Raw genomic sequence first — 72,089 nt, 5'->3', positions numbered from 1 at the left:
GATGCTATAAGAAATCACATCAGAAAGGCACCACAATGAGAAGCAACCACTTCTAAGGTGAAATGGGACCATGTTTCTATGGCAATTTCAGGAAAAGTAAACACTCTGACTGAAGTTACTGGGATAATCAAACAAATCCACGCAAGAAATTCAACGCTATTTATGAATCATTCCTCAGGAGGAGCAGCCACGACTGAAACAACCAAGGCACACTAACTGCACACAGTAAGGCTGGCCAGCCCCGCTGTACAATCAGGTTGTTTATCCAAAGTTCACCCATAAGTCTATTATTTGGAACTTTTAACACATATTTCTACAGGAAAAAGAGTCTATAAATTCTGATTAATTCCCACGCCAATCTACAGAAGCCTATTTAACTTATAATGTGTCTAAAATTTTTGAGTTATTTTTCAATCACTTAATTCCCTTCATAACTGTCCCTATAAAAAATGTTTTCAGAGCTCCCACACAATATCCCCTATTTCATCACTCCTCTAGAAGAATACATATTCCTATGCCCCATATATCAGTCTAAAAGAGAATACAATCCTTCACAAACTCAATTGTCTGCATGGGCAAGGGAGAAGCGGGCCGGATGTAAAAGAACAGGTGTACCTTTCATATATTGACAACAAGTAGATCATCTGCCAAGCTGCTCTACCTTTTAAAATACAGTACAGGTCTAACAAAATGACCAAAGACAAAAGCAACAGCAATCCCTTTCTAGAGTCATCCATTTCCAGGTGTTCTGAATTGGAGAGGTGGAGCTGAGACAAGATAGTTTACCCACAAGCCTGGGAGCCGAAGAATATGCCACTTTCTTAGATGTTCATGTTGTTTCTAACCTAAAAAAGTATTCATGGATTATGGGCTTTCTGCATCTGATAATCAGCATGAGACCACAAGCTCTCATGTTAAGCAGACATGGGTATGAATCCTGACTCCACATTGTATCAGTAGCTGTCCATGCCTCCTTTCTCTACTTTAGAGAGTTTGCTATGAGGATTGATTATAATGTATGAAAGCTCCTAGTTTAGTACTTGACTCACAGTAGGCAGCACTTCATAAAAGTGAATAAAATTTCCCTTGCCCCTTTGAGGAGAGCCATAATTTTTATATGGGTTAACAGGTACCCAAGGTGCATTTTTGAGGCTGCAGCTCAGAAACTCACTACACCAGCCCCACAATGAACATGACAGAATGAGACTGGCCATGACATAAAATAAGAGACATGGAAGTCACCACTCTAGCTGCTTCAGTGCACATCTCAGCACCTCATTTCCAACTCCTATCTTCATCCCACACACCTATGTCCATGGGATCCAAGTGATAATTTCTTCTCAAGAATTCATACTGAAGTAGAATCAAAAGGAAATTGAAAAAAGTAGAACTCTTCAATACATTACATATAGTGGGAGACAAATCAACTGCTTCCTTTTTTTTTTGGTTGCACAGTCTGTAGGATCTCAGTTCCCTAGCCAGGGATCATACCCGTACCCACTGCATTGGAAGCGCAGCGTCTTAACCACTGGACGGCCAGGGGAGTCCCACAACTGCTCTTTTATATCTCAATTCCTGCCATCCGGCATAAGGAATAAGCTACACTGCTTTCTGTTTCCAAAAATTTCTATTATAGAGTTATAGAACTGTAAACTATAATCTAATATGTTAAATATTTTAAATGTATAAATTTGATATCAAGTACCAGATAGTTAAATGGTCTAATTCCTTAAGTAGAAATATAATTGAATGTACAATAGTACATAATTTTTAGATATTATCAACCTTGCATGTAACTAACTTGTCATGAAGAAGCAATTTTAAACCACAAGTCATGAAGAAGCAATTAAGATGGAGTCTATTGCAATATTGTGGTATATAACAATGCACTTACCAAAAAACATGCAACATTTATCAACATCAATGCTGTCCTAAAACTCACACAGAAAAACACAGGGAAAAAATGGACAGGTTAAAGAGAACCTAGTTTAATTCTCACATTAAATTTTTTAAAACTTAGGACTGGGCATATAAGGGAAGAAACATAATTATAGTAGAAAGAAGACTTTCCCAAGATGTGTAAAGATAAATGCTATTGTTTTCATCAGCTCAGAATGAAATTGTTTTCTCAACTAAACACATATTTTCACAAATTAGGGAGGGCAAATTTACTGAAAACATTCCTTTTATTAATATACAAGACAGTCTGTTTTCTGGCATGATAGAGGAATGCACTATTCTGATTTATTTAATATCCATGTTCATAGAGAATTAGCAGTCAAATAATTAGACTAGAAACAATACCTAAATTGAGCTGAAAATAATTTGATATTTGATGATTCACAATCTTTCAGTGGCTCAGAACTATGATCATGAATATCAATTATCCCTGTACTAAGGCTATTTGAAACAGCATTTAATAGTTTGATTAATATAAAATGTACTAAAGCCTTTCTTTTTGTGTATGTTTCAGTGCCAAATAAAAAGAACTCTTGGCAAAACTATGAAGAATGCAATCTTTTCTCAATACAGAACATGTGCTACTTATTTCTTATACGATCTAGACCTTTTTTAGAAATTCTCATTTTTACTATGCTAAAGTGAACAAACCATGGGGCAGCAGATTCAAGATGTCAACAGAAAGGTCCTTGATCTCAGAGAGGGAGTAGCACAGAGTCCACCAACTGCCTCTTTCCCCACTGTAAGATAATGAAGGGCTCTGGGAAGAGACCCCAAGGACCTCTACCCACCAATGACCTACCAGGTTATCCTTAAAGATTAACAGACCCACCACAATGACCTTAGACAACCCTCTAGACATCAAAATGTATGGAGCAAATCTGAAGATATGAGGCCTGTAAACTCTAGCGAAACTTTATTACATAAATCAGCAGCATCAGTAGTTCACCACAGATAAGTACAGACACATATGCTTATATATACATGGAATCTTACTGGAAGGATACACAAGAAAGTGTTAACAGCTATGGGGGTGGACCATGTAAGTGGGAATGTGGAGTGGCTGGGAGTTTTCCCTTCAAACTCCTTTGCAACATTTGTTTTTATCATATGCATATATTACTTTTTCAATAAGAACTCATTTAAGATAATAATAATAATTCACTTCATTTTCTGGTACCTTTAATTTTAAAGGTCATTTATTAAATGTTTATTTTACTATTAAATAGGGAAAGAATCAAGCTGCTACTCTGTTGCCTCCCTCCTTTTTTGTCACAAAAAGAAACTTCAAAACAACAGAGGCACCATTACTCAGCAAGGACTCTTCTGAGAATATCAACCAGCACAGAACTAAAATTTTTAAATTTCAAACTTAGCTGCAAGAATTTGTATATTCCTTACGCTCTGTTACTTTCATTTTTTACAACACAACAAAAAAGCCCACTGCTTTTTATGATGGTATATTTTAAACTATCTTGAGGCTCTTGTTTTCACACAACACGTGTAGTGTCTATATCTTAGATTCCAAAATGTGTGCTATCTAATTATGATGGTGTTTTTAAGATTCAAAACAATATGCTTTCTAACCTGTGGGTTAAAAGGAAAAAAGTGATCATTTCCTTTTTATCCAAATTCACACTCAGAATAGAACACTTCTTTTCACATAATCTAAAAGTCACAAAATAACAGAAACTACTACAAGTCATTTGTAACTACCACCCACTCTTCTTTTAATATAGAAATCTCCCTGTTTGGCTTTAAACTTCCATGTGTCAGTACTGGGGAAAAGCCTAGACTATACTTGGAGCTGGCTGGATGGACTAGGGGAGCAGTCTACCCACACCGGCACTTGGAGCTCCAGTTTAGAGCTTGAGAAAGAGACACGTATTATGTGGTGTATACACAGCTTAAACCTGAGCACGGGTTTTTAATGTATTAACACAAGTACATTGAATAGTAAGTAGTTCCAAGTCCATCCTTCATTATCATCTTTGGCTTACTTTTACATGGAGGTAGTTTCATACTGACTGTTTTACCAAGATCGGTTTTATCGTCATGTACTGAAGACTACCCACGTGCATTTACGCTAAAAGGCCCTTTTCCAAAGCCTGTGGAAGGCTTCTGACTTTCAGGGGACCTCATCCCGATGTCATGCAACCAAGATGAAATCTCAAACAGGAAACAAGCCCCAAGTGGAAGGAAGATGGATGGAGAGAAACCCTGACTGGTAGTTGAGGGGTCGAGAAGCGTTTTCCCTGGATGTGGTGGTAACCACAAGGACCCGGGGTGCTGCTTGGTGGATTGGCTGCTTTTCGGTTGCGCCCTCTGCAGCGCGGAAACTCTGGGCTCCACCATCGCTCTTTACTTTGCTCTAGGGGCCACTGAAAACTCTGCCTGCCTACGGGGAAAGCCCACGCTTCGTGAGACCTCAGGACAGTTTGAGTCTCGAGGGTTTGGGTTGTTTTGTTTTGTTTTGTTTTGCTTCACTTGAGGGTAAACTGTGCATTTCCTTTACTGTGCGGCAAAAGCTAACTTCTCGTTGGAGAGCAGTGCACAACCATCCCGCGGGTCTGCATTTATAATGAGTCCTCCCTTCCTCCGTATATCAATGGCTTAGCGAAACTTTCAGAGAAGATGAGGAAAAGCATCCATCAAAACACAAAGACGCAGAGTGGAACTTTTCCTCCTCTGTCAAGAAAAAAAAAAGTCACTTCTGCTTCTCACAGCCAAGAACTGAGTCTGGGAACCTCCGGACAAGGAAGGAAGGTTCGGTAATGAAGGAGATGGGAGAAAACAATGCTAAGCCTGCGTGGCCTCCGGACACCATACATCCTGCCCCGGCCCGTGACCCATCCACGGTCCACCATCCACACCCACGCTCCCGGGGCCGTGCGGCCTCACTTACCTTGATGATGCTGCTGCGCCGGGGGGTCGCCCGCGCAGCCTCCAGGAGGCCGGCCTCGCCGTCCGCCGGGGCCCCTGCAGCGCTGGGCAGCGCGACCCCGCTGCGACGGTCCCTCCACTGGCCCCCAGGAGCCGCCGCCACGCCATCCCCGGAGGCGGCGTCCGGGCCCATTCGGGGGTCGTCTTCGCTCCCGGCCGCGTCTGTCGGCGCTGGACCCTCCCTGCAGGCTGCGCCCTCGGCCATAGCCGAGCGCGTTTCGGGCTCCCCGGGGGGAGGCGGCACGCCCGGCAGCGGAGTCCAGCCGCTGGGCACGGGTGCGCTCATGCACCGGGAGGCGACCGCGCCAGACTTTGTTTCACCGCCCGGTGGCGGCGGCGGTGGCGGCAACTTTCTGGAGAGGAAACATCGCTCGAGTACAGACGTTCGCGGGCTTTGATCCAGGAGGCCGGCAGTCCTTGGGGGGACCGCGGCGGGAGTGAGGAGATGTGAGCGGGAGGGAGAAGGAGAGGCGAAAAGGAGAGGGAGGTGTCCGAAATGTGATGCAAACGCCCGCTCTGCGCCAGACAAAAGGCACCGGGCGCCTGGCCGGGCTGCCTCCGAGGCCGGGACGCGCGCGGCCTGAGAGGGGCTGGAGCCCGGCGACCGCTGCCCGGCGCACCAACCACCTGCCCGCGGACGGCGGCGCAATGGCCCCAGGAAGTGCGGCGGCGGCGGCGGCGACCTCCACTCCGCTCTGTTGTGACAGGGAGGGAAGGACTTGTTTTGACAGCCCGTGGGGATTGGCAGGCGTCTGGGCCTCTTAGGAGCCTAGCCTCGCCGAAGGGGGGGTCGGCCCGACCAATCCCCACTAGGGAGGGGTGTGCCCGAGTGCGAAGAATGGAATCTCTAACCGGGAGCCGACGCAGACAGGCTTGTGTACTCGAGTGGGGTGTGAGAGCGCGCGTGTGCGCACCCGAAGGCGCTCCGTGTGTATTTTGGGAAGTTTAGATATTCGAAACGAACCTGAAGATGCAACAAAATCCGGGGATGAGACAGAGGCGGGGGAAAGGAAACCTTCGTTTGCAAAGCAAAGCAATTTGGAGGAAATGGGGTGTTGAATATTAAGGTCAAAGACTTTGGGGTGACGCGGAGTGCAGCTTCGCACCATCAGGGGTTAATTGCAAGCTCTCACCTTTAGAAGTCAAGTCCATGCAGAGATAAACTAGGGTTTACAGGGACCCAGCTGTTGGATAATTTGCTTCAGTTTCCGTGTAAACATCTTCAGTTCACTCTGCAATGTGAATAAATATGACAAGGAAATGGAATCAGATAAAAGAGGTGAGGGTAATAGGAAGCCAAACCAACTAAATCCTCTGGGAAGTGACTCGTCACAAAGCATAGATATGATGCATGTTGGCTAAGCACAAGGTGAGGTAGGGGATTTAATCTCTATCCTAAAACATCCCTATTTGATAATGAATGATTCAACCTCCTTTCTCTAGATAATCCTATATAACCATATTTTGCTCATTTCCAGCAAGTTAGCAAGAGGAGAGATATCCTTGAATGATGCATTAAGGCAGTGAAATTAACCACAGAATGTTCAGACAGGTGAAAAAAAGGATGGCTCTGAGGTTCCCTGAAGATTTGACATTTTAATTTAAAGGCTTTTTAATATTAGAATCTTTGTTAAACCTTATTTATAACATTAAATTATATTTTAATTATTAATAATTTTATAATTTGAGATGTTACTTGTTCCTTTGACTAAGAACATGAGAAATTCTTCAGCCTTTTAGACCCAGAATTTGTTAGAATGTCAGAATTTTAGAGATGCAAGGGGATTTAGGGATCATCTAGTGCAACCCTTTTATTTTACAGATGGGAAGAAGGCCCACAGAGCTTTAGTTTCTTGTCCACTAGTTAGTGCAAGAGGTGAAATTAGAATCTGCCACTTAACTCCTCCGGTAATCTCTTCACTACTTTATCTGGCTACTCTGGGGCTGCAAGCAGCCAGAACTGGATGAGGCCGTTGAGAGTTTTCAGACTTGACATTTCCCAACTTTTAGGGAAGACTGAGAAGGCTTGATTTTACCTTTTCTTTAAATATAAATGCAGCCTGGTAATGAATGTACCAGATTAGCAATCTCTGGTTTTAGAACCAACAGCACCCTCTAGTGAGATTCTGAGAACTGTGCTTTTTTCTTTCTTTCTCATATGTAAAAGACAGGAGAGGAAACTCAGTTAGTTTCCTTTCAACTGATCTGCCCTTATAACCCACAGACAAGAGGAAGGAAGTAGAAGGTCACCCAGACTTAAAACAACCATACATGTCCTTCATCTTCATCAGAAATATTTTTGCTTACTATACTCACAAATATAACCTATTACTTTTCTTTGCTATTCAAGTATTACTATGTTTTATTTCTGTCTTCTACAGTTGCTTTCAGAGCTTTATTTTTCTGTGTTACTCTCATAAAAATTCCATTCTTGGGTTGTCCTCTGAGAAATGTAAAACTGTGGTTATCTCACTCATTATCTTGTTCTATATTAATATCATTTAAAGGGATTTCCCATGTAAATGGTTTGTGTATACCATCCTGATATTATTTTTTAATATTAAAATTAGTGTCACCTTATAACATTTACAGTCAGTGATTTTCAAAAAGATAAACCAGAAACTATAGCATGCAGTGTACAAATTTTTTTGTGTGTTTCAACTAGACGATGACCAGATGAAATCTTCTCTCTTTTCTCCCTTAGCAGCCTTCTCTCTCACCCTCATGTGAACGCAAACACACACACACACACGCATCTTTGCTCTGAGCATCTGTTCAGACTGTTGTCTAATTCATTCTGCCTTGAGAATATAGTTGGATACTGATCTATCAAGTCTTTCATACTGTTGTCCTCTAGCATAAGCTCAGAAGGTTTCTCCTGATATTCATGTTTGCAATTTTAAAAAAATGAACCCTCCATTGAACCTGCTCCTACCCATACACAGATTCTACTCTGTGGCCCCACTCCCAAGACTGAGAGAAAGGTGTAACCAGACTTCGGATCAGCAGCCATATAAACATTCCTACCCTCCATTAAAAAAAAACCCTTTCCAAGTTACTATGACCCACAACTCCTGTCTCCCAATCATTCACCAAGTAATGTGACAACCACTTCATGGGCAAATTGGAAGTTGGAAGAATGGGAGGGATAGGGGGAATGGACGTCAGTAAGAATCATAAATTGTCAAATGTCACCACCTCAGAGAGGTCTTCTCTGGCCACAAATCTCAAGTTGCCCCTTCAACCTCACACACATACCATGTTACTCATATTATTCTGTTTTGTTTTCTCATAGGATTTTATCACTGTAAATAAACTGTCCTGTCCATGGAACTGTTTAGTTATATAGTCTTTCACGCTGACCTCCTGTCTCTGCCCCCACTGAAATGGAGAATGTAATCTCCATGTACATAAAAAACTTGTCTATTTTGTTCAGTGCTGTACCTCCAGCTCCCAGAACCATGCCTGGCAGAGTAGGCGCTCAATAAATATTTGTGGATGGAATCTTTACCTTTGCAGTCCTCTAACTGAATGAAACAACCACTTCTGATAAAGAAAAATGGCTCTGTCACTGAAGACTTCTTATTGTCAAGGATCCTGGAATTCCATCCTAGGGCAAAACTCAGAGCAGACCCAAAGCAAGTAGTTGCAAAATTAGAAGTATTCTTATAAATTGGAGTAACATGAAATCTAGATTTGGACTGAAAATCAACTGATGGGAACCTAGCCAGCTGCAGCAAACCTGAAAATACCTAGCCCAGAATTGAAGACCCGGTATGTCAATGCAGCCCTTCCAGCTCAGATTAGTCACTTCAGAACCCTGGGCCTAAGAAAAATCCAGTGAGAATAGTAAGACTTTCCATACATTACCAGGAAATCACAGTTGGGAAGAGAACTTATCACTGCTTTCTATGTACCAGATAATCCTCTATGAAGAATTCTGATCTATACTTTACAGATAAGGAAACATAGGATCAAAACGGTCAATTCACTTGCTCAAGTGACAAAACCAGGATTTGAGTCCCAGACAATGACTTTGAAGCTTGTGGCCCTTTCTACTACACAAGGCTCTCATAGGGTACAAGTCCCGTGATGGTCCTGGAGACTTCACTTATTCTGAAGAACCACTCCTTCAAATCTGGGACCACTCACATTAGGCACAACTACCTCTTCTCTTAACACCAGCATTACCTCTATTTCATCATGATGGAGTATAAGGCTGATAGATTTATCAGTGTGTGAGAAAACACATTTATCCTGTGATCCACATATATGTAAGAAAGAATATTTTGATATTAAGAGCCAGTTCAAAGATGCATTTAATGTGAGTAAAGCATTTTCAAATGAGCCACATATATCTTATATTCAGTCACAGAGCTCCCCAATACACATTGTAGTCATTTTGATTTGCTAGTTCAAGAAAAAGCAATTTGCAGGGCAATTTATAGTATAAATATTATAGTAGAGCAAATATATGCTAAGTCAATGAAAGATAAGCAAAACTTAATACAACCTCTTAAAATTCAAGATTCCCTTTTCTTGACAGGTATTCCTTCATCCCTTCTATTTCAGTAACTAAAACATAAAAATCAACTACTTTCACTTCTAAGTAGAAGGACACTCCACTTCTTGATAACAGTCCTACAAAAATGAGAAGTTACAGGGAATTCCCTGGTAGCTTACTGTTTAGGATTCCGGGCTTTCACTGCTGTGGCCCAGATTCAATCCCTGGTTAGGGAACTGAGATCCCACAAGCCACGCAGCACAGCCCAAAAAAAAAAGAGAAGCTACTAATTGTTTAGGATAGATCTAGGTTCACCAGTTTAATAAATCTTCCAAGTACTGAAAGACAATAAATATTTAAGAAATCTCTAATAACAGACAATGTTCTTCAATGTCTGATGGCTGCTGCAAACCTGTACTACCTGCATGAGAACAGAATGCCCAGGTGTTTGCCCATTAACACTGCCCCTCAGGAATCACCCCACATAGACCCTGAGGCTAAAATATACTATCAGGAGCCCCAGGCCAATCGTCTGGGAACAGTCTGTATGTTCAGGGCAAAGGTCTTTTAAAAATAGACAGTCAGGGCTTCCCTGGTGGCGCAGTGGTTGAGAGTCCGCCTGCCGATGCAGGGGATACGGGTTCGTGCCCCGGTCCGGGAGGATCCCACATGCCGCGGAGCGGCTGGGCCCGTGAGCCATGGCCGCTGAGCCTGCGCGTCCGGAGCCTGCGCTCCACAACGGGAGAGGCCACAACAGTGAGAGGCCCGCGTACCACAAAAAAAAAAAAAAAAAAAAAAAATAGACAGTCAGTGTTGGTTTATTTTCTATGTGTTAATTTAATTTACTTTGACACAGATCCTGGAGTTGGAGCTCAGGTCATGGTATGTTCCCTACTGATGCAGAAACCACAAAGGCATTTATGAAAAGTACCACTGGAATGGCACTAATGATACCCCCATGAAAACTTGTTTCTCTTCTTTATTTATTTTATTTAACAACTTGAGTTGTTTCCAGGTATGGTTTTATAATATAAACCTCTTCAAATCAAACATACACCCAATGCCTGACACTTGCGATACAGGAGTGAATATGGGGTAGGTCCCTCCTCCTCCTCTTCCCCCACCCCGGGTACAAAGCCCAAATCTAATTCATCTGCATGTGATGGGGATTCTTCCTCCAATTTTTCCAATTTTTTAAGTTCATTAATGCTTGTCAGTATCACAGGACCCATTGGAAGAAAATATAGAGTCATATTTCTTTCTCTAATGCACTCCTTTCCTTTCATCATGATGTATTACTCTTTTTTTAATTAATTTATTTTTTTACTTCTGGCTGTGTTGGGTCTGTTGCTGTGTGCGGGGTTTCTCTAGTTGTGGCGAGCAGGGCTACTCTTTGTTGCGGTGCACAGGCTTCTCATTGCAGTGGCTTCTCTTATGGCGGAGCACAGGTTCTAGGCACACAGGCTTCAGTAGTTGAGGCGCGTGGGCTCAGTAGCTGTGGCGCATGGGCTTAGTTGCTCTGCAGCATGGGGAATCTTCCTGGACCAGAGCTTGAACCCATGTCCCCTGCATTGGCAGGCAGATTCTTTTATTTTTATTTTTTATTTATTTTATTTTCAGCTGCATTGGGTCTTCGTTGCTGCTCGTGGGCTTTTCTCTGGTTGCGGACAGCAGGGGCTACTCTTTGTTGCGGTGCGCAGGCTTCTCACTGTGGTGGCTTCTCTTGTTTTGGAGCATAGGCTCTAGGTGCATGGGCCTCAGTAGTTGTGGCACAGGGGTTCAGTAGTTGTGGCTCGCGGGCTCTAGAGTGCAGGCTCAGTAGTTGAGGCACACAGGTTTAGTTGTTCTGTGGCATGTGGGATCTTCCCGGACCAGAGCTCGAACCCGTATCTCCTGCATTGGCAGGTGGATTCTTAACCACTGCTGGCAGGCAGATTCTTAACCACTGCACCACCAGGGAAGTCCTGATCATGATGCATTACTCTTATACGTATTTTGTTAGCCTTATTATGCCTTTGCTGTAGCCTACCTCAAATCTTTTGGAAGAGGCAGAGTGAGATATTTAAATAAGCACAAAATAATAATGTATGTTCTAAATTAAAATATAAGACAAGAGTAAAGTATGGTCTCTTTTGTAAGCACTTTTTAGTTCCAAATAAGTTTTCAGGTGTATAACTCTTTGGTTTAGCACAAGTTTATCTGCTTTATTAAAATGAGGAAATTAGAAAGTGAATCCTTTCTTTAAAAACATAAATTTCCATTTGAAGCCAAATGTCTAATGAAAACTGGATTGCTAGCATTTGCTCTGTCATTAACCTCTGTAAGAATCTCACAGTTCCCACCCTCACTGACTCAAATAGGTCACCATGGACACAGTGCCTCTACGCTTAACCCACAGTGGAGGAGCAACAGCTGTTGAACTGCACTTGGGAATTTTGCCATTCTCTGCTCTTTATAAAATGTCGTGGTGAAACTGTTCAGATAATGTCACAATTGTTTTCAAAAGATTAGGGGAGGGACTTCCCTGGTGGTGCAGTGGTTAAGAATCCTCCTGCCAATGTAGAGGACACGGGTTCAATCCCTGATCCGGGAAGATCCCACATGCTGCGGAGCAACTAAGCCCGTGCGCCACGACTACTGAGCCTGTGCTCTAGAGCCCACGAGCCACAACTACTGAGCCCATGTGCCACAACTGCTGAAGCCCGCGCACCTACAGCCCATGCTCCGCAACAAGAGGAGCCACTGTGATGAGAAGCCCGCGCACCACAACGAAGAGCAGACCCTGCTTGCCACAACTAGAGAAAGCCCGCACACAGCAACAAAGACCCAACACAGCCAAAAAAAAGATTAGGGGAAAAAAACATCTTGCAAGAATCATCTGAAATATTGAGCAAAAGCAAAGGACAAAAATTTAATTGAAACTGTGAAGTGAGGTAACAAACAACAAACATAGTACAATACTGTAATTAGTGTAATGAGAGGTTTCAGAGCTTTCTTTAAAGTTTCTCCTAGACACAATGAATTTTCAATAACTAAACTGATAGCTGCAGACAGAATTTATTTGGAAGATTCTTTAGGAGCAAATACTTAAACTCTAAGCAAAAAGTACCAAACACTATTATTTTCAGACTATCATTTCTTTTTTTTTTTTAATTTATTTATTTATTTTTGGCTGTGTTGGGTCTTCGTCGCTACATGCGGGCTTTCTCTACTTGCAGTGAGCAGGGGCTACTCTTTGTTGTGGTGCACGGGCTTCTCATTGCGGTGGTTTCTCTTCTTGCAGAGCACGGGCTCTAGGTGCACGGGCTTCAGTAGTTGCGGCACATGGGCTCAGTAGTTGTGGCTCGTGGGCTCTAGAGTACAGGCTCAGTAGTTTTGGTGCATGGGTTTAGTTGCTCCGCGGCATGTGGGATCTTCCCTGACCAGGGCTCAAACCCATGTCCCCTTTATAGGCAGGTGGATTCTTAACCACTGCACCATCAGGGAAGTCCCCAGACTATCATTTCTAAAGGAAGGAATATTTTTCTGATTTTTGATAAACGTTACATGTCTCATCAACCTACTGCTATCAATTCTAAACTTCAGAAAAATAAAATATGTGGATACAATAGAATCTTACCCTTCCATCTACCTGAATTCTTCCTATATGCAAAACACAGATTAAAATGGTTTTAGTTTGTATTCCAAAAATGTCAAGAATAGTCTGATCTGTGATTGAAACTAAATTAAAATCAAAAGGGGTGTCTCTTACCTGTACACCCAGTGGATGAGAAACAAGCACCTAATGAATTATAAAAAATATTTTCTTATTTCTCATCATTAATTCTGCTCACTCACCAATCATTAACAACATTCATTATTATGATCACATAAAAATACTTCATTAATACTCTTTGTTGTAAAGCAGATCATCCTACTCTGGGAGATGTTCACGGACCCTTCCCTATGCAAGAGTTAATACATCCTCATCCCATTGACAGCAGGCTCAGGCATGTGACTTGCTTAGGCCAATTAAAGATGAGTGGAAGAACTCCTTGTGTACAGAAGTTTTAAGAGCCAGTATATACTTACCATGATCTCATTTTCCTTTGCCACAGTATTAATTGTTCAACAGACAGAGGTTGGATCTTGAAAACGGCACGGTGCGGAGCTGAAGTAAATCTGCAATGAACATGAAACATGAGCAAGACAGCAACCTTTGTGTGGTAAGTCCCTCAGATTTGGAGGTCATTTGTTATTATAGTAGTCTCGAAACTCTCCTGATACAGACACATAAATTTACTGAAAGCCCTGTTCTTTCCACAACCATGCTATTGGTTCATATGGCCAGATACTGTTTGATTTGCACAGCAAATAAACAATCTTGGCATCTATTAAACCAGTAAAAACTAAAAATTTTTGTATATTCAATAAAATTTTATATGATCATTTCCATTTCTGTGACATATTTTTCTCATTTATTTCTTTCTTGCAAGCTGTATAAGCCTGGTTTTGCCTTTCTTAAGAGATTTAGAAATAATAGCATAAATGTGATCATATGCATATTTTTTCATATAATTTTTTAATCTTCTTTTACCTGTCTTGCACATTTCTCTACTCCTCAAACCACTCAACCCTCTCACTCCTTACAAGATAACTCAAATTAACAACCTAGTATGCATCTTTTCAGTTCTGGTTTACATTCATCTATGTAGATATACACATATAAATAGAGTGTGTTTTTGTCATTGTTTGATTTACAAAACAAGCAGGGGGAGACATTTTTATACATACTCTTTTGAAACTTCCTTTTCTCATTCAACAATACCTGGTAAGGATCCCACCACCTCATCCGCAATATCTACTAATTCATTCTTTTAAATTAATGCATAATAGTCCATGGTATGGATATATCATAGTTCATTCAGGCATTTCTCTATTTGGGGTATTCAATTTATGTCTAATTTTTTACCACTACAAACAATGTTGTAATAATCATTTTTGTACACACATCTTTATGAATCAGTCATTTCATCTCCATCAGATAGATTCCCAGGAGTAGAATTTTGGGTCTAAGGGTATATGTATTTTTTTGTGTGTGTGTGTGTGGTATGCGGGCCTCTCACTGCCGTGGCCTCTCCCGTTGCGGAGCACAGGCTCCGGACGCGCAGGCTCAGCGGCCATGGCTCACGGGCCCAGCCGCTCCGCGGCACGTGGGATCTTCCCGGACCGGGGCACGAACCCGCATCCCCCGCACCGGCAGGCGGACTCTCAACCACTGCGCCACCAGGGAAGCCCGGTATATGTATTTTTTATTTTATTATATAATGTCAGATAGATTTTCCAAAGAGTAACAATACTTTATATTCCATCCCAATGAGTATTGTAGTTCTCATTAATTTCTGCCTCTTACAGCTATAAAATTATATTCCATTGTTATTTTAATTTGCACTTTCCAGATTACTAAGCACATTTCAAATGTTTCTTGGCCATTTAGACTTAATCTTCAGTAAACTGTCTATACATGTGCTTTGCCTAATTTTCCTTTGGATTAAATGCCTTTTTCTTCTCAGTTTGTGAGAGTTAGATGTCAAACACAGAGATGCCACACTCAGATTCTGCTTCAATAAAGGGCTCACTCTGCAGCTGCAAGGCGTATGGTCACTGGCAGCCTTCAGCTGTCCAGTAACTTAGGGTCCATGTCAACTTTTGAACCATGGTCTTATTCTTCTTGAGGAAGCCCCTTGCCAATGAATGAGTGAGGTGTTGATAGCTGAGGACAAGCTCTTCTCTTGTCTGAGCAATCTCCAGCCAATGGGTCCTGGCCATTTCCACCGTGGCAGGACTCCTCCAACAGGCAATCACTGCTCCAGAGCTGGCCCTTGGGCTGGTTGAGATTTTGTCAGGTCTGTACCTAGGCTCCTCCTGACCAATCCTGCTCCTCCCTTTTTCCTCTACTGTGTTACTTTCCAATAAAGATTGTACATGTAATCTCCTACCTTTTTTGTAAGATTTTTATTGCTTTTCTTTAACATTTAAGTATTTGGTTTTTCTATAATTTATGTTTTTAATTTAGTTTATATGTCTATATAAGTGTGTACAAAGTTAAGTAAATTTTATAAAAATAAGATGGTGGTCTACTTTTTATTTTCTTCATGAACTAATCTATTCTTTTCTTACTGAATTGAATTATCCTTCTTGTCATATATTAAATTCTTACATGTACTTCAGTCTACTTCTGAGTTTTCTGATCTGATTCCTATCCAATACATATTAATTTGATTATAGTGACTTTGTGGTATGTTCTTATACCCATTCTCACTCCATATTGTAGCTAGAGGGACCTACCTAAAGAAAAAAACCTGACTCCCCACTATGAAGCTTTATTGGCTTCCCAGTGCCAGGTGAATAGGGTCCAGGCTCTTTGGCATATGTGGCCATGGCTCCTATCTACACCCCTGGCTTCCTCTCTAACTACTCCACTTCTCTTCAGTCATACTTTAGTCTACTTAAAGTCCACTGAATACCACATGCTGTTTCATGCTTTCACATTTTGGTTACACGAAAAGTCTTTCCCACCTCTCTTCACTGAACTAACTATTATTCTTTCTGCAAAATTCAGTTCAGACTTCATCTTTTCCAGGAAGCCTTTCCAAAACCCACAGCTTACACTTTACGCTCCATTAATATGTTGGTACCTACTATACTACATTGATACATTTCTTTAAGTGTGTCTGCCTTCTGCTTTAGGCTGTAAAATTCATTTCTTATTCATTTTTGTACATTTCAAACTTGACCCTATGATACATAAAAAGCATTCAATACATTTTTCTTAAACTATTAACTTAGAGCAATGGTCCTCTGGCCATTCCCCTCTGAAGATGTGGGAAGAAAATATTAGGACTCATATTTATACTTATCTAAATTGAATAAGAAGTAATTCAAGCTTTGCCCATGTTAATATGCAGCTTCCACTGACACCATCACTTGATCCCTATGTGGGTGAAAGAGGTATTTTGAGGGACGATTGGGAGTTCTAGAACTTGGAGAAGTTGACAGTGCCAACTCGTTACCTGGTACATAAACCCAGTTAAATAAATTTTAAAGTTATATTGTATACTTTAAATTAAACTAACCCAAAATGGATGGATGGCTTAAAATATTCCTGGAAAACATCTCGAATTGAAGATAATTCTAGTGAACATTTCAAAAATAACAGAGCTGACCCTTCTCGTGTTCAATACAAGGACATAATTGCTTATATTAAGAGGAAAAAACAATGAACATATATCTGATAAGAAGTCAGCCAAAAAAATTTTTTTACTTTTTGACATGCAGATACACATTCACTTCTGAAAACAACCATGACCAGTGACAAAACATTTTAAAGAAATATTTGCTTCATCTTTTTAAAACTCTTTTGTGTATGTTTTATGATGTGCATAAATACTAGTAAAGAAAAAAATACATATAATAGATAAATAAATAAATATAAATGATGAATATCCTCAAAAACCAGTAAGAGAGTGAAAACTAAAGTGTGGAGACCCCTGCAGAAGAGTGAGGTCCTCAGAGTCTATTCATGTTTTATTAGGTCAGGAAGATGGAGGAAGTATTCATCAAACATGTTGAGGATGAAAGGAAATCCTTTACCATGAATTAAGCCATGGGGAAAGGATGGGAAGGAACTTCATGGTAGAAAGAATCATAAAAGGAAGCTTGAAGGAGAGTCTAGGAAAGTAAACAGGAGCAAAGCAAAAACTTCATGAAGAGGAACTGGTCCATTTCATTATGAATCAGCACAGCAGTCAAGGCATTCAAGCCATCAGAACAATTCAAAATTGTCAAGGTATTTCCCAAGGCATTCCCCTACACTAGACAGCCATTGCTCCAGTCCACTTTCTCAAAAGGAAAAAGGAACAAGCAAAAGGAAAATTTGCAGTTTGAGTGCATAATCAAATAAGCTCTACCCAAACCAAACTAATAAATTCAGTGGGCCAAAGTAACTAGTATCACAAGAAAGCCTAAATTGAACTGAGGCATTTGTGTGCCTATATTTGTTTTATAAACAAAGTCCTTGGAGATTGGTTCAAGATGGCAGAGTAGAAAGACGGACGCTCACCCCCTCTTGAGAGAGCACCAGAATCACAACTATTGAACAATCATCGACAGGAAAACACTGGAACTCGCCAAAAAATATACCTCACATCCAAAGACAAAGGAGAAGCTGCAAGGAGATGTAACAAGGGGCGCAATCATAATAAAATTAAATCCCATAACCTCTGGGTGGGTGACTCACAAACTGTAGAACAATTATACCACAGAAGTCCACCCACAGCAGTGAAGGTTCTGAGCCCCATGTCAGGCTTCCCAATCTGGGAGTCTGGCAACAGGAAGAGGAATTCCCAGAGAATCAGACTTTGAAGGCTAGCGGGATTTGATTGCAGGACTTTGACAGAACTGGGGGAAACAGAGACTCCACTCTGTGTGTGCCCTCCACTGTTTGTGTCAGGGCACACACAAAGTAGTATGCACATCAGGACCCAGGGTGAAGGAGCAGTGACCCCATAGGAGACAGCACCAGACCTACCTGCTAGTGTTGGAGGGTCTCCTGCAGAGGCAGAGGGACATGGCTGTGGCTCACCACAGGGACAAGGACATTGGCAACAGAAGTTCCGGGAAGTACTCCTTGGTGTGAGCCCTCCCAGAGGCAGCCATTAGCCCCACCCCTCCAGTGCTGGGTCACCTCAGGCCAAACGATTGACAGGGAGGAAACTCAGTCTCACCTATCAGCAGACAAGTGGATTAAAGTTTTACTGAGCTCTACCCACCAGAGCAACACCTCGCTCTACCAAACACCAGTCCCTCCCATCAGGAAGCTTGCACAAGCCTCTTAGATACCCTCATCCACCAGACGGCAGACAGCAGAAGCAAGAAGAACTACAATCCTGCAGCCTGTGGAACGAAAACCACATTCACAGAAAGATAGACAAAATGAAAAGGGAGAGGACTACATACCAGATGAAGGAACAAGATAAAACCCCAGAAAAAAAACTAAATGAAGTGGAGACAGGCAACCTTCTAGAAAAAGAATTCAGAATAATGATAGTGAAGATGATCCAGGACCTCAGAAAAAGAATGGAGGCTAAAATTGAGAAGATGCAAGAAATGTTTAAAAAAGACCTAGAAGAACTAAAGACAAAACACCTAGAAGAATTAAAGAACAAACAAACAGAGATGAACAATATAATAACTGAAATGAAAAATACACTAGAAGGAATCAACAGCAGAATAACTGATGCAAAAGAACAGATAAGTGACCTGCAAGACAGAATGGTAGAATTCACTGCCACAGAACAGAATAAAGAAAAAAGAATGAAAAGAAATGAACACAGCCTAAGAGACCTCTGGGACAACATTAAATGCACCAATTTTCACATTATAGGGGTCCCAGAGGAGAAAAGAGAGAGAAAGGACCAGAGAAAATATTTGAAGAGATTATAGTCAAAAATTTCCCTAACATGGGAAAGGAAATAGCCACCCAAGTCCAGGAAGCACAGAGAGTCCCAGGCAGGATAAACCCAAGGAGAAACAAGCCAAGACACATAGTAATCAAACTGAGAAAAATTAAAGACAAACAAAAATTATTAAAACCAACAAGGGAAAAACAACAAATAACATACAAGGGAACTCCCTTTACCTTAACAGCTGATTCCTCAGCAGAAACCCAACAAGCCAGAAGGGAGTGGCATGATATATTTAAAGTGATGAAAGGGAAGAACCTACAACCAAGATTACTCTACCCAGCAATGATCTCATTCAGATTTGACAGAGAAATCAAAAGCTTTACAGACAAGCAAAAGCTACGAGAACTCACCACCACCAAACCAGCTCTACAACAAATGCTAAAGGAACCTCTCTAAGTGGGAAACACAAGAGAAGAAAAGGACCTACAAAAACAAACCCATAACAATTAAGAAAATGGTAATAGGAACATACATATCGGTAATTACCTTAAATGTGAATAGATTAAATGCTCCACTCAAAAGACACAGGCTCGCTGAATGGATACAAAAGCAAGTCCCATATATATGCTGTCTACAAGAGACCCACTTCAGACCTAGGGACACATACAGACTGAAAGTGAGGGTATGGAAAAAGATACTTCATGCAAATGGAAATCAAAAAAAAGCTGGAATAGCAATATTCATATCAGATAAAATAGACTTTAAAATAAAGCATGTTACAAGAGAAAAGGAAGGACACTACATAATGATCAAGGGATCAACCCAAGAAGATGATATAACAATTATAAATATATATGCACCCAACATAGGAGCACCTCAATACATAAGGCAAATGCTAACAGCTATAAAAGAGGAAATCAACATAACACAGTAAGAGTGGGGGACTTTAACACCTCACTTACACCAATGGACAGAACATCCAGACAGAAAATTAATAAGGAAACACAAGCTTTAAGTGATACAACAGACCAGATAGATTTAATTGATATTTATAGGACATTCATCCAAAAATAGCAGACTACACTTTCTTCTCTAGTGCACATGGAACATTCTCCAAGATAGATCACATCTTGGGTCACAAATAAAGCATCAGTAAATTTAAGAAAAGTGAAATCATATCAAGCATCTTTTCCAACCACAATGCTATGAAATTAGAAACAACTTACAGGAAAAAAAATCTAAAAACACAAACACATGGAGGCTACACAATATGTTACTAAATAACCAAGAGATCACTGAAGAATTCAAAGAGGAAATCAAAAAATACCTAGAGACAAATGACAATGAAAAACGATAATCCAAAATGTATGGGATGCAGCAAAAGCAGTTCTAAGAGGGAAGTTTATAGCAATACAATCCTACCTCAAGAAACTAGAAAAATCTCAAATAAACAGTCTAACCTTACACCTAAAGGAACTAGAGAAAGAACAAACAAAACACAAAGTTAGTAGAAGGAAAGAAATCATAAAGATCAGAGCAGAAATAAATGATATAGAAACAAAGAAAACAATATCAATAAAATTAAAAGCTGGTTCTGTGAGAAGATAAACAAAATTGATAAACCTTTAGCCAGACTCATCAGAAAAAAGACAGAGAGAACTCAAATCAATGAAATTAGAAATGAAAGAGGAGAAGTAACAACTGACACTACAGAAGTACAAAGCATCATTAGAGACTATTACAAGCAACCATCTGCCAATAAAATGGACAACCTGGAAGAAATGGACAAATTCTTAGAAAGGTATAATCTTCCACAACTGAACCAGGAAGAAATAGAAAATATGAACAGATCAATCACAAGTAATGAAATTGAAACTGTGATTAAAAATCTTCCAACAGGGACTTCCTTGGTGGCGTGGTGGCTAAGAATCCACCTGCCAATGCAGGAACACAGGTTCAAGCCCTGGTCCAGGAAGATCCCACATGCTGCAGAGCAACTAAGCCCGTGCACCACAACTACTGAGCCTGTGCTCTAGAATCCACAACCCACAACTACTGAAGCCCATGCACCTACAGCCCATGCTCCGCAAAAAGAGAAGCCACCACAATGAGAAGCCCATGCACCACAATGAAGAGTAGCCTCTATGTGCTGCAACTAGAGAAAGCCCACATGCAGCAATGAAGACCCAATGCAGCCAAAAATAAATAAATAAAATAAATAAATTTATTTTTTTTAAAAATCTTCCAACAAAGAAAAGTCCAGGAGCAGATGGCTTCACAGGTGAATTCTATCAAACATTTAGAGAAGGGCTAACATCCATTCTTCTCAAACTCTTCCAAAAAATTGCAGAGGAAGGAACACTCCCAAACTCCTTCTATGAGGCCACCATCACCCTGATACCAAAACCAGACAAGGATACTATAAAAAAATAAAATTACAGACTAATATCACTGATAAACATAAATGCAAAAATCCTCAAGGAAATCCTAGCAAACAGAATCCAACAACACATTAAAAGGATCATACACCGTGATGAAGTAGGATTTATCCAAGGGACACAAGCCTTCTTCAATATACACAAATCAATCAACGTGATACACCATATTAAAAAATTAAGAAATAAAAACCATATGATCCTCTCAATAGATGCAGAAAAGGTTTTGACAAAATTCAACACCCATTTATGATAAAAAAAAAAACTCTCCAGAAAGTGGGCATAGAGGGAAACTACTTCAACATAATAAAGGCTATAGACAACAAACCCACTGCAAACATCATTCTCAATGGTGAAAAACTGAAAGCATTTCCACTAAGATGAGGAACAAGACAAGGCTGTCCACTCTCGCCACTATTATTCAACACAGTTTTGGAAGTCCTAGCCACGGCAATCAGAGAAGAAAAAGAAATAAAAGGAAAAGAAATTTGAAAAGAAGAAGTAAAGCTGTCACTGTTTGCAGTTGACATGATACTATACATAGAGAATCCTAAAAATGCCACCAGAAAACTACTAGAGTAAATCAATGAATTTGGTAAAGTTGCAGGATACAAAATTAATGCACAGAAATCTCTTGCATTCCTATACACTAACAAGAAAGGATCAGAAAGAGAAATTAAGGGAACAATCTCATTCACCATTTCAACAAAAAGAATAAAATACCTAGGAATAAACCTACCTAATGAGGTAAAAGACCTGCACTAAGAAAATTAAAAGACACTGATGAAAGAAATCAAAGATGACACTAACAGATGGAGAGATATACCATGTTCTTGGATTGGAAGAATCAATATTGTGAAAATGACTATACTACCTGAAGCAATCTACAGATTCAATGCAATCCCTATCAAATTACCAATGGCATTTTTACAGAAGTAGAACAAAAAATCTTAAAATTTGTATGGAGACACAAAAGATCCTGAATAGCCAAAGCAATCTTGAGGGAAAAGAAAAACAGATCTGGAGGAATCACACTCCCTGACCTAGACTATACTACAAAGCTCCAGTAATCAAGACAATATGGTACTGGCACAAAAACAGAAATATAGATCAATGGAACAGGATAGAAAGCCTAGAGATAAACCTACACACCTATGCTCAACTAATCTATGACAAAGGAGGCAAGGATATACAGTGGAGAAAAAGCAGTCTCTTCAATAAGCAGTGTTGGGAAAACTGGACAGCTACATGTAAAAGAATGAAATTAGAACACTCCCTAACACCATACACAAAAATAAACTCAAAATGGATTAAAGACCTAAATCTAAGACTGGACACTATAAAACTCTTAGAGGAAAACACAGGAAGAACACTCTTTGACATAAATCACAGAAAGATCTTTTTTGACCCACCTCCTAGAGTAATGGAAATAACAAAAATAAACAAATGAGACCTAATGAAACTTAAAAGCTTTTGCACAGCAAAGGAAACTATAAACAAGATGAAAAGACAACCCTCAGAATGGGAGAAAATATTTGCAAATGAAGCAACAAAGGATTAATCTCCAAAATATATAAACAGCTCATGCAGTTCAATACTTTTTAAAAAACCCAATCAAAAAATGGGCAGGGGCTTCCCTGGTGATGCAGTGATTGAGAGTCCACCTACCAATGCAGGGGACACGGGTTCGTGCCCCGGTCTGGGAAGATCCCACATGCCACAGAGCAGCTGGGCCCATGAGCCATGTCCGCTGAACCTGTGCATCCGGAGCCTGCGCTCCGCAATGGGAGAGGCCACAATAGTGAGAGGCCTGCGTACTGAAAAAAAAAAATGGGCAGAAGACCTAAATAGACATTTCTCCCAAGAAGACATACAGATGGACAAGAAGCACATGAAAAGCTGCTCAACATCACTAAATATTAGAGAAATGTAAATCAAAACTACAATGAGGTATCACCTCACACCAGTTAGATTGGGCATCATCAGAAAATCTACAAACAACAAATGCTGGAAAGGGTGTGGAGAAAAGGGTACCCTCTTGCACTGCTGGTGGGAATGTAAATTGATACAGCCACTATGGAGAACAGTATAAAGGTTCCTTAAAAAATTAAAAATAGAATTACCATATGACCCAGCAATCCCACTACTGGGCATATACCTGGAGAAAACCATAATTCAAAAAGACACATGCACCCCAAGGTTCATTTCAGCACTATTTACAATAGCCAGGTCATGGAAGCAACCTAAATGCCCATCAACAGATGAATGGATAAAGAAGATGTGGTACATATATACAATAGAATATTACTCAGCCATAAAAAGGAACAAAATTGGATCATTTGTAGAGAACTGGATCAACCTAGAGACTGTCATACAGAGTGAAGTAAGTCAGAATGAGAAAAACAAATATCGTATATTAACACATATATGTGGAATCTAGAAAAATGGTACAGATGAAACGGTTTACAAGGCAGAAATAGAGACACACATGTAGAGAACAAACGTATGGACACCAAGGGGGGAAAGTGGGGGTAGGGGAGGTGGTGGTGGTGGGTTGAATTGGGAGATTGGGATTGACATATATACACTAATATGTATAAAATAAATAATAAGAACTTGCTGTATAAAAAAGAAAATAAAAATTTTTAAAAAAGAAAAACAGGGCTTCCCTGGTGGCGCAGTGGTTGAGAGTCCGCCTGCCGATGCAGGGGACGCGGGTTCGTGCCCCGGAGCGGCTGGGCCCATGAGCCATGGCCGCTGAGCCTGCGCGTCTGGAGCCTGTGCTCCGCAAAGGGAGAGGCCACAACAATGAGAGGCCCGCATACTGCAAAAAAAAAAAAAAAAGAAGAAAAAGAAAAACAAAGTCCTTAAGTTAATCATATTTTTACTACTGTGGGGAAATAGAGCTCAGCAGAACAATAGAACATCAACAATCAATCAATCATTGAGCTCCTATTGAATGTAGGTTTTGTGCTAAGACTTTTATGTGCATTATCTCAATTAATCTACAGCCTGAAGTAGTAAATGCTATCATCATTATTTGGGAGATGGAAAACAGAGGTTATATAACTCTCTCCAGGGCACGCAGCAGAGTCAGAATCCAAAGCCTCACCACCACCACCATTGGATCACTATATTATAACACTACCCGCTCAAAACTTGACATTTCCCAAGCTTATCATCAGATGATAGTCAATGAAGCTAGTCCAGATGCTTAAACGATGGCTTTGAATTTTGGCTGCCTCTAAAAATTTTCAGTGCTTCAAGGAGACCCAGCCTTAAACACATACACATATATTGTGAAAGGGCAAATACAAATTAAAATTAAGAGGCTTAATTCTCCCTACTGAAAATAAGGGAAGAGGCTTCTCCCCTTCTCCTTTTTCTTTCAGACATTCTTTCTCTGTGCTATTCAAATGTAAATCTGTATAGTGGCTAAATAAGCCTCTTGCCAGTCTCACAACTCAGAAATGTTTCCTCAAGAACCATCTTTTTTTTTTTTTTTTTTTTTTTTTACAGTCATTCTGACAGGTGTGAAATGACATCTTGTGTGTTTAGATTTGTATTTGTCTGATGACTAGCAATGCTGAGCATCTTTTCTTTTTTTTTTTTTTTTTATTTTTATTTTTATTTTTTTTTCAATGGGAAATGGGGAAGATTGCTTTATTTCTTTTTTTTTTAATTTTTTTTAACATCTTTATTGGAGTATAATTGTTTTACAATAGTGTGTTAGTTTTCCCTCTACAACAAACTAAATCAGTTATACATACACACATGCTCCCACATCTCCTCCCTCTTGCATCACCCTCTCTCCCACCCTCCCTATCCCACCCCCCCAGGCGAAGAACCATCTTTTTTTAGTGCAACTTTTGGAAATTCAAATTTCAAGAGTTATAGCTCCCCTATCTCTCAGTTTCAGTAAGAAGGTAAGAGCCTAACTTAGGTGGTTGCCTGGCTCTAATTTGCAAAACTACTTCCTGTTACAAAGATATGAGAAGTTTGTTTTTCCTCTGGATAAAGCCATTAAGATGGTCACCCCAATTACCAGGTAAATTTGGGATGGACTATGTGTGATGTAATGCGTTGTATCTGCTTGGTTATATAAGGTGGTGGGGGTAAGGTTCTTTCGTCTTTGCAGTCTCTTAAGGGTGGATTGCCTGTCATGGGTACCACAGGTCTCATGCTTATTCAATAATGAAACTTTTCTGTCTCTATCACTTTTGTGGAGAGGTTTTCTGGGTGCAAGAAGGTTTTGTTTTTTAATTATGTTTCCCCAGTGATAACCAATATGGATATTTTCTTGAGCATGGAACCAACAGAGGACAAACTCATGGAAAGATATTTTCAAGCCTATAGTCCTTAAATACAATGTGCAACCTGGATTTTCAGACAATCTTAGGTTACTGGATCTATGCTACTGGTATTCATTGCAATCTCTGAGGTGCCCTAAGAAAAAAGTTTGAATTTTTCCTGGAATTATTGTTTCTATCATGTGTTCCTACAAGCAAGCAGTGGTAACCTGCTTAATCCCATAGTGGAGAAAAAGTCACTCAATAGTTATGAAGTTACTTTAGTACATGCTGTGGTGTGCCCAAATCCGCTTCAGTACTGAGCCCTTGTTCCACCAGATGTTGGGAGTGTGGGTTGTTCTCAGCTGAGCCCCTTTCCAGAAGTTGCCATAAGCTGAAGAGAGCCATAATGTCCAACGTCAGGTCTACTTCCTGAGAGAAGGCTGAACTCAGTGACTATAGACCGTAGAGTAGGGGGGCGAGGGGGAATCCTGGTCACTAAGGACAACTTTGAAAGTCATCCTAGGATTGCTGAGGACTCTACTGCAACATCACAATACAACTTCTTCTGCCCAGTTCTGTTTCCCTCACTCTTCTCAGGTGCTGCTCCGAAGCACAGGTCCGCAAAAAACTCCTGCCTGCAAATCTCAGAGTCTGTTTCCTGAGGAACTCAACGTGAAACACCCACCCAGATGAAAATTTTTCCAAATGTCAAGCAGTTACTTATTTCTGAGAATGTAATAGTAAAACATGATGAACATAAACCAGTGTTTCCTGATACCATCTTATAATGTGCAGAAGCTATATTTAGGCAGGGCTGCAACTGACCCATTCAGCACCTTTTTATGAATTAGAAAAAAGCTCTCCCATTGAATGGATGGGGCCCTGTGGCTACAAGGTGATGTGAGTGGAGCAGCAAGGACTGGATTTCAGCCTACTCACTCCTTTGGCCAGACACCCTTACGCACTGAATAATCTACACAACAATACATGGTGGCCTGCCTTAGGTACAAGTGTGCACCAAGGCAACAATTGCATGCTACTCAAACAATGTAGTTGCTGGAGGAGAGCAGACCAGTGACAATTCAATTCAATAAATGTTTATACACAGATGTTTGAAATGTCAAGGAGAGAAGAACGCTAGGGACATGACATGACGTATTGCCAAGATGCCTAAGGGTGTAAGAAAAATGCATTAAGAGGTGTCATGATTGTAGCTGTGAAAATATCGCATGCATTTGAAGAAAACCGGAATGTCACCCCAAAATATGTCTCTTTGACATACTAATTATTTTAATTTGAAAGCAATTAAGAAGCAGTAAATGCAGAAAAAGCCCCCCTTTTTCTTCCTAAAGAAAGAAAACAAATTCTCCTATCAGCCTAGAAGAATCTGCAAACAAATCTTGTTAAACTAACCCTCATCTTACCAGTTACTTCTTCACCATTTACTATCTCTAGCCCAAACCCTTTCATCTTGTCAGTTTCTTACAAATTTATTGTTTCTTTGTGTAAAAGGTATAAAAGCTTCCTGTTCTGGTCACTTTTCCGGGTCTTCATTCTCTTGTGAAGGCTCCCATGTACATGCGAAAATTCAATAAAATGTGTATGCTTTTCTCCTGTTAATCTGTCTTTGTCAGTTTAATTTTCAGACCCAGCCAAGGACCCTAAGAAGGTCGAGGAAAACTTTTTCCTCCCTTATAGTTCAAATCCAAGAATGAGATAAGAATGAGAAGAGAATAAACACCAGCAAACTGAGAGGTCAGGAGGTGAGGTAAACACTGTAGGACTGAGTCTACAAGGGAATAATATGTTCTGTGTAATCATTCTTGCCCTGAAGTCTTGCTGTGGGTCTTATTTTTGTACCCAGTAGTATTATTTGCTCTTAAGGAACTACCTGAGAATGTTCAAAGGATTATACAGGTGAGATGTTCCAAACATCAGGTCTTTCCCTAAAAAGCAACTGAAAATGTGTGTATAATTTTCAAACCATACTTGTGTGAATGAATCAAGAAAAAAGTTCTCTATGGACTTGAGGACATGGGGGGGAAAGGGAAGCTGGGACGAAGTGAGAGAGTAGCATTAACATATATACACTACCAAATGTAAAATGGATGGCTAGTGGGAAGCTGCTGCATAGCACAGGGAGATCAGCTCGGTGCTTTGTGACCACCTAGAGGGGTGGGATAGGGAGGATAGGAAGGAGGCTCAAGAGGGAGGGGATATGGGGATACATGTATACTTACAGCTGATTCACTTTGTTGTACAACAGAAACTAACACAACATTGTAAAGCAATTATACTCCAGTAAAGATATAAAAAAAAAAAAAAGAAAAGAAAAGAGTTCTCTGGCAGTGATTGACTGTTCTTCACTCTCAGTCCAGAAGGAAGAGTAAAATAGTTAGGTGGAGGGTGCAGTGAGGGTTGTCTATTAATTTAGTCTCTTATTCTATAAATATTTATGAGCTCCTACCTTATGCCGCACAACAGATTCTACATTGTATATTCTTGTGTCTAAGTAGTTGCTCAAAGTAAACAGCATAATCAAATAAACCCATTAATTTTTATAAGGAATTTTCCAATAAACCAGAAATTGCTCTAAAAATTGCTCTAAACTACCTCTATAACATTCTCTCTACATGGAAGTATTGTGTTCCTGGTAGAAGAAAAGGAAATCTTACCTCGTTGCTTCCTTAAGGCAAATTGTTTTTCAATCCTGTCCCTCACCTTTCCTATTTCAAATATCCAACCAGCACAGAGAAAAAGAAAGCACCTAATAATCCTCCAAAATACAACAATAGGTTAATAAACCTTAGAACAAGAAATAAATAAAATGGAAGCAGAGGCATCTTTTAAACATGTCTTTTCATGTTGTTTTATCTACCAAGTTAAGTCACTCCCTGGTCTGGGGTATCTCTGCACCTGGCAACTCTTCTATGCTTCCACTTAGCACACTGAGTGTATAAACATTCTATTTACTTAGCTCCTTTTCCCACTAGAGCACAGGCTATGCAAGAGCAAGAACCAGGTCTTAATCATTGCCATATCCCCTGCCTTAAAGGCTGGTCCACAGGAGGTAAGCAAATGGTTATCTAGGTCCATAAGCTAGAGAAGCATCCAAAGGGTTATCAAGAAGAGGACTGCTGAAAATAGATATTAGGCATTAGAATCTGAAGCTAGCAAACTTAAGAGGCAGGAACAGGAGAACTGCCAGTAAGGGAAGGCAAACAAGAAAGAGGATAAGCTTGGGGTAAATCTCTTAACAGACTGTGTGAAGGAAAAAGATGAGGGACACTGGGACACTAGCACAAAATATAAGAAAATGGGATATTCCCATTTTAAATTGCATCAAAGAGAAATAAAACACCTAGGAATAAACATAACCAATGAGGGTAAAGACATATGCTGAGAACTATAAAACACTGATAAAGGAAATCAAAGGTGATTCAAGAAAATGGAAAGAAATCTGATGCCCTTGGATTAGAAGAATTAATACAGTTAAAATGGCCACACTACCCAAAGCAATCTACAGATTTAATGTAATCCCTATCAAATTACCCATAACATTTTTCACAGAACTAGAACAAATAATCCTAAAATTTATATGGAACCAGAAAAGACCCAAAATTGACAAACAAACCTAAGGAAAAATAACAAAGCTGGAGGCAAAACCCTCCCAGACTTCAGACAATACTACAGGACTACAGTAATCAAAACATCGAGTTATTGGCACAAAAACAGACATATAAATGGAACAGAATAGAGAGCCCAGAAGTAAACTTACACAACTACAGTCAATTAATCTTTGACAAAGAGCACAAGAATATGCATTGGAGCAAAGACAGTCTCTTCAGCAAGTGGTGTTGGGAAAACTGGACAGCCTCATGTAAATCAATGAACTTAAGACACTCCCAAACAACATACACAAAAATAAGCTCAAAATGGCTTAAAGACTTAAGACATGACACCATAAAACTCCTAGAAGAGAACATAGGCAAACCATTCTCTGATATAAATAGTAGCATTGTTTTCTTAGATCAGCCTCCCAAGGCAATAGAAATAAAAGCAAAAATAAACAAACAGGAACTAATCAAACTTATAAGCTTTTGCAGAGCAAAGGAAGCCATAAACAAAATGAAAAAACAGCCCACAGAATGGGAGAAAATATTTGCAAATGATGCAACTGACAAGAGCTTAATGTCCAAAATATACAAACAACACATACAACTCAATAACAAAACAAACAAACAAACAAAAATCAAAAAAGGGGCAAAAGACCTAAATAGACATTTTTCCAAAGACATACATGTGGCAAACAGAGAAATGCAAATCAAAACTACATTGAGGTATCACCTCACACTGGTCAGAATGGCCATCATTAAAGTCTACAAATAATAAATGCTGGAGAAAGGGTGTGGAGAAAAGGGAACTCTCCTACACTGTTGATGGGAATGTAAATTGGTGCAGCCACTATGGAAAACAGTATAGAAGTTTCTCAAAAAAACTAAAAATACAGTTGCCATAAGACCCAGCAATCCCACTCTTGGGCATATATCTGGAAAAGACAAAAAGCTCTAATTCAAAAAGATACACATGCCCCAATGTACACAGAGGCAATATTAACAATAGCCAAGACATGGAAACACTCTGATATATATATAAATGGACTATATATATATATATATATATATATATATATATATAGTCCATTTATATGTATAAATGGAATATTATTCAGCCATTAAAAAAGAATAAAATAATGGAGGAGGAGACCTTCAAGATAGTGGAAGAGTAAGACGTGGAGATCACCTCCTCCCCACAAATACATCAGAAATACATCTACGTGTGGAACAACTCCTACAGAACACCTACTGAATGCTGGCAGAAGACCTCAGGCCTCCCAAAAGGCAAGAAACTCCCCATGTACCTGGGTAGGGCAAAAGAAAAAGAAAAAACAGAGACAAAAGAATAGGGATGGGACCTGCACCAGTGGGAAGGAGCTGTGAAGGAGGACAGGTTTCCACACACTAGGAAGACCCTTCGCGGGCAGAGACTGCGGGTGGCGGACGGGGGAAGTTTCAGAGCCACGGAGGAAAGCACAGCAACAGGAGTGTGAAGGACAAAGCGGAGAGATTCCTGCACAGAGGATCGGTGCCGACCAGCACTCACCAGCCCGAGAGGCTAGTCTGCTCACCCGCCAGGGCCGGGGTGGGGCTGGGAGCTGAGGCTTGGGCTTCAGAGGCCAGATCCCAGGGAGAAGACTGGGGTTAGCTGTGTGAACACAGCCTGAAGGAGCCAGTGCACGACGGCTAGCCGGTTGGGAGTCTAGGAAAAGGTCTGCAACTCCCTACGAGGCAAGAGACTTTTCTTTGCCTCTTTGTTTCAGGGTGCATGAGGAGAGGGGATTCAGAGCGCCACCTAAACGATCTCCAGAGATGGGCGCGAGCCACGGCTATCAGTGCGGATCCCAGAGACGGGCATGAGACACTAAGGATGCTGCTGCAGTCACCAACAACCCTGTGTGCAAGCACAGGTCACCATCCACACCTCCCCTCCCGGGAGTCTGTGCTGCCCACCACTGCCACGGTCCCGCGATCCAGGCACAACTTCCTCGGGAGAACGCACGGCGCATCTCAGGCTGGTGCAACATCACACCGGCCTCTGCCCCCGCAGGCTCTCCCTGCATCCGTTCCCCTCCCTCCCCCCAGCCTGAGTGAGCCAGAGCCCTGGAATCAGCTGCTCCTTTAACCCCGTGCTGTCTCAGCGAAGAACAGATGCCCTCAGGCGACCTACACACAGAGACCAGGCCAAATCCAAAGCTATACCCCGGGAGCTGTGTGAACAAAGCCACAGGGAAATCTCTCCCAGTAGCCTCAGGAGGAGCGGATTAAATCTCCACAATCAGTTTGATGTACCCTGCATCTGTGGAATACCTGAACAGATAAGGTATCATCCAAAATTGAGGCAGTGGACTTTGGGAGCAATGATATATATTTTTTCTTCCTTTTTCTCTTTTTGTGTGTATGTATATGCTTCTGTGGGTAATTTTGTCTGTATAGCTTTCCTTTTACTATTTGTCCTAGGGTTCTGTCTGCCCTTTTTTTTTTTTAGTATAGGTTTTAGTGCTTCTTATCATTGGTGGATTTGTTTTCTGGTTTGGTTGCTCTCTTCTTTCTCTCTTTTTTTAAAATTACATTTCAAATTTTTTTATTTTTAATAATTTTAATTTTAATAACATTATTCTCTCTCTCTCTCTCTTTCTCCCTTTTATTCTGAGTCATGTGAATGACAGGATGTTGGTGCTCCCACTGGGTGTCAGGCATCTGCCTCTGAGGTTGGAAGAGACTAGTTCAGGACATCCGTCCACAAGAGACCTCCCAGCTCCACGTAATAGAAAATGGTGAAAGCTCTCCAGGAGATCTCCATCTCGATGCTAAGACCCAGCTCCACTCAATGACCAGCAAGCTACAGTGCTGGACACCCTATGTCAAACAACTAGCAAGACAGGAACACAACAGCACCCACTAGCAGAAAGACTGCCTAAAATCATAATAAGGTCACGGACATCCCAAAACACACCACCAGATGCACACCTGCCCACCAGAAAGACAAGATCCAGCCTCATCCACCAGAACACAGGCACTAGTCCCCACCAACAGGAAGCTTACAAAACCCACTAAACCAACCTTAGCCACCAGGGGCAGACACCAAAAACAACGGGAACTACAAACCTGCAGCCTGTGAAAAGGAGACCCCAAACACAGTAAGTTAAACAAAATGAGAAGACACAAAAACACACACCAGATGAAGGAGCAAGGTAAAAACCCACCAGACCAAACAAATGAAGAGGAAATAGGCAGTCTACCTGAAAAAGAATTCACAGTAATGATAGTAAAGGTGATCCAAAAGCTTGGAAATAGAATGGAAAAAATACAAGAAACATTTAACAAGGACCTAGAAGAACTAAAGAGCAAACAAGCAATGAGGAACAAGACAATAAATGAAATTAAAAATTTTCTAGAAGGGATCAGTAGCAGAATAACTGAGGCAGAAGAACAGATAAAATAGTGGAAATAACTACCACAGAGCAGAATAAAGAAAAAAGAATGAAAAGAATTGAGGACTGTCTCAGAGATCTGTGGGACAACATTAAATGCACCAACATTCAAATTATAGGGGTCCCAGAAGAAGAAGAGAAAAAGAAAGGGACTGAGAAAATATTTGAAGAGATTATAGTTGAAAATATCCCTAATATGGGAAAGGAAATAGTTAATCACGTCCAGGAAGCACAGAGAGTCCTATACAGGATAAATCCAAGGGGAAACATGCCAAGACACATATTAATCAAACTATCAAAAACTAAATGCAAATAAAAAATATTAAAAGCAGCAAGGGAAAAACAACAAATAACATACAAAGGATTCCCCAAAAGCATAACAGTTGATTTTTCAGCAGAAATTCTGCAAGCCAGAAGGGAGTGGCAGGACATATTTAAAGTGATGAAAGGGAAAAACCTAAAACAAAGATTACTCTACCAAGCAAGGATCTCATTCAGATTTGATGGAGAAATTAAAACCTTTACAGCCAAGCAACAGCTAAGAGAACTCAGCACCACCAAACCAGCTTTAAAACAAATGTTAAAGGACCTTCTCCAGGCAGGAAACACAAGAGAAGGAAAAGACCTACAATAACAAACCCCAAACAATTAAGAAAATGGTAATAGGAACATACATATCAATAATTACCTTAAATGTAAATGGATTAAATGCTCCAACCAAAAGACATAGAGTGGATGAATAAATACAAAGACAAGGCCCGTACATATGCTGTTTACAAGAGACCCACTTCAGACCTAGGGACACTTACAGACTGAAAGTGAGGGGATGGAAAAAGATATTCCATGCAAATGGAAATCAAAAGAAAGCTGGAGTAGCAATTCTCATATTAGACAAAATAGACTTTAAAACAAAAACTATTACAAGAAACAAAGAAGGGCACTACATAATGATCAAGGGATCAACCCAAGAAGAAGATTTCACAATTGTAACTATTTATGCACCCAACATAGGAGCACCTCAATACATAAGGCAAATACTAACAGCCATAAAAGGGGTAATTGACAGTAACACAATCATAGCAGGGTACTTTAACATCCCACTTGCACCAATGAACAGGTTATCCAAAATGAAAATAAATAAGGAAACACAAGCTTTAAATCAAGACAGACCTAATTGATATTTATAGAACATTCCATCCAAAAATAACAGAATACACTTTCTTCTCAAGTGGTCATGGAACATTCTCCAGGATAGATCATATCTTGGGTCACAAATCAAGCCTTGGCAAATTTAAGAAAACTGAAATTGTATCAAGTATCTTTTCTGACCACAACGCCATAAGATTAGATATCAATTACAGGATAAATATCTGTAAAAAATACATACACATGGAGGCTAAACAATACACTACATAATAACCAAGAGATCACTTAAGAAATTGAAGAGGAGGGCTTCCCTGGTGGCGCAGTGGTTGAGAGTCTGCCTGCCGATGCAGGGGACACAGGTTTGTGCCCAGGTCCAGGAAGATCCCACGTGCCGTGGAGCGGCTTGGCCCATGAGCCATGGCCACTGAGCCTGCGCGTCCAGAGCCTGTGCTCCGCAGCGGGAGAGGCCACAACAGTGAGAGGCCCATGTACCGCAAAAAAAAAAAAGGAATCGAAGAGGAAATTTTAAAAATCCTAGAAATAAATGACAATGAAAACACGACGACCCCAAACCTATGGGATACAGCAAAAGCAGTTGTAAGAGGGAAGTTTATAGCAATACAATCCTAACTTTAAGAAACAAGAAACATGTCAAATAAACAACCTAACCTTACACCTAAAGCAATTAGAAAAAAAGAACAAAAAAACCCCCAAAGTTAGCAGGAGGAAAGAAATCATAAAGATCACATCACATAAAGATCACATAAAGATCACATAGCAAAGATCAATAAAAGTAAAAGCTGGTTCTCTGAGAAGGTAAACAAACTTGATAAACCATTAGCCAGACTCATCAAGAAAAAAAGGGAGAAGATTCAAATGAATAAAATTAGAAATGAAAAAGGAGAATTAACAATTGACACTGCAGTAATACAAAGGATCATGAAAGATTACTACAAGCAACTATATGCCAATAAAATGGACAACCTAGAAGAAATGGACAAATTCTTAGAAAGGCACAGCCTTCTGAGATTGAACCAGTAAGAAATAGAAAATATAAACAGACCAATCACAAGCACTGAAATTGAAACTGTGATTAAAAATCTTCCAACAAACAAAAGCCCAGGACCAGATGGCTTCACAGCCGAATTCTATCAAACATTTAGAGAAGAGCTAACACCTATCCTTCTCAAACTCTTCCAAAATATAGCAGAGGGAGGAACACTCTCATTCTACGAGGCCACCATCACCCTGATACCACAACCAGACAAAGATGTCACAAAGAAAGAAAACTACAGGCCAATATCACTGATGAACATAGATGCAAAAATCCTCAACAAAATACTAGCAAACAGAATCCAACAGCACATTAAAAAGATCATACACCAGGATCAAGTGGGGCTTATCCCAGGAATGCAAGGATTCTTCAATATACACAAATCACCATATTAACAAATTGAAGAAGGAAAACCATATGATCATCTCAATAGATGCAGAGAAAGCTTTTGACAAAATTCAACATTCATTTATGATAAAAACCCTCCAGAAAGTAGGCATGGAGGGAACTTATCTCAACATAATAAAAGCCATTATATGACAAACCCACAGCCAACATTGTCCTCAATAGTGAAAAACTGACACCATTTCCACTAAGATCAGGAACAAGACAAGGTTGCCCACTCTCACCACTATTATTCAACATTGTTTTGGAAGTTTAAGCCATAGCAATCAGAGAAAAAAAGAAATAAAAGCAATCCAAATCGGAAAAGAAGAAGTAAAGCTTCACTGTTTTCAGATGACATGATACTATACATACAGAATCCTAAAGATGCTACCAGAAAACTACTAGAGCTAATCAATGAATTTGGTAAAGTAGCAGGATAAAAAAATTAATGCACAGAAATCTCTTGCATCCCTATACACTAATGATGAAAAATCTGAAAGAGAAATTAAGGAAACACTTCCATTTACCACTGCAACAAAAAGAATTAAATACCTAGGAATAAACCTACCTAAGAAGACAAAAGACCTGTATGCAGAAAAGTACAAGACACTGATGAAAGAAATTAAATACGATACAAACAGTTGGAGAGATATACCATGCTTTTGGATTGGAAGAATCAGCATTGTGAAAATGACTATACTACCCAAAGCAATCTACAAATTCAGTGCAATCCCTATAAAACTACCAATGGCATTTTTCACAGAACTAGAACAAAAATTTTCACAATTTGTATGGAAACACAAAGACCCCAAATAGCCAAAGCAATCTTGAGAAAGAAAAACAGAGCTGGAGAAATCAGGCTCCCGGACTTCAGACTATAGTACAAAGCTACAATAGTTTTGTACAAAGTACAGTACAGTAATCAAGACAGTATGGTACTGGCACAGAAACAGAAATATAGATCAATAGGACAAGATAGAAAGCCCAGAGATAAACCCATGCACCTATGGTCAACTAATCTATGACAAAGGAGGCAAGGACATATAATGGAGAAATACAGTCTCTTCAATAAGTTGTGCTGGGAAAACTGGACAGCTACATGTAAAAGAATGAAATTAGAACACTCGCTAACACCATACACAAAAATAAACTCAAAATGGATTCTAGACCTAAATGTAAGACCGGACACTATAAAACTCTTGGAGGAAAACATAGGAAGAACACTCTTTCACATAAATCACAGCAAGATCTTTTTTGATCCACCTCCTAGAGTAATGGAAATAAAAACAAAAATAAACAAATGGGACCTAATGAAACTTAAAAGCTTTTGCACAGCAAAGGAAAACATAAACAAGATGAAAAGACAACCCTCAGAATGGGAGAAAATATTTGCAAATGAATCAACGGACAAAGGATTAATCTCCAAAATATATAAACAGCTCATGCAGCTCAATATTTAAAAAACAAACAACCCATTCCAAAAATGGGCCAAAGACCTAAATAGACATTTCTCCAAAAAAGACCTACAGATGTCCAAGAAGCACATGAAAAGCTGCTCAACATCACTAATTATTAGAGAAATAGAAATCAAAACTACAATGAGGTATCACCTCACACCAGTTAAAATGGGCACCATCAGAAAATCTACAAACAACAAATGCTGAAGAGGGTGTGGAGAAAAGGGAACCCTATTGCACTGTTGGTGGGAATGTAAATTGATACAGCCACTATGGAGAACAGTATGGAGGTTCCTTAAAAAACTAAAAATAAAATTACCATATGATCCAGCAATCCCCCTACTGGGCATATACCCAGAGAAAACCATAATTCAAAAAAAACACATGCACCCCAAGGTTCCTTGCAGCACTATTTACAATAGCCATGTCATGGAAGCAACCTAAATGCCCTTCGACAGACGAATGGATAAAGAAGTTGTGGTACATATATACAATGGAATATTACTCAGCCATAAAAAGCAACGAATTTGGGTCATTTGTTGAGACATGGATGGATCTTGAGACTGTCATACAGAGTGAAGTAAGTCAGAAAGAGAAAAACAAATATCATATATTAACCCATATATGTGCAACCTAGAAAAATGGTACAGATGAACCAGTTTGCAGGGCAGAAATTGAGACAGATGTAGAGAACAAATGTATGGACACCAACCGGGGAAAGCAGTGGGGTGGTGGTGGTGGTGTGATGAATTGGGCGATTGGGATTGACATGTATATGCTGATGTGTATAAAACTAATGACTAATAAGAACCTGCTGTATAAAAAAATAAAATAAAATTTTAAAATTAAGAAAAAAAAAAGAATGTGCTTTGCCCACTGCTGGGTACATGACAGAGGTGGGTCAATTTCTTTTCTCACCTTCCCATTCACACCAGCATTTCAGCTTTGACAGTACCCTTACCCAGCCCTGGACACTGTGCTCCACAATGCTGTTCTCTGTACTCCCACAGGCCTTTGATAAAAGTTCACGTACCACTTACCCTATTTTGTATGTATCCTATTTATTATAAGCAATTTAGATGTAATTATTTTGAGTAATTAGTCTTTTCTCTCTTTCTAGATTAAAAACACGTCAAGGACAGAGGTTTGTTCTTGTTCATCTTCTTATCTCTCACTGAATATAGTATTATGTACTGAACATAATAGCAACTCTATAAATATGTACTAAGTTGAATTGTATAATTTTACATGTTTTATGCAAGTTTTAAGATAAAAAAACGTTTTGCTTTAAGGATTAAAAGACTTAGGGCTTCCCTGGTGGCGGAGTGGTTGAGGGTCCACTTGCCGATGCAGGGGACACGGGTTCGTGCCCTGGTCCAGGAGGATCCCACATGCCGCAGAGCGGCTGGGCCCGTGAGCCATGGGCCGCTGAGCCTGCGCGTCCGGAGCCTGTGCCCCGCAACGGGAGAGGCCACAACAGTGAGAGGCCCGCGTACCACACACACACACAAAAAAAGACTTAGAAGCAGAACAGAGAATTACCATACTGCAAATACAGTATAGCCCCCTAGCACCCAACACGGGTCTTGAAATACAGTCAGTGTTCCCTAAATTGTGTTGATTAAATTGTGTGTCACAGACTGAACACCTAGTATGGTGGATACAGTGTTCAAAAATAAGTGTTTTTAGTCAAAAAAGACTTGGACAAAAGAGATGTCAGTAATATCTACTTAAACTCATCATTACTACTGGAAAAAAATGCCCAAAGAAGATCAGTTCTAATGATATTGAACAGCAAAATTATTCTGCTCTGGAATATGAGTTTTAGTTTTAATAGGTTTGTAGTCTCTGTTTCCAAAGAAACTAAAACCTGAGAAATTGAGCTTAAATTGTAACAAACGTATAATGACTTTTAGGATGCTTTAGCTGAACTGTATTCAATGAAAATAATTACGTTTCCCATTTAATTGGGGTAAATAATATGAAGAGCTAATGTTTGAACAGATTAAAAATTAAGTACATAATAATTTTTAACTATTTATCTTGAAAGTAAAAAAACCAAACTTTTATAATAGAGACTACAAAAGTTATTACTGAGGTAACTTTTAACAGTCATTGCTGTTAATTCTTTAAAAATATATGTCAAAATGGTTAAGATCATGACCTGCTGTCAGAGAGACACCTGGGTTACATCTATAGCTTTAGACCTTGACCAAATTACTTAACCTCCATATCTCTATTTGCTCACCTGTAGTATGAAGATAACAGGAGCATCTATTTGAAGGGTTGCTGTAAAAATGAAATGATTAAATGATACTGATTGTGAAGCACTGTGCCTGGCACCAAAGTGAGGCCTTGACAAATGGTAGCCATAATCATCATCACTATTACAGAAGTTAACCTAGTTGTAATTATTTAGAACTTGGTTATATATTTTATATACATAAAATATGTGATATCGGCGAGATATGTACATAAATCGCACCTACCTTCTGGCAATATATTTTACGAAGCAGTCCTCTTCCAAAGGAGATCCCGGGTGGCTCTGTCGCGGGCCGGCTCTCCAGGCTGTGCGGCGGCCGGGAGGTGCTCAGCGGGCGCGGGCCTGGGGCGGGCGCCGGAGCCCGGACGGCGCAGCGCGGCGGCCCCCGGACAAGCCTCCCGCGCCGCCCCGCCCGCTCGTCAGGGATGAGTGACGGCGACAACAGGTGCGGTGCGGCGCGGCGTCCGCGGCTTCTCCGGAGCCTCCGAGTTTGGCGTGTCAGGCCCCCGGGGGTCAGACTTTGACTGCAAACTGGCCTCCTCGCCCCGCACCAGCCTTCCGAAGTCGCCCCTCAACCGGCTTCTTGCACCTTAGTAAACCCTAAGGTCACCTCCACCTCTCGAAACCCACCAGTCCCAGAGGCCAACTTTTCTCCAAAGGGGAGGAGAAGAAAAGGCGTGAAAGGCGTGCGGTGCATGGAACTTTGCATAACCGTTCGGCCTCTCCTCCCCAGCCGTCCGAAAACAGGCGAGAGTGGCTCCAGAAGGGAGCACTCGCTCCGCACACCCCACGCCCGCCCCGACCCGCTGTACGCTCTGCCCCTGAGACGGCCCATCTCGGCGACCACGGCCCACCGCCGAAACCCGCCCGCCCGCGCCCCTCCCCGAGTTGCGGCGCCCGCCCGCACCGCCGTCTTCCGCCCTAGGCGACGCCGCCTGCCCCTCCCCACCCGCCTGGGTAGCAGGTTCAGGCCCCGGGGCCGAGTCTGCGGCCCTGCAACTGCCACCAACGCTGTCGCTGCCAGGGGTAGAGAGTCTCCGTCGGGAAACGTGGTGTTGCTTCCTGGGTGTGAAAGTGCTTTGAAACTTTAGGTTTCTGTTCCTTTCCCCCTGGCTTTTGAAGAACAGAGTGTAAGATGGAGACCGAGTCCGGGGCGGTGAGTACGGCGGTCAAGGCCCAGGGCCCTGGGCCCCGGGGTAGTGGGGAAAAGGAGCAATGTTAACTCCGTCTGTGAGGGGCTGGAAGGGCGAATCTAGAGCCTGCGATTTTGTCGGGAAGTAACGCGGTCAGGGAGCCCCATCGACTGCCGCGAAGAGCGGCCCGCCTGCAGGCCCCGTTGGGTTGTGTCGTGGGGTCGGGAAGGTGCGGCCACCGGGCCTGGACGGGCTGTAGACGGCCTGGGAGACCTCGGCAGCGACCGGGAGGCGGTGAGTGACTGGGCCCTGCGCACCAGGCTGCATCCAGCCTAGAGAAACAGCTTTCCCGCCGAAATTAGGCTCGCTGCGTCTTTGACGCTCACTCCCACCGGACTCCGCCCAGCCGCCCCCATGAGGCGTTGCCCCGGAGGCTGACGCCTCCTCTCCTCGACTGATCAGCGGGGACCAGAAGGCCCGAGAGACCTGGCGGGGAGCGGGGGCGGGGCTGGGGAGCGGGGACCTGTGCCCAGATAGGACCGGAACCTCTAGCACCAGGTGCGCGCCCAAGCCAGACAGGGCTGGGCGGGGGAGGGGCGGGAGACCGCTTAGGCCCGAGGGGCTGCGGCAACGTGCCGCCGCGCCCCGCCCGGCGCCCGCCGGCAGCCAATCAGCGAGCGCCACGCGAGGCTCGCAGGGCAGGCTGCACACTAGGCCGGCGTCTGGGCCCGTACCGTTGAGGGTTCCCGCCACTGCTGCTGGCGGGTTTACAGGGCAAAATTTCTCGCTGGCTAGCTTTCTTTTCCCTCCCGCACTTTGGTGGGGAGGGGGTGGATCCTCGAGGCAGTGATCAAGTTCACGATGACCCGAGAGAACCCAAGGAAGTTGTCGCCTCGGCCATTTCCCCCAGCGCCTCAGCTTTCTGGCTTCGGAGGGGAAGGCGCACGGAGGCCGTAACTGCGACGGTTAGCCCGCCCTTTTCCTGTTGTCTTTGTTGGCGAAATAGATGATAGATTCCGAGGTTAATTTTAGAGGGGAGGAGGCAGTGGGGGCACATTACTTTGGAGGAAATTTTAAATAAACTAGTACTATGAGTTTTACTAAGGACCCTTACTTCTAACCCCAAAACAGCACCACTCTAAGTGCTTTTCGTACGTTTGCAAAATTATTGCCAGCAGAATTTGACGCTTTCTTAATTAACTCAGTGAATCGCGAAGCTTCTCTGAGGAACTTAAAGATCAGTCTACCGGAGCTGTGTTACTACCAAGATTAAAATATTTTCTAGGCTATTATTCATGTTGTAGTCTTCAGCCCACAACCTAAGGGTTGGCATATCGTGAGCAGGAAGAAATTACTAATTTATTCATTCGTTCAACAAATAATTTATTGAACACGTGCTATATATGGTCCCTACTTTAGATGCTGCAGTGAACAAAACAGGCAAAACCCTCTTCCTTCTTGAACATTACATTATAGTGGAAAGAGACAACAAACATAATAAATAAATTACATGGTATTACATGTTGGTAAGTGGTAAGGAGAAAAATAAAACAGTTGGAACCCACAATAGAACAGGAGTCTTAGAAAATGAAGAATGAAGTGAGTGATATGTAAAAAGTTCATGTTTTTCCTTCCTCGGTATCATTTAACTGATTTCTCAAGATTGGAAATAAAGCACTCTGTTCTCTTCCATTCATGTCATTCCTCTCTCTCTCTTTTTTTTTTTACTGGAGCTTTTTTTAAATTTTATTTTTATTTATTTATTTATATTTTTTTTTTTGGCTGCGTTGGGTCTTCATTGCTGCACTCGGGCTTTCTCTAGTTGAGATGAGCGGGGGCTACTCTTCATTGTGGTGCTCGGGCTTCTCACTGCAGTGGATTCTCTTGTGGAGCACAGGCTCTAGGCACATGGGCTTCAGTAGTTGTGGCACGCAGGCTCAGTAGTTGTGGCACATGGGCTTAGTTGCTCCATGGCATGTGGGATCTTCCCGGCCCAGGGCTCGAACCCATGTCCCCTTCATCAGCAGGCGGACTCCCAACCCCTGCACCACCAGGAAAGTCCCATTCCTCTCTTACTGAAAACTAATGGAGTTGACTTTTATTTAAACAAATTTGGAACAAAAGAGTTCATCCATTGAATTCATTTTGTTTTTAAGAAGAGAATTTCATGAAGATTGATTTTTTTTTTTAACTTTGCAAATAGGAGATGACTATATTCTGTAACCAGGCAGAGAGAAAAGATTGTATCTACCAGAGCTGTTCTATTATCTCTAGCAATACAAATCCACAGTTGAAAAGTAAAACTAAGCATCCCAGAATCACCCAGTCTGGGCACTATGTCTTACAAGTAAAGTGACTGGAGTTACAAATAACGTCCAGATGCCCAGGGAGGATGCTGTTAGGATTCCCATTTTCTTTAATTGGCAACTACAACATAGCAATCATTAAATATGATGACTCTGTGGTTTAAGAGATGTTTTTATGAACTCCCTTACTAGGAAGTGTTTTTCCCCCTTAAGACTAGATGGAGAGGGCTTCCCTGGTGGCGCAGTGGTTAAGAATCCGCCTGCCAATGCAGGGGACACGGGTTCAAGCCCTGGTCCGGGAAAATCCCACATGCCGCGGGGCGACTCGGCCCGTGAGCCACAACTACTGAGCCTGCGCGTCTGGAGCCTGTGCTCCGCAACAAGAGAGGCCGCGACAGTGAAAGGCCCGTGCACTGCGATGAAGAGTGGCCCCCACTCGCCGCAACTAGAGAAAGCCCACGCACAGAAACGAAGACCCAACACAGCCAAAAATAAATGAATAAATAAATAAAAATTTAAAAAAAAAAAAAAAAAAAAAGACTAGATGGAGAATAGAGCCCATAAGGTCCAGCCTATAGCCCCATAATCACTACTGGCCTAGTCATTTCTCTGTACATCTTGCAGACATTAATTTAGGGATTATGGTTTTATTGGCCAATGAAGTGAAAGGAGAGCAAATGTGAAAAAGAACAACTCCATTATCTAAGTTGGAAATTCATTTTCATGAATTTGTTTCTCAGAGAATTTAAATCATCAACTCCAGGCTTTTTGAAGCACTCATTTAAGGTCTCAAAAGTCTGTTTTGTGTTCCCAGAAGGAAAATAATTAGCACGTTCTTAAACTGGTTTCTCTTTAAAATTCTATTCTCAAGTCTTGTTTTTTTTCAGATGTACCTTAAGAGTCTACTATCTTGCCATTGTGGGAAGGTGTATATGTTAATATATATTTATTAAAATCTAAACTAGGTCCCCTGACTTAGAATTGTGAACATATGAATATGAGCTCAATTCTTTAGCATAAAGAAAAAATTAGTATGAAAAATTTTAGTATAAAAATTTATACCTATGAGTTATAGGTATACAATTTTTTTTTTTTTTACTAAATCGGTCCAATTGCCAAGTGCATTTTAAAAATTTGACTTTAGAGTTGAAAAACTGTGAACTTGTGTCGGAGTCTGTTTACTTGTCAATACCCTTTAGCCAAAGACCACCACAAATACACCTGCAGTTTATTAAAGTTGGATCTTCTGAATTAACAACAAAGAAGAACATACACCATGCGGCCTCTGAGCAAGAAGGTGTTAGAAGAACTTATTATAGGATTTAAGCTTATATTAAGCACTTTTTAGAGAGGGTTTAATGAAGAAGGCTTTACTCTGAAATACATGTTGTGAGGAAGTGGGAGTAATTCTATGATTGGGTATGTTAATTCTTACCTAGGAGACAAGAAAAATTGATTGAAGCTAAAGCTGTGATGGATAAAGAAGGAGCGGTCTTATCAGGCAGGACAGAAGGACATTTGGTCATTCTTGTGGTTTGGGCAATGCTTTTGTTTTTGTCAATGTACAGATATGATTATGGAGTGATCTTGTTTTTATCTTCATCCATCACAGTCACAAAGGAGCCTTGCCCGATGTTGGTGTTCTGTTAACAAGGGAACACCACAGCCTAGCTGTGAGTTCCCGGCCAACTCCTAACAACACCAGGGCCTAGTTGGTTGTGCCAGGCCAGCTCCTAGCTGTCCAGGGTTACTCTTCTCTTTTTCAAACTTCTTTTGAGTTTAATATTCCTCCTTAATGCTTATAATATTTAAATAGTACAGTGAATAGTAACTAACATATGTATGTTTAAATAATATATTTAAGATTTAAGATCGTCTCTGTAGAGGAATGAATTCTACATTTCTTATATTTTTGTTGCCCCCAAAAGTTATTAGCTCTAATTATAATCTTCATAATATTAGCATAAAATTAAAGTCTGAAATACTACATTTTGTCAATGACTTATCTTTTTGAAGGATGTATGCTTTCATCGTGCATCAAAACTTAATACCCAGTACTAAGAGTTTAAAAGAATTTCATTTTACAGCAAACATCAAATCAGAGGCAAACAGATTCATTATCTCCATCCCCTAATCTTGTGTCACCTGTGCCTTTAAATAACCCAAGGAGTGCCCCAAGATATGGAACAGTGATCCCTAATCGCATCTTTGTAGGAGGAATCGACTTTAAGGTATCTAATTATGCATGCAACATAGTGTATTCTTTGTATTAGAAGTGTTTTATTTCTCAAATTGTTTCTTCCTGCAACTTTAATAACATATTTGCTATTTGCATAATGATTAGTAGGTTTCAAATTGTCTTAATATAAAGAATCTTTTCAACAACAATGTAGGTTAAATAGAGTATATATAATTGTCCAATTTCACATACAAGGAAATTGAGGCTCGCTGACATATCTATAGGCTCCTAGCTACTTAGTGACAAAGTGAAAACTAGAATTCTATTTTTCTGACTCATATCTCCACATGCTTTATTTCACCATACCACACTATTATACTTTTTTACATAATATTCTAATAGCCCAAATAATGAGTGATTATAATTTTCAAAAGAAGACTCAATTAAGGAAAAAGAAAACAAAAACACAGCAGTTTTATGGAATCCTGTTTCTTTATCCCAACTTTCATCTTAGGCTCCTGAGTAACTTCCTAGACTTCTATCTTTTGCAGGTTGCTTTCTATCACCTAATTTAGAATTTGATCACTAAAAAAGGCCTGTGTCCTAGTCAGAATAAAGCATTTTAACAGTAATATATTTAAATAATATAATCAGCCATTTCACTCTTTTAGAGAGGCATAGTTTTGTGAGATGTTTTGCAGCAACCCCATGTGGGAGGTGGTAGTTAAACACCTACAGGAAAGACAAGCATGGATAACTTAGGAACACTCTTCCAAGTGGATATATCAAAGGATTTCCAAGCTTATATTACATACTGGAAGTTTCAGGGAGAGTTGTCTTAATAAAAAAAAACTTGTGCAATTAGGGTATGATATTTGACATTTAATACTTGCTATCTTCCAATGATCAGTCTCTCACAATTTGTATGGAATTACTTTTTTCCTGCTCAAAATAAATGTTACACTTAATGTATTTGTCAAAACTGTGAGTCTTAAGCAAGTATGTGATTGGTTCACTAAAAATAAATTAAGGAAAATAATTTCTTATGAAATGCTTATTTTTTAAAAAATTTTCTGTTTCTGTAGAAAATATTAATAGCTGACCATAAATATTCAAGTTGAATATTCTTGTCCAGAATTTATATTATATTAGCTTAGTATATTTTAAAATAAATAATCAATAAATGTAATAATTTATATGGCTAGGTTAGTGTAGGTTTTTATTGAAGCCAATCAACTACAATATGAACTTTGGGGGCCATTGTTACAATACAGTCATAGCTTTAACATAACTGCTAGGGTTCTCTCCCTCATACTTATACCTTTCACAAAACCATAGGTAATTTCCAGCAAGGAAATAGTTTACCATAGTAGCAAGCAGTCTAAAACTTTTTAAAATTCTTCTTTTTAGAACCCTACAGCCCATCCCTTTTAATATTTAATCATCTTGACTTTGTCTCCTTACTTTTCAGCAAAGAAATGGAGCTGCAGAATTGAGCTAGTGATTTTTCTATCAGAGAATAGTTTGAATAATTAGTTTTCAAGTCTCTAATAGAAACCTTATTCTGACATTGATTCCATTTTGTGTTTATTGCAATGAGGCAGTCAGTTATTCTCAGATTAACTCAGTGTTTGTCATCATCCAGTTTAGCAGGCTTTAGGTTACCAACTAAAAACCAGTTAAGTAGTGAGGTAGCAGTGGAACTCAAGAAATATTGCTCTGCTGTTAGGCATGTCTTTTCCTAGATATATAAAGAAAAATTTTTTCTATGGATATTTAAAGTTCCTCTTGGGGGCAAACACTTATAGCTGAACCAGAAAATGAAATTGCAATGAAGTTAGTGTGAATACTCTAGAGAAAGGTGATAGGGGTCTATTATGAGACTATTTCAATTAAAACAAGATATGCCAAACCATCTTTGTAGGCATCTTGTACATGATAGTCTAATTATGACTCAATTTTTTTGCATATCATCATAATGTCTGTATTTAGCTGACATGTGTATTGAGTACAGATAAAGCATCTAAAAACTTTAAATCTTGTAGCCTCTGTTGTTATCACAAATTGAGTTCAGGTACTTTTGGAAATACATTTCCTTCCTAAGACCTTACTTTTCCTGGGGACTCTGCTGATTAAAATAGAGTGACTGGTATAGGCCAGCATAACCTAGTTCCACTGCTATGGCTGTGGACCTCTCTGAACCACAAGAACCAATAGTAGTATGCCCTTAGTATAGTTATAACCATGACTAGTACAATTTTATTAAAAACTGGCTAACTAAAGAACAAGAATTCCTTTAAATAGTGAGCTTTCTTTGTAATTTTTTTAAAATTCAGCTTAAAATATTTTATTGCAGTGTAATATTTTAACGACGTAGTATTAACAACTCTGCATAAAGCAAAGTATTCATATTGATTTTAATAACCTAGTGGTTTCATGCACTGTTTTTATGATGAGAGGCATTCTTACATCCATATTGTTATTTATGTTACCTTTTGTGTCTCCAAACCAAGCATAGGAGTTGTTTCATCTTTTATCAATTAAAATGGTTTTTGTGTGTTTTCTTTTTATACCATTAGACAAATGAAAATGATTTAAGAAAATTTTTTTCCCAGTATGGGTCTGTAAAAGAAGTGAAGATTGTAAGTGACAGAGCTGGAGTGTCCAAAGGGTTAGTATCACTATAGATAGTACATGGAATTGACAATTGTATTTTTATTGGATTACTAGGTTTTGTATACTAATTTACTTTGGTTCCATTTTTTAAAAGAGAGTTTCATGCCTTCTTCTTTCCTCCTACCTTTTGATTTCAGTGTGTGTGTGTTTGTGTATTTTGGAGGAATGGTGACACTATAATATTCCCTAATTTGTTGGAAAGTTATTCTTGCAAAGGCTGAGGGACCATTCATTGCTAGGTAATAAGCACTTAATGTCGAGTAGCTGTTGTCCAGTAGCCAAGGAATCAGAAGCTAAAGGAATCTGATATTTTTGGAATTGTATACCTGCTTTAGAATAGAGAGAACTTTACTTGAAAAAGACTGACACAAAAGAATGTCCATAGGTTGTGCCTCAATGACCTAATTAGGGGACTAATCTGAGAAATATAACTCTTAATGAGAATGATTTTTAATTGCCAAATCAAGGAGAATGAAAATTAAGGGAAAAAAGCAGTAGGATTTGTCTAGAACTGTCTAGTGCCCTTAGAACTGTTTCAGTGGATTGGTATATTCAAAAGCCAAATACCAGAGAAGAAGGTAGTTTGCATAGGGTACTTGCTTAAGAAGTTTGACTGCAAAGTTAAAGAAATCAATGAAGGATTATGTTTGTTTTCTTGAAAAAAAAGGGAATATATACATACTTATAGGCAGGGACCATTAAGCTGGAAGGAAAATTATATTAGTGGGAAACTACATGTAAGTATGACAGGTGGACACTTAGGAAGAGATGAGATCCTGCAGAGGTTATTTTTAAACAAATGAGATATTTCCTGAGACTGATAATCAATATTAGGATGAAGTGAGATTGTACCTCTTTTATTTGGCTTAATAGAATTTGTAATATACATTTTTTAATCATTGAAAAACACACATAGAAATGTAGACTGTATTTTATGCTTTTTCCACTGGGTGGTATATGTGTTCTACCAAAAAAAAAAACTAATAATAGCGTAAAAATATTTATTTAGCCGTTGTTTAATGTTTGGGCAAATAGAAAAAAAGAAATTCCTTTGTTGAAAAAGAAAATTCACATATAATACAGTAATTATGAATTGAAGAAACAGTCAATGTTTACTAATTACACAATACATAATTATATAATAGTAATTATGAATTGAGGAAAATAATAGTTTAGCACTACTAAGAAGAGTTTCCTTAAGTTATCCAAATAGAGATTACATTTTGGGGGATATACTTTTTATTTCTTTCATTCCTTTTGTTCTACCTATTTTGGCATTTTGGACATGGCATACATTGTGTATTTGTGTCTTGATCATATGATTTATACTCTGAAGGTAACAAATATATATGAAAAAGCATATATAAAGTCTGGGTTGTACGTTTTTGTTTTTGTTTTTGTTTTTGTGGTACGCGGGCCTCTCACTGTTGTGGCCTCTCCCGTTGCGGAGCACAGGCTCCGGACGCGCAGGCTCAGTGACCATGGCTCACTGGCCCAGCCGCTCCGCGGCATGTGGGATCTTCCCGGACTGGGGCACGAACCTGTATCCCCTGCATCGGCAGGCGGATTCTCAACCACTGCGCCACCAGGGAAGCCCTGTACGTATTTTTAATTGATTTTATTGGGGAAATATACTAATAGTTGCATTATCAGTTTATATATGCTGATAATAGTAAATAATATGTTTGTATACTCATTTACCAACATAAAAAATTTTATTATGTTGAAACTTTTAAATTTTTAAAGGTTTTTTTCTACTTTGATTTCTATTTAAACCAAACTTCTATCATTTTAAAAGGAGATTACTGCTCTGGACTGAAATTTATTGCATCCCAATTTGTAAACCAGAATACAAATCTCTCATGCTTTCCTGCCTTACTTACAGCTCAGGTCTGAAACTGTTTCAAGATACCTGGTATTTTTTTTTTTTTTCATTTAGTCCCCTCCCTTTAAGAGGAGGTGACAGTGTTAAGCTGTGAATGATTCTCCTAAGTTTTGCATACTGGTGCACCAAGGAAAAATGTTCACTCCTACCATGGCCCATTCTTTCTTTTTTGTTTTTTTTCTTTATTTGGCTGCGCCTTGAGGTATGTGGGATGTTCCCCGACCAAGGATCGAACCCATGCCCCCTGCATTGGGAGTGCAGAGGCTTAACCGCTGGACTGCCAGGGAAGTCCCCCACAATGGCCCATTCTTAAAAAAAAAAAAAGAAAAAAAAATTTAATCTTAATATAATTCCAGTGTAATGTTCTAAGATAATAATTAATGCATTTATTTAGGTATGGCTTTGTCACTTTTGAAACACAAGAAGATGCACAAAAAATTTTACATGAGGTAAGATATTTCGGTGTATTTAACTTAATTTTTAGAACTTCTTTCTTTGAAACTAATCCTTTAAGGTATTAATTTAATAATAGGGTTCCAGTACAATGATTGATTGATTGCTAAAAAAAAAAAAAAAAAAATTTGTCTTCTTTGCTTCTTAAGATTGACATTGGCCTCCAAAAAAATGAATTAAAAAAAATTAAAGAGAAACTTTATGTGCAGAAAAACAAATTCCAAATAATTATGTAAGTATGGTTGTGAAGTTATAATATAATTTTTCACTTTATTTGCTTAAACTAAGAATTTAAGGATGTATCTTTCCTGAAGTGTTAATAGCACTTTGAATTCCTAAAAAACACTACAAATGTAGACTCCTAGAGTGAGGTTATCTGAGATTATTTCCCTCCTCTGAAAAACTTTGTATAGACTAAGAGCATTCATAGAAAAAGTCTATAGCCTGCAATTCAATATATAATAACTTTAAATTTGGCAACTGTAACATTTAAATTTTTTAGGAAAAAATTTTATTTAAATTGTATTTAAGTCATATGCAGTCGATTCTCATTATCTGTAGTGGTGTGTTCTATAAAATCACCACAAACACTGAATTAGCAAATATTGAAATGCTGCACCTAGAAGAATACAGGGCTAGTTTCCCACAAGCTTCTGCTCACAATATGTTCATCAGCCAAGCAATACGTAACCTTGTCTTATGTGTGCTTCTGTTTAAAGATATTATATTTAATTTATATTTTTGATTCATTAACACTGAACTCGTGGCCAACAGCACTATAACTCATGCCTGAATTAAACCCAGCTAGCACATATTTTCTCCATTAAGGCACATGACAGTCTTTTTGCACTTAGGAACACTAGCAAGCACTTCAGCACTACACTTGAGGGCCATTTTAAATAGCAAAACTACCAACATAAAGCACAAAAATGTGAAAAACATGACACTAAATAGAACATGAAAAGGACAATTGTTTACAGTATAAAAGATGGAAAAAGAAAACAGTGTCACCCTATTTGATCTTAGCTGGGACCACATGTGTAAGGCAACTCAAATTTTTCACCTCTCTGCTTACATACACTAATAACTAGTAAATCAACATGAAGAATTAGGGTCAGAGCACTGGAACGAAGATTCACATCCAGATCTATTTAAATCCAAAGACTCTGCCCTTTCCACTATGCCTTGCCGCTTTCAAAGAATGATAATAAAATAATTTATTTTTTCTTATTTTAGGCTGAAAAACTTAATTACAAGGATAAGAAACTGAACATTGGTCCAGCAATAAGAAAACAACAAGTAGGGATCCCTCGTATGTATTGAGAACTAATGTATTTTTCAGTATTTTTGCATGGTTCTTTTTTGAAATATTAGACTTTTAATAGAACTTCATTAAAATATCAGCTTTCTTTCATCTAATAAAGTAAATTTAGTGAAGTTGGTGGTCAAATGAATATTTCTTACCACAAATTAAAATATATTAGTTTGCGGGGGTGGGGGCTAGGCAAAATTTATATAAATAATGATGTTTAACTATATTCCATATAGTTACATCTTTAAAGGAAAAATCTTTTATGATAAAAATATAGTTTAAAATTACAAAAGAAATTAAAAGTAGTTAATTACTATTTAGAAAATTTTCTAATTAACAAAGTAATTTAAAATTAGAGTAAAATTACAGAAAGTGAAAATATAGAACAAATATCAGAAACTCTGGTTGTATGGTACGTACTGTAACCCAACCACATGTATGATAATTAACAGAGGAAACAATCCCTAAAGCTTTAGGAATTGGCTAAGTTAGATGGCTTCCTCAAATTTTGGTAATGCTTTCGACTCTAGTCTTTTTTTCCTTACTCTTCCCATTTATTAAGTTAGACATCTTTACAGTTAACTTTTACCTATAATATTTATTTATTTTTATTTATTTTTTTTGTGTGTGTGGTACACGGGCCTCTCACTGTTGGGGCCTCTCCCATTGCGGAGCACAGGCTCCGGACGCACAGGCTCAGCGGCCATGGCTCACGGGCCCAGCCGCTCCACGGTATGTGGGATCTTCCCAGACCAGGGCACGAACCCGTGTTCCCTAAATCAGCAGGGGGATTCTCAACCACTGCACCACCAGGGAAGCCCTACCTATAATATTTATTAAAATCTCCAACAGAATCTTTGGCTAGAAGGAGAAACTTTGCATAAAATTTGTAACTCAATTTTTTATTCTTCCTTAGCTGTGTCCAAGTGTCTACTGGGATGTTTAAAACATTAGGTGGATATTGTACATCTGTTAACAAATTAATAGATTGTGCTCATTTGGACTGTTCTGTTTTTGACTTACAAGTTAACAGATAATCAAGTTTAATTTTGACTTAGTATTTGTTAATTTAGAAGATAACTGAAGTGTCCTTAGTAAGTTGATACTCCAAAATGGAATGCAGTAAATATGGCAGAATGCTGAATATTTTCAGACTACTATTGTTAGCTACAAGAGTTAAGCTATAACATGTGATAACAGTTCTTTAACCCATTATCACCATCAGTAGGAACAACTAGTAATGTTCATATTATGACCCACAAGTTGCTAAAAATAGAACATAAATCAGCACTATGCTGAATGCTTTCAAACAGATGAATAGTTATTTAAGAACTATTCAGCGCAAGGGTCAATGTTATGGGTTTTCATTTATTTCATTTAATCTTTACAGCAATCTGTGAGGTATTATTCTATTTTTGTAAATATAAAATTCAGCTTATAAAGGTAAAGTCATTGTTTTAGAAACATTTCTGCTGAAATAATCTTAAATGTAGAGGAGAGTTAATCTGGTCATGCTGTGGGTCTTAACCCAATGGCACCATACCAGAATTATAAATTTTCTTTAAATTCTTTAATTTTCTTTAAACTTTCTTTAAAGTCTCATGGTTTATGTAAAACTTCATGTGCAATTTGGATTCTGTTCTATAACACTGTATTGTTTATTAAAATGTTTCCTAAAAATAATTGTTTGAATAAGACTGATTCTGTAAGAAGATCACCGTGTTCAGCCTGTGCCTTTTCATATATCCTGATGTAACCAAGCTAGGCCCAAATTTGAGAAGTATGGGGTTAAATAACTTAACCAAATGGTAGCATTAGCCTTCAAATCCAGGACAGTTTGACTCCAAAGCTATTTTTACTTTTCTACAAAGAAAGAATAAGTATTAAAGATATATTTACAAAATATAGGGGATTCTTATCTCATTTTTTTTCAAATCTATCACTTCTTTTCCATCTCCATTACCAATATTTTAGACCCAGCTACCCACTTTGCTTGCCTTAATTTCTAGAGAAGCCTCCTAACTGGTCTCTCTGAATCCAATCATGCTACCTTCCAACCTGTCACACACAAGGCAGCCAGAGTGATCTTTCAGAAGTGCACATCTTATCATATTATTCTCTGCTTATTTCGAGCTGTCCTTCTCTTTTCTTTCCATGTTTTAGCCATCTAGCCTTCCCTCAGTTTCAGAACATAACCATATTCCTGATATACTATTTTCTTTACCTAGAATGATCTTTGCCATCCCATTCATTCTTTAAAGCTCAGCCCAAAACAAATGTCATTTCCTCACAGATGCTACATATATACATATATATATTTGAAATGTTCACCATTGTACCCTATACTACCTCTTCATGTCTTTATCAAAATTGTATTTAATTAATTGTGTAATTAGCTAATGACTATCTTCCTTACCAGAACCTAACTTCTATGAAGATAGAGGCCATGGCATGCCCAATTTTTTTCTTTTTTCTTTTTGGCTGTATCACTAGGGCCCAGTTCAATGCCTTGTAATAGTAATCACTCAAAATTTATTTATTTAACAGATAAACCTATGGTTCCTTGATGATCTTTGGAGGGAAATCCATGGACCTTCTGAATTGCGTGCAAAATTTTGTTTGAATATATGTATTTTTGAGAAAAGGGTCTGTGGCTTTTATCAGATTCTCAAAAGCATTGGATTAAGAACCACTAAAATATGCTATAACAATACTAGATGAAATGTGGTGAAAATATAAAAGCTGAGAAGTAGTAGTGCTATTTAGAGTGGCAGGCCAGTGATGCTTACCGTGTGGTTTGCAGCCACCAACAGTTCACTTAGAATCTGTCAAAATGCAGTTCCTCAGGCCCTATCCCAGGCCTCCTGAATCAAAATCTCTTGAAAGACCTGGAATTTGTATTTTAATAAGCTGTCTAGGTTATTATAATGAATTTTAAATTTTGAGAAGCACTAGTATAGTGGAAGGAGGATTGCCAGTTCAGTAATTTATATAACCTGTTGGTCAAGTCTTAAATCTAACTTGGCATATAAAATTTTTAAAGTCTCCTCCTGGCAAAAAAGAATTTTTTTTTAATTTTGGGGGGAGGAGTATATATAACTTTCACCTAGGAAAAGAGATGAGGACCCAAAATTAGCAACATAAAGGTCTGTGGTCATGTTTGTAATAGCAGCAGTTGTAGCAAAGGGAGAGTAGAGAATAAAATATAGTCATAGCATGAGTGAGTGCTTGCTGATAGTAGATCCAAAGAATTTGTAAGGTGGAACAAGCGTCTTGAGGAAAGTAGAATTTTGTCTAATTTCACTGCCTCCATCTTCTTTGGCCTTTTACAAATAAACAGTCTTACTAAGATCTTAGGAACTTCACTACAGTGTCTATAGTCTTCAGGAAACTCTAAATTATATGTAACTTATATTGGTAAAAATAATGACTTTGCTGATATAATCTCAATTGTTAAGTTTTGTGTTTCATTATCCTAGTATTAAAATCTGAATTGGTGAATTTTTAGTATTCCTTATTAAATTTGTTTCTTTTTCTTTCATTTACCTTAAGCTAACAAAAGCTCTAAGGTAGTGAGTTTGAAAATATATATATATTTCAAAGATACTTTAACATAGGAATTTTTTAAAGAACTTATAACATTCAATTTTTACTGTAGCTATATATATGTGTTAAGATAAACATTTTCGGGCTTCCCTGGTGGCGCAGTGGTTGAGAATCCGCCTGCCGATGCAGGAGACACGGGTTCGTGCCCTGGTCCGGGAAGATCCCACATGCCGCGGAGCACCTAAGCCCGTGAGCCATGGCCGCTAGGCCTGCGCGTCCGGAGCCTGTGCTCTGCAACGGGAGAGGCCACAACAGTGAGAGGCCCGCATACCGCAAAAAAAAAAAAAAAAAAAAAAAAAAAAAAGATAAACATTTTCCATTGTTCAGAAATTACATTTTTAAATGTTAAACTGAACATTTCAATTATTACTGTTTACACTTTGTTTTAGGTTCCAGTATAATGCCAGCAGCTGGAACAATGTATCTAACAACTTCAACTGGATATCCTTACACTTATCATAATGGTGTTGCTTATTTTCATACTCCAGAGGTAGCTTCTGTCCCACCACCTTGGCCTGTAAGTAATTTCATTTTAGAAGGTTTTCCATCTATTACTATTAAATTTTTTATTTCTGAAATATTTCAACCAGACAATTACAAATAATAACAGCCATGTAGCTACCACTCAAATTTAATAAAGGTTAACATTTTACCGTATTTACTTAAGTTCTTTTAATAGGGGGAATAAAATATGACAAATTCAAGTAGTCTCCTTGCCCCAATTATCTTACCCTCTTTTCCTTCTTAGAGGTTAACCAGAGTATCTTTTCTGTCCATTTTATATGTTTTTACTACAAATGTAGATATCCTTAAACAATAGGTACATAGTATTGCTTTAGGTGGTTTTTAAACACTATATAAATAATCTGGTTTTCCTAGTCAACATTATGTTTTTGAGATTAAACCATGTTGATTCTAACATATCTAGTTCATTTATTTAAATTTTTTATAATATTCCATTGTATGAGTGTATATTCCCCTATTGATGGACATTGTAAGTTTTTTCTACAATCAAGACTACAATGAGGAAACTATACTCAATATTTTGTAATAACCTATAAGGGAGAAGATTCAGAAAAAAACAGTTATATATATATGCATAACTGAATCACTTTGCTGTATACCTGAAACTAACACAACATTGTAAATCAACTATACATCAATAAAAAAATTTAGTAAGATGAAGTATTTTCAATGCAGTTTTGATATTGCATGTACTCTTTGTTAATTGCTTGTGATTTTTTAAAATTTAACCATCGAGGTCCTATTTTTTATTCTAATCAATTTGCATGACTTAATGTAGAATCAAAACTCCATCATTTTATATATAAATTTTATACAGTATTATTTAATATTTTTCATTCTTTCTGAGTTTAAAAGTTTTATAACTGAATCAATTGATTTTTTCATTTTACTTCATCACTTAAAATTTTGCCCTACTAGGGATCTGATAACTACTCAGATTTACTTTCTGCCAGTTATTCCATGATTTCATTTTTCTTTATACTTAACTCTTTAATCCGTTTGGAGCTTTCTTGGGGTACGTTCTGTGGTCATATTCCACAAGTTCAGAGAATCATGTGTGGAGTTTTATTTTGGTTTTTTTCTGAACAAAAATGGGCAGAAGACCTAAATAGACATTTCTCCAAAAAAGACGTACAGGTGGCCAAGAAGCACATGAAAGCTGCTCAACATCACTAATTATTAGAGAAATGCAAATCAAAACTACAATGAGGTATAACCTCACACCAGTTAGAATGGGCATCATCAGAAGATCTACAAACAACAAATGCTGGAGAGGGTGTGGAGAAAAGGGAACCCTCTTGCACTGTTGGTGGGAATGTAAATTGATACAGCCACTATGGAGAACAGTATGGAGGTTCCTTAAAAAACTAAAAATAAAATTACCATATGACCCAGCAATCCCACTACTGGGCATATACCCGGAGAAAACCATAATTCAAAAAGACACATGCACCCCAAGGTTCCTTACAGCACTATTTACAATAGCCAGGTCATGGAAGTGACCTAAATGCCCATTGACCGATGAATGGATAAAGAAGATGTGGTACATATATACAATGGAATATTACTCGGCCATAAAAAGGAACGAAATTGAGTCATTTGTTGAGACGTGGATGGATCTAGAGACTGTCGTACAGAGTGAAGTAAGTAAGAAAGAGAAAAACAAATATCGTATATTAACGCATGTATGTGGAACCTAGAAAAATGGTACAGATGAACCGGTTTGCAGGGCAGAAGTAGAGACACAGATTTAGAGAACAAACGTATGGACACCAATGGGGGAAAGCTACGGGGGAGGGGTGGGGATGGTGGTGTGCTGAATTGGGTGAATCAGATTGACATGTATACACTGATGTGTGTAAAATTGATGACTAATAACCTGCTCTATAAAAAATAAAATTAAATTTAAAAAAAATTTTTTTAATGGGCAGAACCAACCCCTACAGATCTACATTTAGTAGGTCTGAGAGTGAAAAATATGTATGTATAGTTCTATAAATATAATTAATACATGTATGATTATAATATATTGATTAAATAAATATAATAAATACAATTATTTACTATAATACATTACCCTATTTAGAAAAGTTGCAAGTTACATAACAGTAAATAAATAATAAACAGAGTATAAAATTTTTTAAAGACTACATTGAACATCTAGATTTTGTATGTTTCGTGTGAGAGTTTGTCTAGGACAGTGGCCTTCAAAGTTTTTGCTTATATATCCTCTAAAATTTTTTTGAAAAATTATGAATACTCTCATTTTTAAATTGAAATCTGAAATTTACCATAATTTTAATAGTTTAGACATATTATATATTGTAGGTTTGCTTTAGATATATATTTTATAAAAGTCTGTAGCTATAGATTTAAGACTGGAAAATGTCCTACATGTAGTGATGGATGTTAACTAGACTCATTGTGGTTATCATTTTCATTCTTTATTTATATATATATATATATATAGTCATTATATTATGCACCTGAAACTAGGATAATGTCATATGTCAAATATCTCGCAAGAAAAAAAAAGAAAAAAAGAACGGAAAATGCCTGCTCTATAATTCAGTTAACAAAACTAGTCAACCAAATAAAATAAGCCAATCAAATAAAACTTACTCTCTATTAGAAAATTCTGACTCTATTTTTAAAGTTCAAATAAATGAATTAATATGTATCCCTGTGACCATCTTGTAATTTATTTTGTTCCCTGGATATGAAATACGGTACCATCTCCCCCTTAATATTTCTTATACAAACTCTTTTTGCTTTGCTCTTTCCTGTTTCTCAAGGGCATTGCCTTCTTGAATTGTCTGTTTGTTTGATGCTCTGTTAATGTTTACATTCCAGAACAAAGCATTATAGCAAGATCCAGAATGAGTGAGAGTGTGCCTTTCATAGTGAAGGGGCAAAGTATTATAAAAGGGGAGTTTTGAAAAGAAGAATCCATTGTACACAGATACATTCACAGACAGATCAAATCAGAAAGGAGACCATATGAAATAATCTGAAAATTAGTACTCTTAAACCTATTCATGCTCATGCACCACTGGAAGACTTTTGTGTTCTCCAACATTGGTCTAGGCATGACATACGTGTAGAAGTAGAATTTCACATTTATAGACTATACACATCTTTGACTAAATGTTCCCAGATATCTTTCTAAAGTGTACCAGTATAAAGGTTAGATAACAGTTTATGAGAGCTTCAATTTCTCCATAATCTGCCAGTCCTTTAATTTACTAGATTTTTGTATTTTTTGCCAATATTATTATGAAATGGTATCTTGTTTTACCTTTCACTTGCCTAGTCAGTGATAAGAGTAAACATATTTTCATATATTTATTTGCCATTTCAGTTTCTTCTATGAGCTGCCTCTTCATTTCTTTTGCCCATTTTTTCTGTTGGGATTGTTTGTCTTTTTCTTGAGTTCATTATATGAGTTCTATGGGTTGTAAATATGTTTTAATTTGTGGCTTGTCCATTAAATTTATGGTATTTTTTGTCATACACAAGTTTTTTGTTTTAATGTTGATAGACGTATTAATGTTTTATGGTTTCAGCTTTTAGTGTTTTTTTTTTTAAATACTATGCTGTTGCTGTTTTTCACATCTAGATCTTAAATCTGCAGTTTACATATTAACTAATCCATCCTCTTCCACTGTTTTGAAATGAATCCTCTGTCAAATGCCGAGTCTCTTTCTGGGCTCTCTGTTATGTTCCATTGGTGTATTTGTTTGCCCTGCCCAATTCTGTTTTAATTCCTTTTGCTTTACAATAAGTCTTAAAATCTGATAGGGCCATAATCTTACTCGGTTCTTTAAGAGTCCCTCATCTATCCTTAAGTCTTTGCTTTTATAAATATAAATTTCATAATTCAGCTTTTTCAGCTCTGTGAAGAGCCTTAGTTTTTGTTAGAATTGCATTAAATATATAGATTAACTTGGGACATTTAGGCATAATACTGAATTTTCCCATTCGTAAACATTATTTAGAGTTTCCATCTGTCAATAAAATTTTCTTTCTCTGTAAAAAAAAGTGGCATATCTTTTGTTTGATTTATTCCTAGGTACTCTGTAGTTCTTGTTGCTTTTATGAATGGTGTATTTTTTTAATCACACTTCCTAATAGATTGTGACTGGTGTGTAGTAATGCTTTTGATTTGTAAATGTTGATATTTTATCAGTAACCCTGCCAAACTCTCATATAGGCAATCATTTAGGACTCATTATACTTCTGTTTCTTTCTGCTCTTCTGTTTCTCATTTTTTCTCATCAAGTTATTGACTGGCAGTGTCTCTGCTACAGTAATTATATGACACTTATTCTTTTTTTTTTTTTTTTTTTTTTTTTTGCGGTACGCGGGCCTCTTCTCACTGTTGTGGCCTCTCCCGTTGCGGAGCACAGGCTCCGGACGCGCAGGCTCAGCGGCCATGGCTCAAGGGCCCAGCCGCTCCGCGGCATGTGGGATCTTCCCAGACCGGGGCACGAACCCTCATCCCCTGCATCAGCAGGCAGACTCTCAACCACTGCGCCACCAGGGAAGCCCTACATGTACTTTTGTAAGACGTAATAAATCACCTGTAAATTTATTGGATGACTATCTCATTTAAATATCAAAATGATAAAATAGAATTTAACAAATTCTTCAATAAATAATGTATTTGCTTTAATTAAATGTATAACAAAGGAATAGGATGTTGATTATTCATAAGTAGTGGGAAATTAGTGGCAAAATCAGATATGATTATTCATTCAGTTCTAAATGCTATGTAAACATTATCTACTGCTGGTCTCCACAATGGAAATAGGCAGCGTCACCTTAAGTCTAGCTGCCATTTTTCCTCTAAACATTCTCTTAAAACTATATTTTCATAATCTTTGGACTGAAAGCAACTTTTCTGGTGGTGGTTTTAGCATTACTATGGAAATGAAACCACATGGAAGTAGAAATACTGTGATAATTTTAATAGACTTAAAGTGGAGTTGTAATAATATCAATAAGAGGTGGAAAAATGACATTTCCAATCATAAACCGTAAGTTGACTGGGTTTAGGTGACAATGCGAGATAAATTTCATTATAAACTATTTTAAAGAATTTTGCCTAAAATAATTTTTCTTTTTCTTTCCTCTTATAGTCACGTTCTATATCTAGTTCCACTGTGATGGTAGCTCAGCCCGTTTATCAGCAACCTGCATATCACTACCAGGTAAACATTAAATTACAATGAAAATCTTCTTTGATACTTTCAGTCCTTTTTTGAGTAAGTTTCATTTTAATCTTTCTTATGCAAATACTCTTGTAATTAAAAAGAGGTAGTTAAGCCTTGATAACAGTGGCATTTTTTTCTTTTTATGAGGGATCTAAACCATGTCATACAAGAAGATGGACTGTTTACTTCCTTTTATCAAATGTAATGAGGTCAGTTTTGCTTCCCTGGTTAGCACAGAAATAATTCCCAAAGTAAGATAAAGATGTTGGACTACAAGCTGATATTTGTTTAATGCTACTGTGACCATTATGTCAGTTTAATAAGTATATATTAGAATAAGTAATATATTATGGTTTATATTATGACAGCCCCTTTTAGCTAACCAACACTCTTTTCATTAATTCTTGTGGGAGATTGAGGGTAAGTGAACTCTAATGCCAGACCATTTTGGTGTTTTATAGATAAAGTGTAATTGGAACACAGCTATATTTGTTTACATATTGTCTGTGGCTGCTTTTGTGCTGCAGTGGCAGAGTTGAGTAGTTGCAACAGATATTTACGGCCTGCAAAGCTTAAAACATTTACCCTCTGGCCCTTTACAGAAAACGTTTGCCAACTTCTTGTCTGTAGCATTCACAAATAAAACCGCATTCTTTTATACCTTTGAAATAGTGGAAGAAACTTTATTTCTGGGGTTTTTTTTTCATTTTGAACTTTTAAAATAGACCCACATGAAATGTTACAGTTACTGGAATTATTTTTAGTGTTAGACTAGGTTTGGGGGAGGTCACTTATTTTTAAATTCTGTTACTATGCTAAATATAAAATTATCTAAAGTGTTTTATTCACTTAGTAAAAATGAAAGTAACTTAATGGCATTTATTTAAAATATATGTGTAGGGACTTCCCTGGTGGTGCAGTGGTTAAGAATCCACCTGCCAATGCAGGGGATATGGGTTCGATCCCTGGTCTGGGAAGATCCCACATCCCACATGCCACATAGCAACTAAGCCCAAGTGCCACAACTACTGAGCCTGTGCTCTAGAGCCCACGCACCACAACTACTGAGCCTGCGTGCTGCAACTACTGAAGCCTACGCACCTAGAGCCTGTGCTCCGCAACAAGAAAAGTCACCGCAATGAGAAGCCCACACGCTGCAATGAAGAGTAGCCCCCGCTTGCCGCAACGAGAGAAAACCTGGATGCAGCAACAAAGGCCCAATGCAGCCAAAATTAAAAATAAATAAAGTATATATGTAGTGTGACTATTCCTAATTCAAAATTTTGAGAGGCCCCAAAGACAACATTAGGTACCAGGCCATTTAACATGACAAGCCAAAAGTTGTGAAACCAGTTTTGGGACCCTTAGCTTATTGTCCACCTGGAGCATGTGAAAGGATGAGGTTAAAAAGGGAGATTGGTAATGAGGCTTTTTTAACAAGAGAGTTGTTAGAGTGCTATGGCATTTCCCATTCTCCTCAACCAAGTGAAGATGACTTCAGAGAATGACTAAGAGAGTTTAATATTTGTCCCCTGAAATTTGTGAGATAGTATCACTTGGGCATGACCTCTCCTTAAAAAAAAGCCTGAAGAAGAAGCTGGAGTGGTCTTTGGAGGCAGAGCCAGAAAAGAAGGCTACAGTAGGAATGTGCTGCACGTCTCACAGCAAGCAAAGGGTTATGTTTCCCAAGAGCAAGATACAAACCTCACAGAAGAGACTCTTTCCAAAAAACTTTAAGGTGACCCCAGGAGAGAAAAAAATCTGTGTGAAGTAGACTCCTAGAATCAAGGTCTAGAATTGCAGTCAGAAGTTCTCAGCAGGGAGATCGCCAAAGGAACAGAGTAAAGTACCCAACCAGAGTGTCAGCATTTGCAATCTGCCACACGCCAAAAAGTGATCTATCCTAATTTTTATCCAGGGGCAAGGAAAAACAGCTCAACACAGTGGTTTTTATTTGTTTGTTTGTTTTACCCTTTGAAAAGTTTATTTTTGTTGTTGAAGTATAGTTGATTTACAATATTATATTAGCTTCAGGTGTACAACATAGTGATTCAAAATTTTTATAGATTATACTCCATTTATAGTTATCGTAAAATATTGGCTATATTCCCTGTACTGTACAATATATCCTTATAGCTTATTTATTTTATACATAGTAGTTTGTACCTTTTAACCCCCTTTTATTTTGCCCCTCCCCCTGTCCCTCTCACCACTGGTAACCACTAGCTTCAACACAATGCTTTTAAAGTGCCAGGGATGAAAAAGACTAAAGTTGCTTTCTTTCTGCTTGCACCTTGTGGAGACCAGCTCCTCCTTCATTAATTGATTACATATATATATACATGACATAGATGTATTCTGAATAGAACTCTAATACAATTTAATTTTATACTTTGGCTCTGGTTTTCCACTTGACACAAATTATAAAACTGGAAGTATATTACCTAGATATACTCAGGAAAGATTTTTGTACCAATTTGTAACATAGTATTTTACAATGTAAAAAATAATTTCACTTCACATATTTCTTTACAGTTATATATTTATTCATCATCATTCTGCCCTAAAAATTGCCACTCTGATAATATCTTCCCTTGCTCTTTCTTTTTACAAATTCTGGGATTGATAGTTTTATCAATTTTTGTTAATCAATATAAAATAGATAAATAGTGAGAACCTGCTGGATAGCACAGGGAACTCTGCTTCACTTCATTGTTCAGGAGAAACTAACAATATTGTAAAACAACTATACCCCAATAAAAAATTTAAAAATTTACAAAAAAATAATAAATAAGCACCATCCTTTAGCAAGCAAAGAAATAATTTTTTAGTCAAATCGGATAATGCCTGGTTCAATCAGTATTTATCTCCTTTGTATTTCTTACTTCATAAGTAGATAGTGATTTTATTTATCTAACAAATCTACATATATGTCATTTTATTACAGATTTTATATTAAAATATTTTCTTAAGAGATTATACATTATCCTGCCATTTTTAATATGGTATACAAAACATAGACCTCATGTTATCTTGGTCATCATTATAACACAGTGATGTAATCTATTAGAAGATGATGTGGTCAGCACAAAGTTAATAGTTTAGATGTTAATTCATGGGATCTTCTTTTTTTCTGTTTTTTTACTTTAATAATTTTAAAAAGCCTTTTTAAAGGTGGAGAATAAGTTAAAAGTAAAACATTTATTATTAAGGAATAATACAACTAATTTAAGAAATAAAAAGTCTATGTTCTATATTATCATCTTACAGTAAGTACCGTAAGTAATTTGACCCTCTTTTTTTTTTTAAATAACAGCTTTATTTAGATATAATTCATCTTACCCCCTCCTCCCAGTCCTAGGCAACCAGTAATATACTTTCTGTCTTTATAGATTTGCCTGTTCTGGACATTATTTGGATATATACCGCATTTTGTTTATCTGTTCTTACGTTGATGGACATTTGGGTTGTTTCCACTTTTCAGCTTTTACAAATAATGCTGCTATGAACATTCATTCGTGTACAGATTTTTGTGTGGACATACGTTTTCATTTCTCTAAGGTGTTATACCTAGGAGTAGAATTGCTGAGTGATATGGTATCTCTGTGTTTAACCTTTTAAGGAAGTATCATACTTTCCAAAGGCTGCACCATTTTACACTCCCACCAGCAGTTTATGAGGGTTCTAATTTCTCCACATCCTTGCCAACACTTATTATCTACCTTTTTGATTATAGCCCTCCTTGTGTATGTGAAGTGATATCACAGTGTAGTTTTGATTTCCACAGCCCAAGGCTAATGATGTTGAATATCTTTTATATGCTTACTGGCCATTTTTGTTTATCTTCTTTGAGAAAATGTCTATTAATATCCTTTACCAGTTTTTATATTGGGTTACTTACCTTTTACTATTGAGTTATAAGGGTTCTTTGTATATTGTAGATACAAGTTTCTTATCAGATTCTTATAATCTTATAAGTTTCTTATAATTTATAAATATTTTCTCCAATATTGTGGGTTTATTTTCACCTCCTTGATGGTGTCTTCTGCAGCACAAAAGTTTTTCAGGTTGATGAAATCCAGTTTATCCTTTTTTTCTTTTGTTGCTTGTGCTTTTGAGGTCATAATTTTTTTAATTACCTGGTTCAAAGTCACAAAGATTTGCACCTATGTTTTCTTATAAGAGTTTTATAGTTTTAGCTCTTACGTTTAGATCTTTGTTCCATTTTGAGTTAATTTTTGTATATGGTTTGAGGTGTAGGGGTCCAGCTTCATACTTTTGCATGTAGATATTCAGTTTTAACCCTTGTTTATAATCTGGGTGGGGTTGTTTTTTTCATTTTAGGCCCCTGCACAGTGTCTACCAGGTCAGTGGCAGTGGGGTGTTCCTCAGGTAAATATTAATTTTTTTCATTGTTTTTGTGAAGACTGCCTGAATATGGAGAACTAGATTTGAGACCTTCCTCTTGTATTTATTAATTGTAATACCTTTGGCAATTCGTTTAATCCCTATATTTCTCAGCTTCCTCATTTACAAAGTGGAAGTAACGATACTATACTGTGGAAAGTTTTCTCACATGATTTTTGTGATGGTCAAATGAGATCATGTAAGTGAAAGCATTTTGTAAATAAGTGAGCGCTATGTAAACTGAAATGAACATTTACTTCTTTTTACTATTAGTATTACTAGAAAATTTAGCATTTTTCTAGCTTTACTTCAGATTTTGCTTGTTTCATTTATGCTCCTATATAAGTATTCCATCTCCCAACTTTTGATAACAAATAGTGTACCACCAAAAAGATTCTTTAATGATACATCCCATTTCCATGGGAAGTCGGAAAGCTGAGAATAGACATTTATGACAATTTAAATACTATAGGTTATATTATTACAACCTTTAATTGTGATCTTAATGATTATCTTAATTTATATATGAGGTTCTAAAGTGCTAAGAAATTTTTAGTACTTATAAGTGATAAAGTTATTAATAACATCTACACAATTGGAATTTATAACAACCCAGAGTTCCTAGTTTGTTGCTAAGATACTTCTGTGCTGTCCCTGAAAAACAACTTTAGGAAAATGTGAAACCAATATTTCTCTTGTGTGTTGGGTAAGTCATTTGGTTTAATTGAAATAACTAATCCGATTTTAATTAGAAGTATGGTTTTGTGTTTTAGTCTCCTGCCTCTTCTGCTCCATTCTTATACCTGCAACCTTCTGAGGTTATTTATCAACCAGTGGAAATTGCACAGGATGGTGGATATGTTCCTCCTCCACTGTCTCTGATGGAAGCTTCAGTTCCAGAGGTATGTGTTAGTCTCAAAGTAAGTTATCTATAACCACTTCCTCTTAACACTTATTTCTTTTCTTTTCTAAAAATATTTATTCAAGACCCTCATTGAAGTTGAACATCTTATGTTTTCTTTGATTTATTCACATCTCTTCCCCTTTTTTATATCTAAGAATGCTTCATCTTAGACTTCTTCACTAACTAATTCTGAACCATTTCTCAAATCCGTTCACTCTACTAGGCTATTCCCTGACTCAGTCCCCTAGAAAGAATAAGATAAATGCTTCTCCTTCTGGTTTGCCTGTCAATCTGTATTGTTACTAACAGTCTGTCAATTAAAAGTGTATAAAAATGAAGTCAAAGAAGAAAATAATCTTTAAAAAAGTCTTCCTTCAAAAATGTAAATCAAATTTATAACTGTAAACTGTAAATATTATCTTCCATGTGTTTAAATTATATTTGCAAACCATTACTAATAACCTCATCATCTATATGCCAGAAACTGTACATGGTATGTTTTAAATATGTTGTGAAAGACTGGGTACCTATTGGGTATCTATGAATATCCACCTCCCAATTTGAGTGTATTTTTGTAATTATTATTATTATTGCTAAGGTTTATAACATAATTTTTCTGGAACAATAATTTCCACAATTTTGGATCTTAATGTTTACTATCAATACTTTTTTTTTCTTTTTTTAAATTTTTTATTTATTTATTTATTTTTGGCTGTGCTGGGTCTTCTTTTCTGTGCATGGGCTTTCTCTAGTTGAGCCGACCGAGGGCCACGCTTCATCGCGGTGTGCGGGCCTCTTACTGTCGCGGCCTCTCTTGTTGCAGAGCACAAGCTCCAGATGCGCAGGCTCAGTAGTTGTGCCTTACGGGCCTAGTTGCTCCGCGGCATGTGGGATCTTCCCAGACCAGGGCTCGAACCCATATCCCCTGCATTGGCAGGCAGACTCTCAACCACTGCGCCACCAGGGAAGCCCACTATCAATACTTTTACTATGATTTCTCCATTCTTCATCTCACCCTCCATTTATCACTTGCTTGACTGAATCTACAAGCAGTCTTTGTTAAAGAAGGCTTGTATGTGCTATATACTACTCTCTGAGTTTGTACATCCTTGTTTGTTCAACATGTTTGTTGTCTGTAAGTCTGAAAGAAATTAAAACTAGCTATAAAATAGCTGCATCATACTTGTATAAGTTTGCTAAGGCTGCTGGAACAAAGTACATGAACTGGATGGCTTAAAAAATAGAAATGTATTTTCTCACAGTTCTGGAGCCTAGAAGTCCAAAATCAAGGTGTTGGAAGAATTGGTTCCATCTGAGGACTGTGAGGGAAGGATCTATTCCAGGCCTTTCTTCCTGGCTTGTAGATGACCACTGTCTCCCTGTGTCTTCACATTATCTTTCCTGTTTCTATGTCCAAGTTTCCCATTTTTATAAGGATACCAGTCATACTGTATTAGTTTCTACCCTAATGACCATACTTTAATTTGCTCACCTCTGTAAAGACCCTTTCTCCAAATAAGGTCATACTCTGACATACTGGGGGTTAGGACATCAACACATAAGTTTTAAGAGAACACGGTTCAACCCATAACAACACTTTTTTCTCTTAGAACTTCTAGTCTACTCTTTTCTGATGTTCAGTATAGCTATAAAGAAGTTTGAAACCAGCCTGACTTTCCCCCTTATACATAATTTGCTTTTTCTTCTTGCGTGCCTGAAAAGTCTGTCTTAACTTGAAATCAATTCACCAGGATATGTCTTGGAATTTATCAGTCTTTTTTTTTTTTAATTTTATTTATTTATGACCGCGTTGGGTCTTCATTGCTGCGCGAGGGCCTTTCTCTAGTTGCAGCGAGCAGGGGCCGCTCTTCATCGCAGTGCATGGGCTTCTTATTGTGGTGGCTTCTCCTGTTGCAGAGCACAGGCCCCAGGCGCATGGGCTTCAGTAGTTGTGGCACGCAGGCTCAGTAGTTGTGGCTCACGGGCTCTAGAGCACAGGCTCAGCAGCTGTGGCACACGGGCTTAGCTGCTCCACGGCATGTGGGATCCTCCTGGACCAGGACTCGAACCCATGTCCCCTGCACTGGCAGGCAGATTCCTAACCACTGCTCCACCAGGGAAGCCCTATCAGTCTTTATAATATTTTTCCTGGGACACAGTTTGCTCCTTTGATTCTCAGGCTAGTTTTTATTTCAGTTTCTTTTTTCCTGTTAGAACTTTGAAAAAAAAATTTTATTCCAGTTGTGTTTCTTCTTCTTCAGGAACACCGTTTATGCATATGTTAGATCTCTTTTTTGTCTTTCATATCCGTCATCTCTGAGGTAATTTATCATAGTGGTTTTTAATGTTGTTTTATATGCTTTTTCAAAACAATTATGACTATATTTTTCATTGTGTTTAGTCTACTTTTTATTATGACTAATGAAGATTTCATCTCTATTTTATTTTTATCTTTTTTATCCCAAAGTCTGCTGCTTTGCTTACATCATTGCCTGTAAATGTTGTCTGTTGGCTTAAAATATTTTTGGAGCTCTTTTTAGAGATCATGTTATTATAATTTCTTTAAGATCAAAAGAATTATATTTATCTGAACTTTTCTACTATTTTCTGGGGTGATTTCTCATCTTTTTCTTTTTTTCCCCCTTTTTGCTTTTCCCTTGATGGAGTTGGAGAGGATGAGAAGAGTCTTAGGTTGCTTCCTTTTCCTACATATCTTTACATGTCTTTAAATGATGCCAGCTGTTTTTTTGAAATACAGGGTAGGAGAAGCATGCTGTTGTCTTAAACAGCCTACCACCAAGTCTGTTATGTTTCCTGCTTGAGATGCTCTTCCCTCAGTTATTAGCATTCTGGAGATCATTTGGCTCCTGGCAAAGTCTCTTTTTTCGTAGATTTTCTGTATGGGGTGTAGTAATTGTTACTTCACTTTCCACTTGCACCCTGCTTCACCTCCAGCAATGTTCCTCAGCTATAATGCCAGGTAGTAGACCACAAAATAGTGAAAACCTAATTTCTCCTTCAGTTCTGCCGCCCCTGCTATTAAGTAAAATTGGATCTCTGTGAAGATCTTTCCTCCTTCTGTCTTGGCCTGACACACCCCTACACGTGAGACTCTAAAGAATCTTTGAATAGGCCTTTCAGAACATTTACCTTCAGGGAAATTATAACCTTCCTCAGGCTTCAGAATTCTCCGTTATATTGGTCCAAATTGCATAGCATTTGGCAGACATTCTACATTGTAATTCAGGATCGTGGACACTTCCTCGTTTACTTGATAATGGCATTTTAAAAATCTATCTTTTGGGCTTCCCTGGTGGCGCAGTGGTTGAGAATCCGCCTGCTGATGTAGGGGAGACGGGTTCGTGCCCCGGTCTGGGAAGATCCCACATACCGCAGAGCGGCTGGGCCCGTGAGCCATGGCCGCTGAGCCTGTGCATCTGGAGCCTGTGCTCCGCAAAGGGAGAGGCCACAACAGTGAGAAGCCCACGTACCACAAAATAAATAAATAAATAAATAAATAAATAAATAAATAAAAATCTATCTTTTGTTCTTTTTGTTGTTTTCTGGTTTTCAAGGAGGGGCACAGTGAGGTAAGAATGCTTTTACATTAGGTTTTTAGCCATAATCTACTTTTGGCACTGAACCATATTCTTAATTCCTGACATCAGGTAACTTATCAGGTTATATTTCACTATTTAGTGGAATCTAATAAGACTTTTCTGGAAATATTGCTTCTATTATTAGCTTATAACTTACACCATTAATTTTATGATATTTCCATACAAAATGATATAAGCATATTTTTATTTTAATATTGTTTCTGATAGAAGATATAAGTCTAATATATAAATTAATAAATAGGGTGGGGTAGTTTATATTTTAAGTGTTTTTTCCCTAAAATTAAAAAACACAGGGCTTGTTCTTATGAGTTTGATAGTTAGATTCCCTAAAATATAAAAATGAATTAACATTATTTCTCACTTATTTCAATAGCTATTTCCCCCTTCACTCTTAAAATATAGTGCCTTCTACTTTGCTAAATAAATAGAAACTACTTTGTGGAAACCAACTCGGCTTCCAGTCCCCAACATACAAACTTTACCTGACTCATAACCCATCCTCAGCTTCTTATATTTGTTTAGTAACCTTTCTCGTCCAAGGTTATTTGTGCCTCTTTGCTCTGGATACTATAACTTCCCTCTTCCTCAGGGACCTCATTCCACTATTCTCCTTTTCTCATGTATTTTAAGACATTTTCTCTCCATTGGTTCATAGCTTCACCACTTAGTAGTGTGTTTCTTTGAGTAATCACTTAACTCTTCACAGGGTTGGTTTTGTAATATCCACATTAATAACATAAAGACATCTAGAAAATCTATTTTGCAAGATTGATGCAAAGATTAGAGTTTTTGTATACAGAAAGTTCTTTGTATAGTGCCTAGCACCTAGTAGGAGATAATTACTATCCTTTGACACACCCCCACCAATGCCTTAATTCTCTTCTACCTTTCAAGGCCAAGCTTGAAAAATTAATCTACATTTAGTATTTCCACTGCCTCACTCCCCATTCTCCCCTCACCTGCTGAAGTCTGCTTCATTACCTTTCCACTGAAGCTGCCTTTGATAAAGTTCCTCAGTGATTCCCTAATTGCCTGATACTTTCCTTTCTTTTCAGTCTTTCTTGACCTGTCAGAGAAATTGGACATACTCCTTGAAACCCTTCCTACCTTTGGTTTCCATGATACTGCTCTCTTCTGGCAATCCGTTTACCTCCTTTCATTTTCCTTTGTAAGCTGATCTTTTGCTCCCCATGATTTCATATTCGATTCTCCATTGTTTCACCCTACATACTCCCTCTGATGTTATCATCCATACTCATCTCTCTAGCCCCAGCATCACTGCTGAATCTTAGACCTGCACTCTCCAGTACAACAATAGCCATTACCACATGAGACTATTGAGCACTTGAAATGTGTGGCTGATCTGAATTGAGATGTGTTGTAAGTGCAAAATACACACCAAGTTTTAATGACATAGTATGTCATTAAAATGAATGTAAAATTTATCACTAATTTTATATTGAATATACTTTAGTATATTTTTAATATATTGGTTTAAATAAAATATATTACTGGAAATTAATTTTACTTGTTTCTTTTTACTTTTCTAACATGGCTACTGGAAATTTTTCTTTCAGTTTTATTGAGATATAACTGACATACAGCACTGTGTAAGTTTAAGCTGTACAGCATAATGATTTGATTCACATACATCATGAAATGATTATCACAAAAAGTTTGGTGAACATCCATCATCCCATATAGATAGAAAATTAAAGAAATAGGAAAAAATTAGTGTGTGATGAGAACTCTTAGGATTTACTCTCAACAACTTTCCTATATAATGTACAGCAGTGTTAATTATATTTATCATGTTGTACATTACAGCCCTAGTACTTATTTACCTATAACTGGAAGTTTGCAGTTTTTGCCAGTCTTGATTTTAATTAATATGTATTTCACATTATTTCTATTAGTGCTGCTTTAGAGCTACATCTACAATAGCTTTTGATTGACTGTATACCTCTACTAGAAGTCCTACAAATATCTCAACTTTTATGTGTTACAAAACTAACTTCTTCTCTTTAACCCCCTCACAATAACATAAACATCAAACTTGCTTTTCTTATATTCCATATTTCACTGAATGGTGCCACCATCTGCTGGAAAAGCCATAAATCTGCTTTTACATGATCTGTTCCCTGCCTGTTACTCTGCTGCCTCATCTTTCAGCTGTCGTTCGGTGAATAATCTTCCTTCCAGCTGTACCAAACAACCTACACAGATCTCCCAAATGAGGTGTGTTCTTAGTTGCCTCTCTGCCTTTTCACATACTGTTCCCACCTCTCTCCCTAATTCTTCAAATTCAAGCATAAACTCCACTAGAAAACTTCCCCTGACCACATCCCCAACTTTCTAAAGCTACATCAAGTAATTCTTTTCTTTTCTCCCATGCACTCCTATACATGTGTCATAGGAGTTAGGGTAATTTTGACTAGTTTGTCTCAGATAAGTCTATAAGTGAATTAAGATAGAGAATGTGTTTCTCATCTGTGTTTCTCCATTGTGTAGCAAAAGGCCTAGTAAATTGTAATGCTGAATAAATATTTTTAATTAATAAATGAAAAACAATATTTTTTCCTTTGTTTTGTTATAGCCTTATTCTGATCATGGAGTTCAAGCAACATATCACCAGGTTTATGCTCCAAGTGCCATTGCTATGCCTGCACCTGTGATGCAGCCTGAACCAATTAAAGTAAGAAGTTTGTTTTGATTTTTTTCTGTTATTCTTCAGTCATATTTCAAGTTTTCCAAATTTCTCTTCTGAAAAGAAACAACTTTGGATATTTATGTCACATATGTGATCAGAAGTACAGAATTAGTTAATTATTTCATGTGAAGGAAATACAATTCTAAACTAGCTATAATTTCTATTAATTAGTTCTGAACAAGTTATAAACCACACATGGTCAAAACTTTTTATTTACTGT

General features: G+C 38.3%; 2 protein-coding genes across 2 annotated transcripts in view; one reads left to right on the top strand and one right to left on the bottom strand.

The window, feature by feature from the left end:
* Positions 1 to 5,564, bottom strand: part of PLCL1 (phospholipase C like 1 (inactive)) — a 364,454-nt gene extending 358,890 nt beyond the window's left edge. Inside the window, exon 1 of the mRNA XM_059054288.2 lies at positions 4,865 to 5,564. Coding sequence (XP_058910271.2) covers positions 4,865 to 5,188 — 324 coding nt within the window. The 5' untranslated portion in view covers positions 5,189 to 5,564. The remainder of the gene's footprint in view (positions 1 to 4,864) is intronic.
* Positions 5,565 to 40,072: 34,508 nt separating this feature from the next.
* On the top strand, positions 40,073 to 71,872 carry BOLL (boule homolog, RNA binding protein). Its single transcript, XM_059054297.2, has 10 exons — positions 40,073 to 40,093; positions 44,464 to 44,607; positions 47,135 to 47,226; positions 49,511 to 49,565; positions 50,806 to 50,881; positions 54,877 to 55,004; positions 60,154 to 60,225; positions 64,573 to 64,620; positions 65,409 to 65,537; positions 71,756 to 71,872. The coding sequence occupies exons 1-10, from the start codon at positions 40,073 to 40,075 to the stop codon at positions 71,870 to 71,872; spliced, it is 882 nt and encodes a 293-aa protein (XP_058910280.1).
* Positions 71,873 to 72,089: the final 217 nt, after the last annotated feature.

Source organism: Kogia breviceps, chromosome 2 (genome assembly GCF_026419965.1).
Source record: "Kogia breviceps isolate mKogBre1 chromosome 2, mKogBre1 haplotype 1, whole genome shotgun sequence".
In the NCBI taxonomy this organism is placed as follows: Eukaryota; Metazoa; Chordata; class Mammalia; order Artiodactyla; family Physeteridae; genus Kogia; species Kogia breviceps.
This window is presented reverse-complemented; position numbering and strand designations above follow the sequence as displayed.

What these genes read in the sequence shown, in the direction of transcription:
- BOLL (XM_059054297.2), top strand. Translation starts at nt 40,073, where the DNA reads ATGGAGACCGAGTCCGGGGCG. An exon ending in TGGAGACCGAGTCCGGGGCG is followed by an intron (nt 40,094 to 44,463) that starts GTGAGTACGGCG and finishes TTCATTTTACAG; the next exon opens with CAAACATCAAATCAGAGGCA. An exon ending in CACAAAAAATTTTACATGAG is followed by an intron (nt 49,566 to 50,805) that starts GTAAGATATTTC and finishes TTCTTATTTTAG; the next exon opens with GCTGAAAAACTTAATTACAA.